At 44.8% G+C, this 72089-nt stretch overlaps 1 protein-coding gene across 3 annotated transcripts; it reads left to right on the top strand.

Annotated features, from left to right (window-relative positions):
• Positions 1–37036: 37036 nt before the first annotated feature.
• Positions 37037–69303, top strand: NFE2L2 (NFE2 like bZIP transcription factor 2). Of its 3 annotated transcripts, none has more exons than XM_056110361.1 (5): positions 37037–37214; positions 64623–64889; positions 65842–65931; positions 66967–67158; positions 67568–69303. In XM_056110361.1, the coding sequence occupies exons 1-5, from the start codon at positions 37170–37172 to the stop codon at positions 68786–68788; spliced, it is 1815 nt and encodes a 604-aa protein (XP_055966336.1). In that variant the 5' UTR covers positions 37037–37169; the 3' UTR covers positions 68789–69303. The 3 variants fall into 3 exon arrangements, with proteins under 3 accessions (XP_055966336.1, XP_055966337.1, XP_055966338.1); XM_056110362.1 differs by lacking the exon at positions 37037–37214 and adding an exon at positions 38335–38470; XM_056110363.1 differs by lacking the exon at positions 37037–37214 and adding an exon at positions 38413–38436.
• The last annotated feature ends 2786 nt before the right edge of the window (positions 69304–72089 follow it).

The following is a 72089-nucleotide window of genomic DNA, read 5'->3' as shown; positions in this document are numbered from 1 at the left end:
ATTCGATATGCCAAAAACAGTAACAACAAGTCTCACAATGGAGACGCTACTGGTGCCCACTCGAGCCAATTGATAAACAACGGGAGGACAATGCAGTGCAGTGCAGTGAGTCCCTAATAGGGGATAGTGACCACAGCAAAGGTGGTGGTGGGGCCTGGGGGAGAGAAGAGAGGAGACATGGGTGTGGTTGGTATTTCCTAGTTTGACAAAGCAAGAACTGCATTTGGAAGACAAGGCAAAGGGAGGAGTCTGCTTTGGATGAGCAGAAAGAGAAAAGTAAAAACCTGCTAGGCTGGCTGGAAAGAAAAATTCAATAATTTCATTTGTCTACATATTGAAGTTTTTTGTCTTTGGTTTTTCGGTGGCATGGGGTGGGGAGGATTGGTGGGTCACACCCAGGAGAACTCAGAAGCTACTTTGTGTTCTGTGCTTGAGGGTGGTACTGGGGTCAGCTCCATGCAAAGCGAGTACCTTCACCCCGTGTTCTCTCTCTGACCCTGACACTTGAGGCTTAAGGAGTGAAACAATGAGGCAAAGATGTCCAGAGGGCAGCTAGAAATGAGAATTTGGGGAGAAATATTTGGTGTTGGAGGACAAGCGGGCAGGGTGCTTGCCATGCATGCAGCCAAGGCCAACCTGGGTTGATCCCCAGTACCCCATATGGTGCCCTGAGCCCACCAGGAATGATCCCTGAGTTCAGAGCCACGGGCAAGCCCTGACAGTTCTTGGCTGTGGTACCCAAACCAAAATGAATAAATAAAATAAAAGAGAAAGGAAAGAAAGGTCAGTGCTAAATATTTTCAGATGCCCGGCAAAACTATTCCAGTAGAAGGCCAAATGTGAGTGGGTTAAATTAACAAGAGTACAAAAATGAGGCCTACCATATACAGACAGACCAGCCAGTTCGTACCTTTCTGCTTCTGCTCTCCCTTTACTTGAAACCGTCCCTGAGTTCTGCCAGGTGAACATCCAATCCTGTTAGAGGACTAGGTGCTCCTGTCACCTCTAACATATCTGAACTTCCTACTTTTCCCTTCCTCTGCCCTAAATTTGTATTTATGCTGCCGGTAATCCTTCCGAGCCCTCCTACACTCAGTTCATCTGGCACCTCTAACACTTAGGTGTTGTATCCATACTAAGCTGCTTGAATTTATGTTCTTGAGGAATTCCTTGCCTTTACTGTTATAAGCTGCATGAAGATAGTTAAGTCTCCTTGTTTGCTCTTGTATCGCCTGTATTTGACTCAGTCAGTAATTGTGAAATAAGTGAACACAGTAAACCTTTGATAACATCTGGGTCCCCAAGGCTTATTGGCACATGAAACACTTAAGTACTGGATGTATTAGTAAACTTGAATTTAGGTTTATTTTTTTTTCTTTTTCCCAGTTTTTCTCAACGTGCCTGGTGGTACTTAGGGATTACTGCAGGCTTGGGGCCCCCCTGTTGGTTGGGAGCCATTCTATGGAAAGAGTCAAACCTGAGCCTCCATTCCAGCACATGCCCGATATATTTTAACTGTCTGGCACAGTATTACGTATTCCATGTTTATATGCCCATTCCCCCCCCCCCATATTGTTAAGGGGAGAGTCTCTTAAAAATAGAAATTATATCTTAGTCTTTTTTCTGAATCTTTAAAGTATGTAAATTATTACTATTCTAGTTTCTTTTAAAAGAATTCAGAGAACTGTGATTTATAAAGTTATTGATAGTTGAATTTTAGACAATTTTATTTCAACACTAACCCCACCACCAGTGGGCTGGAGCGATAGCACAGTGGGTAGGGTGTTTGCCTTGCACGCGGCAAAACTGGGTTCGATTCCTCTGTCCCTCTCGGAGAGCCCGGCAAGCTACCAAGAGTATACAGTCTACACAGAAGATCCTGGCAAGCTACCGTGGGGTATTCAGTATGCCAAAAACAGCAACAAGAAGTCTCACAATGGAGACGTTACTGGTGCCCGCTCGGGCAAATCGATGAACAATGGGAGGACAGTGCTACAGTGCAGTGCTACAAAGATGAGATCCAAGGATGTGGCTCATCATTGTACTTTCCTTGCATATATGAGAATCCTGGGCTCAATTCTCAATGAGAGAGAGAGAGAGAGAGGAAGAGGGAGGGAGAGAGAGAGAGAAAGAGAGAGAGAGAGAGAGAAATTAGGAATTACGCACTTACCTTGCGTGCAGCCAACACTTGGCACTGCATATTGTCCTCCAAGCACCACCCAAGAATGACCTCTGAGCAACACCAGGTGTGGCCCAACCCCGCTTTGCCCCACTGCCACACACACACACACACACACCACACATACACACATACACCAGAACTAAGAGAGACAGAAAGTATAAAAGTGGGTCAAAGCGGAATGAGGATTAGTCCTCCAAATGTGGCTATATAGGAGAAAAGAAGTAGAGCTTGAGGAATAATCCAAAGAGGCAATTGTCCATGAGAGAAAAAAAATTGTCCTGGAAGAGGAGCAGATGTAGAAGAAAGAGAACATATCAAGTAAAACGAGGAAGGCATGACTTGTTGGGTTGGGCTTTTTTTTTTTACTTTTTCTTTTAAATTGAATCACCATGAAATAACCTACAAAGATTTCATGTTTGAGTTTCAGTCATGCAATGATTGAACACCCATCCCTCCATCAGTGCACATTTTCCACCACCAATATCCCCAGTATCCTCCCCTCCCACTCCTCCCCCTGCCTCTATGGCAGACAATTTCCCCCATACTCTCTCTCTCTCTCTCTACTGTTCTGGCATTGTGGTTTGCTATACAGATAGTGAGAGGCTATCATGTTTGGTCCTTTATCTACTTTCAAGGGCATCGGTTTTGAATACTACAGAGGGCTGGGAACAGAGGAGAAAAAAAGCAGCTTTAGATTTGGCAACAGCATGGCTACTGGGCAGTGAGCAGTTTCACTTGAGGGAAGAGACCAGAAGTTGGGTTATAGAACAGGGTGGGGGTGGAAGTGTTTCCTAGAGTCAGGTGGACTTGGATTTAAGCCACATTTCCTTGCACATTCACCTCAGGCCAGTGATGTTTCACAAAGGTCACGCTAAGATCTTCTCAACCCTGTATAAAGCACAACATTCCCCTCTACCTTGCTGTTTTTAGAAATTCAAAATAAATGTGACTATGATAAAATGATGAGAAAAAGTTTTTATCTCAAATGCTTTGAGTCCTTGATCTAAGTTTAGATAAATTAATGACAATAATGTTCTCAGAAATAACCTATCAAATCATCCAAAAAGGAACATTCTACTTTCAGATACCAGCCGAAACCTGTATCTACTGTTCGCAGTGTGTGTTTTTTGTTTTGAAACACATTCTTGTCAGGAGCTTGTCCCAGCTCAGTGCTCCTGGAGAGGCCTGGGGGATCAAGTGGTACTAGAGACAGAATCTGGGGCTACAGCCTACAAAGCATATAGTACAATCTTCTGAAATGTCTCCCTAGTCCCATTAAAAAAAAAAGAGCTAGTGTATTAGTATGTGTTCTTCTTCTCTATAAGGTCACCAAATTTCCTAATTCTAAAGTCCCTGTGCTTGAGGGTTATGGCCTACACAGAGATGAAGATTGAAGAAATGATGCTATGATTTCTTCCTTCAAGAAGCAGCATAGAGGGGAAGCTTATAGGTACATAGTTAACTATCTCAGAAACCGCTAGATACCATGAAAACATTTGATATACCTTTCTGTACATGACAAATTTACAATAAACACATATTAGCTTATTTATAATTTTAAAAGCATTTTTAAGCAAAAACTAAGGGTGGTTAGATATTTTTATTCTTCTGGCTGTCAATTTTTATTATTATAATAATATCTAGAGAAAATAATATTAATATTTTCTCTTCCTAAAGATAAAGTAAGTACTGTTTATTCAACGATGCTCAGGCTGCCCTCAGTCACCTTCAGTAGGCCAGGAACTTTGAGATTTCATTGGATTGTGCCAAGAGATTTACCACCGCTTCTTGGCTTCTCATTTATCCTGTTACCCTGAGGCATAAGAATAATATATACTTGGCCACTCAAATGACAAAATACATATTATATTACCTTGGTTTGTGGTTACTGGATCACAGTTTCCAAAACCCTTGAAATTTCCAGAGTGTTGAGAATGATAAAAGGAAGTTATATTGTGTTGTATTGAGGTGACTATTGGAAAGCACCTAAGAATGGGGCCAGTTGACAAGAAGTGGTAACCAAGTGTGAGGTGACTAAAGGTTTGAAACTTTCAGTCCCACCCCCTGAATTCTGGGGAGGGGATAGGTATTGGAGGTTGAGTTCATCACCAGGGGCCAATGAGTTAATCAACCACATCTTTGTAAGAAAACCCCCATAAAAGCCCAAAATGATGGAGTTGGGAGTGTTTTGGTGTGTGTGAACATGTGGAGATTTGGGAAAAGTAGCTTGGAAGTTCCATACCTTTTCTTCCTTTGCATCTCTTTCAGCCAGATGTTCATCTATAGTCTCTTTTATACCCTTTTATTGATAAACATAATCTCATGTATAAAATATTTTTCTGTGTTATGTGGAAATTTCTATCGAATTAATTAGACCCAAGGAGGAAATTGTAATCTCTGATTTGGGGGGCAGTTGAACAGAAGTAAGGTTATAATCTAGGCTTCAGATTAGGATCCTAAATTGAGGTGAACATAAAAACCTCCAATTGATCAATGCTCAGTCAGAAGCCTGGGTAATAAGATGGGCTTGCCACTGGCATCTCAGGTGGAGGGTGGTCTTACAGGAATCTGTGTGTTTAACCTATGGAATCAGATGCTTGTTCTCAGTACATGATGTTAAAATTAAATTCAACTGGAGATATATCCTGCCAATGTCCAAGTACTGAAATTGAGACCTAGACACATTTACCCTTATGTGACCAAAGGACAGAACCTGTATGACCTTCAGGTAGAATTCTCTGCCATGGATCAAAGTCAACTCATCAGGATTTTGACTGACCTGTCCCTTTAGGCCTCTCACTGTGCTCCATGCCAGAGCAAACTATCCTGAAACATTGCTTGACCTTTGCCAGTGTGTTGTGGGCATTGGAGCAGGTTTCACAGCGAAAAAAGAAAAAAAAAAGAGGGTTATCTTGGGATGAAAATAGTTCAAAGGGTTTAGCATAAGCTTTGCATTCAGGAGACCTAGATTCAATCCCCAGGACCACATGATTCCCAAGTGTCCTGGAAATGAACCCTATGCATAGAGATGAGAGTAAGTCCTGAGCGCTACCCATTGTAGTCCAAAAATACAAATTTCCCCTCTTAAATTCTTCCTAAAATTGGCTCAAAAAGGAAGATAGGCTTTGCTAAGGAATGAAATGATCAACCTTCCTTAGGAATCTGGCCCAAAGGCATTATGAAATAAATTCTTACCCAGAGTGGGTGGTCACCAGGTGTGTGTCAGAGGAAATTGGAGGCCCAGAACCTCCAAGATAACTGGGCTCTCTTGCCAACCCTGGACAAAGAGAATGTGGTTTTAGTGGAAAAAGTCCCTGAGTTGCTGTCTGCAACTGGACAGGCTCCAGGCTGCAGTGAACTTTCAGTCTCTGAGTACAGTCAGGAGCACCAACTGCTCTGGTGACCTAAGCAGAAGTTAACCTGCAAATGTGTGTATGTTGGCATTGTTTGGGGAATGGAAGCAGCAAAAAGCAAACATGCAAAACTTACTGCTTTGAGATGTTTTTTAACAGCTGTGCTCCCTATAGAATAAGTTTCCTCATTGCCTGGATCCAAGAGCCTCTCTTGGGTCCTCCCTTAAACGCTGAGTGTCCGCGGAGAGTTTGAGATGGAGAGGAGGGGCCCGAAATGGTGCAGTAGCTCAGCGGCTGCTGTGAGGTAATGCAGCAAGCCTGGCAACTGTGAGCTCAATCTGTATGGGTGCAAGTGCTTCCACCAGCAAGCCAGAGGTTTGAATGGCACTGTGACTCATGCCTGTGACATCTTTGCCCAGAAACAGTGCAAATTATACTTTACTTTGGAGAGTGGAAGGAAAGTGGCATACCCCACAGTGTTTAGGGGCTGCCTCTACTCCCAGCAATGCCAGGAGAATTAAATCTGGTCCTCCTGCATGCATAGTATGTGCTCAGTCTATTGTACTATCTCTCCAGCCCACAAACTGTACTTTTGTTTTAACTTCCTAAAAATAGAAAATATAGAAGAATAGATTTTTTTCTTTTTGGGTCACACCCGGCAATGCACAGGGGTTACTCCTGGCTCTGCACTCAGGAACTACTCCTGGCGGTGCTCAGAGGACCATATGGGATGCTGAGAATTGAACCCAGGTCGGCCACTTGCAAGGGAAACGCCCTACCCACTATGCTATCGCTCCAGCCCCTGGAAGAATAGATATTAATGGAACCACTTCTTCATGTTTTGATGCATCTCCTAATATTTTTATATGTACTTATGACGTGTATATATGTCCTGTTTACAGAAGGGGGTTTGACTACACCAAGTAGTGTTCAGGGGCTACTCCTGGCCATGCTTGGAGCACAATGTGCAGTGCTAGAAATAGATCTGGGCTCAGGTACATGCAAGAAAAGTGCCTTATGCCCTGTGCTTTCTCTGGTCCCTAAGTTATAATAATATATTGCTATATTGTTGTAGTGCTATTTTCATTAGGCCAGGCTAGTTGGGCTGCATTAACACCTAACATCTACTGAACAAACATTACATCTTAATTGCAATCCACTGTAGGTAGGGACCTCTCCTGAGCAGAGGGAGAAGAGAATGTATGTAAGACAGGCTTGGTGGCTAGTTCTACAAGGCCTGTCCCTATAAGGGAGCTTAGGAAATGTTTTCTAAGTGCTGGTGGGGGGAAAATTAATAAGTACCTAAGTCCTGTCTTTCTTACAGGTTCCTACAAGCTGGAGTTATATATATTTTTCTTCTTGCCGTGCTCTGTCCATGTGATACAATTTAGGCTGCCCACTAGCCTCATGCTGTGGTCAGCACCCTCCAAAAGCAGCATCCCAACAGGTCTGACTTGTCAGGACACTCTCTGAGGTGCCATTACACTCATGCCATCGAGTGAGAGCCCTGAGACCCAGCGCACTCACCTGACTTATTCACTGCCACACACCCCTGAGAGGCAGTGATCTATCCCAGGCTACTGGCCTCCCAACTCTACCACAGTGTCTTTTCCCCCAGAAGCTCAAAGTAGATTAGGCACAAATCTCAGTTAATCTACCTTTATTCCACTATAAATCAACCTCATTTCTCTTAAAAGCCCCTGCTTTGTGTTGGAAAGTGTCAGCAATGACTTTCAGCAGTTTGGTATTTCTCCACCTTTGACAAAAGGTGTGTCTCAGTAGGACAAGGCACTGGGACAGGGGTTAGTGCCAAGAAGATCCATATGTTCCCTAAGTTAACCCTCTGAGGAGGCACCAACCAAATGGCTGTAATTCCTTCCATTAAGGACTTCCATAAAGTCTTCCTTCACTGCAATGGATGTATCTGTGCCTCCTTCCTGTTCACTTGACCCACATGTGTCCACATCTCCTGGCTTCTTTGGGGCTACTCTGGAGCAGAGTGCACACCACACAGCCTTTCTTGTCTCGTCTCAGGCACACTGTCTTTCTGAAGAGAACGTGGGTTATGCTCCTTCATTTCTTATCCATCTCTCTCTCCTCTCTCATGAAGAAAATAGTTCTAGCTCTCCGGAGAAGCCCTACTCTCCTCAAACATTTTTCTCTCATAAATCCTTGGCTGGACTCCAGATCCTCCTGCTTGCTCCAGTGACTCTTCAATAATACAAAACACGACTCCAAAGCTTGTTGTTGCTTCACTTTACCTTTTCACATTCATTCCTTCACTTTGAGGCAGTAAGTTAAGGGGCTGCTGCCCAAGGTGTGAAGGTGAGGGAAGGGAGGACCAAAAAATACATCTTACTAATATCTGTATCAATATCTGTATCACATTGAACTTCACCAGGCCTCTGTGCCAAGTAGTTTTGATGCAATTTTGCTGAAACTAAAAGTGAAGGAGAGAGGTATTGAGTGGGGCAGAGGGAGGGAGAGGGAACATAGAGACAGTACAATGGGTAAAAAGTTTACCTCGCGTGAGGTAGACCCAGGTTTGGTCCCTGGCACCCCATATGGTCCCCTGAGCCTGCCAATAGTAATCCCTGAGAGCATAGAACCAGGAGTAAGTCCTGAGTAACACCTGGTATGGTGCCCCACTCATCCAAAAAAGGTATTGATAGGAGTTCTTTTTTGTGTGTATGGGCAAGGGAGTAATTCAGATGGGGCTGGGAGGGGGGAATGGTTAAACCACATCAGCTATGTACAAAACAAGTGATTTACCACAGTATTCTCTTTCCAGTCCCTAAAAGTTCTTTTATTTGTTTCTTTTCTTTGTTTGGAGTGGGAGACTACACATGAGAGTGTTTGGAAGCTAGTTCCAGCTCGTGGCTAGGGAGTTGCTTCCAGTAATGCCCTGGGAACCATTGGTACCAGGGATCCGATCCAGGGCTCCAGCATGCCAGGCATGTGCTTTAGCCTTTTGAGCTATGTCTCTGACCCATATATTTGGGTATTAACTAATAGGTAAGCTCCTCCTGCCTAATTGGTCTTTCAGCCCAACCTCACTAGTTTGATCCTACAATCTTGTTGATCAAGTTTACATTTAAGAATTTGGGGTTGGACTTTTAGTATCAATATTGCAGACCACAATGTCCAAAAGGAGAGAGAGAGAGAGAGAGAGAGAGAGAGAGAGAAGAAAAGCTCCTGCCACAGAGAGGCAGGCAGGGGGTGAAGGGTAGGGGGTGTTAGGAGGGAACCTGGGGACATTGGTGCTGGGAAACGTACACTGGTGGAGGGATGGGTGTTGGAATACTGTCTGACTGAAATCCAATCATGAACAGCTTTGTAATGGTCTATCACAGTGATTTAATAAAAAGTTTTTTTTTTTTTTAAAAAAGAAGAATTTGGAGTTGGAGAGCCAAAGAGATAGTACAATGAGTAGGGTGTTTATCTTTCTCTTGGCCAGTCAGGGTTCCATCCCTGACACCACATCTGGTCCTCCAAGTACTGCCAGAATTTATCTCTGAGCACAAAGCCAGGAGTAAGCTCTTAGCACCTTTGAATGTGCCTCTCCCCAAACAAAAATATTTAAAAGCTGAGGGCCTAGAGATAGGGTATGAAGAGGTGAGCTGTAAGTTCACATAGGGCATGGAAATCACATTCTGAAAACTTGGTGACTATTAAATATTAAATGACAAAGTTTAAAAATGTGAAAATATTTGCTTCTTTGATTTTCCTCTGTGTTTTGCAGACCTCCCAGTCAAATGAATGAAGAGGTCGGAGGTCTAAGAGCAGGTTTCCAGTGGTCCTACAAGTTCATGTGTGCTGAAGTCCTCATACCATTTACTTCGCTCTTCAGCCCAGTAGCTGCTTCCCGTGTGACCATTCACCAGATTGGCACCACTTCTGGAGCTTCTACCACAGGGCCTTTTTGCATTGGTGGACACATCTGCTTCCTCTGAGCTGCTCTCTACATCACATTGATCATCCTTAGACATCCTTAGATCATCCTTAGTATTAGATACTTTTGTGGTGGTGATGAGGTACAGTAACTTTGTATAACAATGCCATAAATTTTAACACTACTGTGACCATGTTAAACTCTGATCAAATTAATTAAAAAGAGAAAAATATTGGGGGCCTGGGTCAGGGAGAACTCAATGGGCTGAGTTTCTGCTTTGCATTCAGAAGGCCTGGGCTCAATTCCTGACACTGTATGGTCCAAGCACTGCTGGGAATGACCCATAAGCACAGAACCAGTAGTAGCCCCTAGGCACCCCAACGTATGGCTTCAAACTAGACAAACAAAGATACAGGGACCTGGAGCACCACAAGTAAAATGTGTGATACCCTACAAGCACTGCAGCTAAATATATGCAAGCATCAGTCAGGAGCACAACCCCTGGTAAACATATGTAAGAACCACACTGACTCCCCAAGAGTCCTAGGCCCCATATGTGTACAAGCATGATATTTAAAGAAATGTGATACCAACAAGCTTGTGTGCAAGCCCCACACACACATGACCCCCGGTTATCAGTCATCACCACAAGAGTCAAAGGACGGGAAGGTAGATACAAAAGGAACTGCTGGCCTGGAGACCTGAGATGGCTCAGGGATATAAAATCTGCCTCCAGGCTTGAGACTTGAGTTTGACCCCCATCACTGCTCCACAAGTCAAGTGTGATACAGGCAGCACTGCTGTTGGTATCTCCAGCACCACAAGTGAACAACTTCTGACTCAACACCACCCAAGTGTGACAACAACAGCAGGAACAACAAAAAAGAGTAGAGAAAGAAAAGAATCATGTACCTGGTTTTCTCAAAGAAAGATCCACTAGGATGGAAGCCTATCCAGAAATGATTTACAGGACTCCCAAAGGTAGACTAGATGATTTGTTTCTCTGGGTATTTGAGTGTTTATCACTTCCCCTACCACAGTTATGTGCACACACTCTAGAGAAATCTGTTCCCCAGGAGCACATCCACAGTGGTGGAGGGGAAAGAACATTCAGACGAATGGAGTGTGGAGATCACACGCTACCTAAAAGAGCAGACCAAGGGACTCAGACCAAGGGGCAGGCCAAGAGCTGTTGTGTTAAAGCGAATCTTCAAACAACAAACAAACAAACAAACACTGTCCTCCCGTTGTTCATCAATTTGCTCGAGCGGGCCCAGTAACGTCTCCATTGTGAGACTTCTTGTTACTGTGTTTGGCATACTGAATATTCTCGGTAGCTTGCCAGGCTCTCCGAGAGGGGCGGAGGAATCGAACCCGGCTCAGCCAGGCTGGCTGCACGCAAGGCAAACACCCTACCGCTGTGCTATCACTCCAGCCCCGAATCTTCATTTAAAACAATTTGAACGGCAGCAAATCCTACTTATGAAGTGGATTTTAAAATCATTTCAGAGCACTCTAGGCTTTCAAAAGATGTTTGTTTTAAAGAGTACAGCTGACCAGGGGCCTCCAAACCAAGTTTCAGTAATGCACAGTAACAATTGTAGATAATTACTGGCTACAAAATACTGGGTACCTGACCAAGCCTTTTCTGCCTGTTTAAGAAAACCAAGCCAGTCAAGCACAAATGCCCTGCCTAGTATTACCCAGAAGTTCAAAAGCTCAGTCTTTGTCACCAGGAAGGAATAAATTCCCAGAGCCAAGCCATCATTAGGCACTTGGCAGACATTCTGTTGTAAACACTTTTTTTTTCAGTTTTGGGGCCACACCCGGCCATCAGGGGTTACTCCTGGCTCTGCACCTAGGAATCAATCCTGGCAAACTGAGGGAACCATATGGGATGCCAGGGATCAAACCCAGTCAGCTGCATACAAGGTAGACGCCCTCCCCGCTATATTTTCACCTGAACCCTGAAACAAGAACCGTTTGTTCTTGTTGAGAGTGAAATTTCTCACATTTGAAAGAGGCCTGCTTGAGAGAAGCCACGTTCAAAGTTTTCTTTCCTTTCCTTTAGATCTTTTGACCAGCCTATCTGTGGGATCTATATAGCAGGAAAGTGAGGAAGGTGTAGATGATAGAGTCTTGATTCCAAAGACCTCTCAACATCCCCCATAACCATTTGTACTATTCCACATGCCTCTGTGGGCAGAAGGCTTCAGAGTCAAGAGGTTGCTTGTGAAGAAAACAGACAAAACATAGGCCTGTTTGAGGAAAGAAAAGTGTAGGGTGTATAACACTTCCTCCATTATACCTGTAAGGAAGCTGTTTCCTAGATTCCTGGAGCCATAAAAAACCTGAGTGAATTTGCTTAGAACAGATACTTTATCTAGTTATGATAAAACCACAGCACATTGATTTACTTCTCCTCTCTTTGATTGCTTCTTGTTGGCTCCTAAGAGAAGAAATTCAAACTCTTTTGCACTCGCATAATGCTAAAGCCACTTCATTTGTTTTCAATATGCACCACAGTGCCTCTGTGTGTACAGGCATAGTATTAAATCGAATAAAGTGGCCACAATGTGTGCTTACTACACACAGTGACAGGAGGCAAGATAGAGATGGGGGCAATTTTTGGTCAGAGGAAAACTTCGCCCTGAGCACTTTTCACTGCCTTTTGGAATGGCTTGTTCTGAAATGAGAGGAAAAACAAAACAGTCCTCAGAAGACCTGAAAGGCTGTGCGATGAACCTTATTCTACCTCTCCAATCCTGGAGTAAAGGAAGTTAGATAGTCAGAGAAGGTGACCACTTAGCATGTGTCCCCCAGTCCAGAATAGTCTGCAACCCCAGGTGCTGCTCACAGAGTCTCTGCATCCCACATGTTCCCCATCTGCCAAGGTGGCTAAGTGCTGGCAGTCACAGTGCCTTGGGCCTGGCTGAGCTGAGAGTGGAGGCCACAGCAGTCCTGAGTCCCTCTGGGGACTCTCAGTCCATCACCCTGCCCCTTCTAAGGCCGGCCACATGTGTGGAGACTGAGGGAAGCAGGGAGTAAGATTCCAGGTGTGTAACTGAACTGAACTTCCATCCCTCAGTCTTAAAAGCCCAAACATGGGAAAGTTCTGAGGATTAAACCCACTAGTCGCCCAAAGTCACAACTGGCTGATAGTGATCCCAGAGTTTGAATTTGTCAAGTACCCCAGCTGCGGGCATGTGCTTCTGAGCACAAACTGTCACTTGGGGCAAAGGACATAAAATAAACTGGTTCATGCAGACCCCAGTCTCTCTTTCAGTTTCTAGTTTCCACTGTTGATTCTATTCTAGTCGTGGTGTGACAATTGGCTCAGAGATGGCCCTGTCTGGGCTGCCAGGTCTGTCTGGCTGAAACCAGCCCTGGGAGGCAGCAATCTCAGGCTGGAGCCCTCAGAGCCTACCTGCCTAAAAGTAACTTCCTCTTGGGCTGGCACCAGACCATGGAGTCCATCTTCCCAGCAAAATTGGACACCATGGCAGTCCCTCCCGAATGCATTCTGGAGTCATTGTGAAAATTCCCAGGCATGCTGTCAGCCTCTCTTGTTAACACGCGAAAGGCGAAGTTATCAGATTACAGGCACGCAGGACTTGGATCCAGTAAGTTTTATTTGGGGTGCTGATGGGTGAGGTCAGGAGTATGAGGATGAATCATGGATTAATAGATGGGATGGCACTGTTACAGGTGCCCTTGATCAAATGGAGCATTTTCTAGCAGAGGAAACTCATCTTCAGGTTCTCAAATGTTAGTATTTTCATTTTGAAGTGACCAGCCAGCCTGGGCTCAGATCTCAAACTGGGAAGGTCTGGCAGAGCTCAAGCCAGAAGGTCTCAGACACGTAAGGGCTAAAGCAGAATCTTACAGCAGGACCCCAGGATGCATTGTGTGGGTCATAAGAACCTCAGTGGAGAAAAGAGAGCCAACACAGACATGGTCCAGCGTATGAAGGCTGGCTCAGGCTGAAAAGATAGCACAGTGAGAAAGGTCTTGCAAGCAGCCGACCTGGCTTTGATCTCCAGCATCTCATATGGTTCCTCAAGTCTGCCAGGAGTGATTCCTGAGCACAGAGCCAGCAGTAAGCCCTGAGCATGGTCAGGTGTGGCTCCAAAGCAAAAACAAGAGATTTTTTAGTAGGAAGAAAGGTTTCCGGGTGCTCATTCTGCAACATGGCCTGGGACACCAAGTAGAGCAGCGGAGTGCTGATGAGAGGCCAGGCCTCTGGGACAGTGGGCTGGGTGGTCAGTGGGTGGCCAGATTCTCAAAGAGAAGCTTGGTCTGGCCATCTGCGAGGAGAAGGCGTCTGCCTGTCCCTGCTCCGTGGGCTGCAGAGGATGAAATGGAGAAGTGCTGGGCTGGGAAACCAGTCAGCAGGGTACCCCGTGCTCCTACCACTTCCCGATTCACGAGAATCACTCAGAGGTCTGGAATCCTGATTAGTTGCCAACAACCTTGGCTAACTTTGGACTTTTTGTGGGGGTGGGGGTGGGGGGTGGAGGTGGAGTCACACCCTATGGTGTTTCGAAAGAACATGTATTGTCAAGACTCAACCAGGGGCTATCACATGCAAAGCTTGCACTCGGGTCCTTTAAACCATCTCCCTAGCCTCAGTTTTGGCCAACTTATTGGGGGAGGGAAAGGGGTGGGTGCCTCCCCAGTGGTGCTCAGGAGTTCCAGGGGGCCTCATCAGTCATTCTGGGACAATCAGGTTGTGGGTTCTGTATGAGGACCGGAGGATGCAATGTTGCTCAGGCCTGCATTTCTGGGGATACCCCAGCAGAGCTGCTGGGCACCTCCATGGCCACATCCAGTGATATTTGGAGAACCAAATGGTGTCGGAAATTGAATGTAGATCAGCTGATGCTGGGCAGATACCTAACCAGGATCCTATCTCTCAGCCCCTTGACTAATCTAAATCATCAAGCACCTCATTGTTCATTATTTCTTGCTTTCATGTCTCTCCTGGGCTAATTTTGGCCCCCTCTCCTGCTCATGGCTCCTTGGCAGCTGCGTGGCCTAACAGACCCAGAGAGTCTGTTCAATGAAGGAGGGATGTGAATAAGGAAGCGCGAAAGAAGCTATCAGGCAACGTTCTCTGCAATGTTTTCTCTCTTCCCTGCATGCATGCCTATAAGCTCCACTGCTACTCCTTTCCCTGTGCTCATACACCTGTGAATTCTGAGTTATAACAGACACACCTTCTATCATTTTATTATATTATACCTGGTTTGCAGCTGCTCAAGTTACACATTTCCCCACCTGACAGACCTGAGGAATTAAGTCTGAGACCAAGGCTCCTTAAGACAGTCTTAATTGTGATCTAAATAAACATCTAAGTCTTCTGCACTCGTCCTAACACTTAAGTGAACCTAGCACAGGTTGTTAAATTGGGGGAAGGAAGGGTCAGGATGCATCCCTGAGGACTCTTGACAGAGGGGGGCTGGGATGAGGGCTGCCTGAGTGAGCAGAGGAAAAGACAGGACACCCAATTCCATGTCAATGTCATTTCAACAAGGAGTCATATTATAGTCGAATAATCCCCCTTTAATGTTTGTGAAATTCTGAAAATTGACTAGTTATTGATTTGCAATGCAGACTCAATTCAATGAACCTTCTTCGAGATGGCAGTTCATGGCCCACAGGAACCCTTTCCATCGCCCGTATGGCAGAAAGTCCTAGCCGCTGCCAAGTTTGGAGCAGTTTTCCAGTGTCTTGCAGAAGGGAGCCAGTCCCTGGAGAAAGCATCACGTGGCACAGTCAGGTGCAGCCACTGCCCCCCTCCCCAGCCAGCTGCTGCTGGGGGCATCTGAGGTAGACCTGAACGGGCACCCCTGGGGACAGGCCAGGGTGCCAGGGAAAAGGGCGTGCCTGCTGGATTTTTCCCAGAGGATACAGTGTCGGCTCCTGGCACAGACAGTGGGTCTGTTCCACATCTACTGCCCCAGAGCATTATTTTTAGCTCTGAGGAAGGAGTGGCAAGGTTTTAAAAACAAGGTACCAGATAGAGGGGAAAATATTTGGGAAGTCCAATCCTGCCTAGGAAATGCAACCCAAGGGCTGCTACTTTTTCTAACAAAAAGCTAGAAAAGGCCAGAACAAGCCATTTTTCCATGTGAAAATGCCTGCAGGGGAGACAATACACTTTTCTGCTTCTTTTTTGGTATTTTACATTTCTTTTTTTTATTTTTTATTTCTGCTTCTTTTTTATATTCTTTCCTTGTATTTTCTATTTGGATAAACAACCAGGGAATGGGAGACTAGAGAAGGGTGAGACTTAACAGTAAATATTTCCTTATTTCTAACCTGACACTCAGAGAAGATCAATGCCAACAGGAGGCTGAGTAAGGAACTTAATTATTGAGAAACAGATAGGAGACTTTACAAATATGTACAATAATTATTATTAACAGGGGTTAAGAACTTATCGTGCATGTGGTTGACCCTGTTTCAGTATCTGACATCACATGGTCTCCCAGCACTTCTGAGAGAAAACTCAAGTTCAGGTCTGAGGAGTAGCCCTCAAGCACTGCCAGGTATGGCACAAATTAACATCCACCCAAATTGGTATTAACCAGGAAAAGCACAATTTTTGAGTCCCTGAAATTATGTTGTGATAGTTCCCCAGTTCACTTGACCAAAGAGAAGCAGCTGAGATCAATATTGACATCCTTCTGCATGCTCACAGAGAATTATCTGCTAATCTCACAGAGCACACTGAATCCACTCATAAAATAGGAATTGAAAGGACCTTAGTGATAGTAACACTGATAAGGCTCTTGCCTTGCACATGGCTGACTTGGGCTCAATCCCCACTGACCTGGGTTCAATCCCCATCATGCTATATGGTCTCCTGAGCATACCAGTAATGACTCTGACCACTTCTGGGTCTCTCTCTCTCTCTCTCTCTCTCTCACACACACACACACACACACACACGCACACGCACAAATAGAAATTGGGAAAATATCTTAATTAGATCACACTATAAAAGTGAATGGTACAGGTCACAAACTCTAATGTATTAAGCATTATGTGATTTGACATTAAGAAATTCACATTTTACAAAAAAAAATGTTTATGAGGTTTGCAAATTCTTGGCAATAATAACATGGAATTAAGTTATAAAGGTTTTCAAAGTTACAAACATAAATAGCTGTACAAAACCCTAAGAACTAGTCCTTCTTTTTCAATGCCATTATTTTAAAAATATTTTAGCCGGGCTCGATTCCTCCGCCCCTCTCGGACAGCCTGGCAAGCTACCGAGAGTATTCAATATGACAAACACAGTAACAAGAAGTCTCATAATGGAGACGTTACTGGGCCTGCTCGAGCAAATCGATGAACAACGGGAGGACAGTGTTTCTAAACGGAGTCTAATATTCTACTAGTACAACAGAATAAACCTCACACAGAAAGACTGTGTTAAGATCTTATTTCTAAGGATCAATGAGATGGTACAGTGGGTAGGGAGCTTGTCTTACATGCAGCTTTGATCCTGGGTTCCATATGCTCTCCAAATCCTGCCAGAAGTGATCTCTGAGTGCAAAGCCAGGAGTAAGCCCTTAGCACTGCCAGGTGTGGTTAAAATAAATAAATAAATAAATAAATAAAAAGAGATTTTATTTCTTTGATGCAGGAAATTCCATAATGAGTGAAAAATGAATGTTATGACTATTAACAAAAACAATATACAAAATTACATGTAGATCCCCCCAAATTTCAACGTAAACTCTGAGATCTCTTATCAAACCAACCACTGATATTTAAAATACATCTTTCTTAATCCAATACAGCCAAATTATATGAATGCTGTATAGAGAGTTCATTCTTGCCATTTTCTTACAAAAGTAGCATGTTAATATTGGAAGAGAAGTTGGAAACTAACATGTCAGGCTATAATTTATTCATTGAACAAATATTTATTGAATTAGAAATGATCACTCTAGACAAGAAATGAGAGTTGAAAGTAGGAAAAGGGATATACATGATAAGATTTCATTGTCTGTATTGCAAACCATAATGCCCGGGAAAAAAAAGAGAGAGTGAGTGTGTGCACATGCACATGAGAGAGAGAGGAAGAAAGAGAGAAAGAAAGAGAGAAGAGGGGCTGGACCGATAGCATAGCGGGTAGGGCGTTTGCCTTGCACGCAGCCAACATGACCGACACAGGTTCGATTCCCAGCACCCCATATGGTCCCCCGAGCACCGCCAGGAGCAATTCCTGAGTGCATGAGCCAGGAGTAACCCCTGAGCATCGCCGGGTGTGACCCAAAAACCAAAAAAAAAAAAAAAAAGAAAGAGAGAAGAAAAGTGAGAATAAGAGAGAGAGAGAGAGAAAGAGGAAAAGCGCCTGCCAAAGACAGGCAGGAGAGCATGGGGGTAAGAGGGAAACTGGGGATATTGTGGTGGAAAATATACACTAGTGAAAGGACTGGTGTTGGAACATTATATGGAAATCCAATCACAAACCCAATCATGAAACAACTGAAACCCAATCCCGAATAACTTTGTAACTGCATCTCGCTGTGGTTCAATATAAATAAATAAATGGAAAAAATTTAATGAAAAAAAGATTTAAAATAAATTATTGAGTGGCTCCACATATTTAGTAATGTAAAAAAATAGATATAAAGTAAATAACAAACTCTAATCATTGTGGAGTTTAAGTCAACTCTATTTTATTTTATTTTATTTTTTTATGTAGGAGTACTGCTATTTATTCAGCCACTGATTAGCTGATTGAATTGGGCATGAACTCCACCTTACTTTTTTTTTCCATTTTTTTATAATTTTATCTATTGAACCACCATGAGAGCAGTTAAAAAGCTTTTGGGTTTAAGTTTCAGTCATACAATGAAACACCCATATCTCCACCAGTTCCCATTCTCCACCCCCCCAAAACCTCAGTATACCCCCATCCCACACCCTCCCCCTACCTGTGGGGCAGATGGTTTCCACATTACTCTCTCTCTCTACTTTGATTACATTCATTATTTTGACACCAGACCCACCATTATTATTTGGGATTTTACCCCAACATTCAGATCTGTTGAAAAGGCAACAGTAGACAATTTGTTTTCTATTGCTGGTTATGAATAACATATGATGTCGTGTGGCTGCAGTAGTGGCTGCGTGATTTTGAAATTCTGAAATTTTAACAATTAAATCTGGAGGGATTTCTGCCAAAACCTGATGGGTTCTGAGATTTGTTCCTGAGTCTCTTGGATCATTACCATTAAGCAGCTTGATCAGGAGCCAGAAAGGCCATTCATGAGCGGTGACTCAGGGTCGTGTTGGGATGGGGAGGAAAGGGCCGACTCCACCCCATACGTGAGGCCCAGCATGTCTCATCACTGAGGGCCCAAATATGACTGTCCAATGACCTCTGGTGGATGGCGGCCACTGAGCCACCTAGAGGGAGCAGGCAGAGGGACAGCACCCTTTCCCCCCTGGGGTGGCCCAGCAACAGTAACCTACTGCGGGGTCCGGACGCATTTCTGCCAAAAGCCACTGATTTGTTTCGAGATTTGTTTCTGAGTCTCTGGGATCATGGCCATTAAGCAGCTTGGTCAGGAGCCAGAGAGGCTGTTCGTTGGTGATGGCTCAAGGTCTCATTGGGGTGGGAGGGAGAGGGCCGGCTCCATACCCATCCCATGAGGACCTGTGTGTCTCGTCACTGCAGGTCCAAACCTGACTGTCCAATGGCCTCTGGAGGATGGCAGCCACCAAGCCGCCTATGGGGAGCAGGTGGAGGGACAGCACCCATTTCCCCTGGGGTGGGCCGGCAACAGTAACTTACCGAGCGGTCTGGACACATTTCTGCCAAAAGCTGCTGGGTTCCGCGATTTGTTTCTGAGTCTCTGGTATCATGACCATTGAAAGGCTTGATCAGGAATCAGAGAGGCCATGCCTCGAATTATATAGCTGAGCCAGAGGTGGTTTGTGGGTGTGTCTCCCACATACCTAACTTTTGGCCGTTTACTTTCTTGGTAAACTTTGCCCCAAGTTTTTGGGTCTGGCCAAAGCCACAGTAGCAATTTTGGGGTATCTGGAAATCTAAAGGCACCATCAGGCTGCCGATGCACTCGCCTCACAGGTACAGATTGACCTGCTGGTGGCAACATACCCCCAAGACAACTCAACTCTATTTTATTTTGAAAAATCTTAAGGTGTTTCAAGCACTTCATTTTATGATGCCAAATACTGAGTAACATATTTAATTATACTTTCATTTAATATACGATTTATTATATTTTATATTTATATAAACAAATTTGTTATATTTATGTATTAGTAATGGTCTGTTTTTATTTCATTGTTTTGCATAGAATAAGTCTGGGGTTCGGGTTTTGTTGGGGTTTTTTTTGCTTTTGGGGTCACACCCGGCAATGCATAGGGGTTACTCCTGGCTCTGCACTCTGGAATTACTTCTGGCGGTGCTCAGGGGACCATATGGGATGCTGGGAATCGAACCCGGGTTGGGCACGTGCAAGGCAAACACCCTACCCACTGTGCTGTCGCTCCAGCCCCTGGGGTTTGGGTTTTGATCATGGCTGAGGAGCTAACTGCTTTTTCTCTTTACCTGTAAATATACATATGTATATATAAAATATAACTTTATATATACAATGTAACTATATATATATATCTGACATAATATATATTATGTCAGTTAGCCTTACAGCAACTCTCATTTTACAGATGAGAAAACTGAATCAGGAAGTTTATTCAGCTTTCCCAGAACCACATAGCTAGTAAGTAACAGAACCCAGATCTGTCTGTCTTTAATGTTTTTGTTTGTTCAGTTTGTTTTTTATTTTAGGCCATACTCAGATGTGCTTAGAGCTTACTCCTTCCTCTGTGCTCAGGGATCACTCCAGGCAGTGATCAGGAGATCATTCGTGGTGCTGGGGATTGAACCCAGGTCAGCCTTGTGCAAGTTAAGCACCCTACCTCCTGTACTATCTCTCTGGCCCTTCAAGTGTTTGCATTTTCTCCATCATAATAGTCAGCAGAATTTATCACAGTTAATAGTGCCTACTTGTTTAATTATTCACAAAGCTTTGGGAGGTATCTTAGGACTTAACCCAGCGAAAAGAGCAAAGGTTTTGGAATGAGCTAAATCTAGAATGTCACAGGAACTCTGAAAGAAATCTTGGCCAAGTTACTGAATCAGACTGAACTCCTTGATCATTGACCCAATGGTTACAGTGAAATTCTTAGTAACACACATGAAGAAGAAGAGTTTGTACATAGTAGGTGCTCAATATACTCACTCTCATGAGACACTTCACACAACACACAATAATCTCTTATTAAACTGAAATGACTTTAAGGAAATTAAATGTTGGGATTTTGTGACCTTTCATCTGGAGTAGACAACTAAAATTTGAAAAGCCATATTTCCTGCTGCTGATTGTACAATAATTACTTCCTCAAGTGGCTAGAAGGGGCACACTTTGACAAAAATTATCTATAATATTTCATTATGGAGAAATCTGTCTTGAACAAAAAAACTGCCTCTAGGTTTTAAACCAGTATCATCCCAAAGTATCTATTTGGTACTTAGGGCATTTAAAAAGATAATAAAATTGCCATCAGTAAGGGTCATAGATAGATATTTTAATCAATTTGATTCAATTTGTTTATGCAGGGACTGGAGATATTGTACAGTGGGTAAGGTACTTGCCCTGCACATGGCTGACCCAGGTTATCTCCCCTGCATCCCTTATGGTCTCCCAAGCACTGCCAGGAGTGATTCCTGAATGCAGAGCCAGGAAGCCACGAAGCACTGCTGGGTGGCCAAAAAAAATTTTTTTAAATTGTTTATGCAGCTTCAAAGGAAAACATCAAAAACTAAACAGAGATAGCAGTTGCTTCTCTTGCAATTCAAAGAGTGGAGTGGGTTTATAATGGACAGCTGGTATAAGGAAAGAAACTCCAAAACAGCAGTTGAAAGTAAAAACAATAGTCATTTCCTCTTTTTTATTTTAAGAATTCAAGTCTGCATTAAGGTGTGTGTTTTATATTTTCCAGAATAGTTAAGTCATTTAAATCAATAGCTAATTATTTTCCACAATTCTTCGTGGATCATCTAACAGCTAAGCTTCTAACAATGAAGCATTTTGTAAGGCAATATCTCTGCTCTCAGTCAATACTGAGAAATCATTACCTAGAAATACTATGCCATTAAAAGAACAGTCAACATTTTTATTCATTTTCATTCATGAGAGGAACCAAATTAAAAACACTTTTAAAAACCAGAATCAGGAACCAGAGAGGTAGCAGGTAGGACATTTGCCTTGCACACGGTTGACCTGAGTCTAATCCCCAGCACCACCTGTAGACCGTCAAGCCCCGTCAGGACTGATCCCTGAGCACAGAGTCAGGAGTCCTGGACACCATCAAATATGACCCTGAAACAAAATAAAAATCTAAACACACACACACATACATATTATACCAAGAGATTTTGTTTTGATTATTTATTTTGTTTGGGGTAAATACCTGGTGGTATTAGGGGCTACTCCCAACTCAGTGCTTGGAAGTTGCTCTCTGGGTATGCTTCAGGTACCATGCAGTGCTAGGGAGCAAACCCAGGATTCCCATATACATAGCAGGTACTCCAGCTTTTGGAGCCCTCTCCTTGGCCAGAAGTTCTATTCTAAAAACCCTATCAGGACCTTCTGCTTGCTGCTCTGCAACTCCAGGTGAGGCTTGCCTCTGGATGATATCAGTGGGATTACTCCAGAATGGGAAGCACAGCAACTCACTTCCAATTAGGTCCCACAGCCTCCACACCCAACCCACAGCCATGTGACAGATCTACTCAACAAATTACACACTTAGAATGGGCAGAGAAGAAAGAGAGTAACCTCCAATCTAATCCCTCAGCAACTTCCAGGGGGTCTCACTACAAAGACTCACCCTCAGCACAGCAAGAATACTAGGAAACTAGTAGGGGGAAAATGTAGAAGCCCATCAAGTTCAACAAGCGAAAACAATATCACTGAAGATAAAAGCAACACCAACCTCTCAATGAATCCCCACTGTTTTTAGTGACAACATGATGAGGATGTTCAATGAGCTCAAAAAAAACAATGGCACAGGTAGTCAAAAAAACACAATAAAGTATAAGTTGAAATGAAGAAATCCACTACAATCAAAAATGACAAAAATAAAGCATTTGGTAGGTGATATTTTAAAAAAACACAATAGTATGTCTCTGGGCCCTATGCCAGGCTGAGTCACCCAAGACACCCCAGAGGAGGGTGGGAGAACCCAGCATCTGCACAAACAGCTGAAAACCTCCACATTCCACAATTGTGGCCATGCTCACAGCTGGACGCCACTGCTCTTATCTAGCCTCATTCAGAAATTGATATCTTGAAAAACTCAGGTATGCAGGTTTTGTGACTAAAATCTCCGTGCTCTCATGGAATCAGGGATGGGCTACCTCCCCCATCTCCCTATTCTCCCGGAAGCCTGGCAGTCATGCCCACAAGTTGCCTCTGGCACCAAATAGTTCATTAACTAGTCATGATCCAGAGACTCATAAATAAGTCTTGAAAGAAATCAACAAGTTGCAGAGATGCTAACGGACCCATACAAGGCTGAGTCATCCTGGGATCCCAAAGTCATCATCCAAAAAAATTTAACTCCAGCTGCATCATTTCATTCAAAATTATTGAATTCCTGAAGCATCTCAAACTCTACAACACTGAAAGATCAGGAGTATCACACCACATTGGATAGGATATAAAGTACAAGGCAACCAATCTTGATAATGAAAATATAAACATACAAGGCTTAACCTGTAACAATATGTTAGTAATCTCTTCTACAAGGGCTTAATGGCTCCATGGTGAGATATAATAATATTCACACACTTTCTTCTAATAAATATTTTTGATCATTTTTAGCTAATTATTTATAGCAATATAATATAAGATAAATTATTCAGAGCCTGCTATAGGGGCAAGCTTAAGGGGTGCTTGGGAAAATTGGAAATAATGGCAGTGGGAAGGTGCAATGGTGGTGGGATTAATGTTGGAATCTTGAATGTAATAAATCATGAACAACTTCATAAAAATTAATTAATTAATTTTAAAAACCTCAATAGAGGGGCCAGAGTGACAGTACAATACGTAGGAAGTTTACCTTGCAAACAGCCGACCCAGGTTCAATTCGAATGACACTCCATATGATCCTCCGTGCCCACTAGGAGTAATCCCTGAGTGCAGAGCCAGAAGGAAACCCTGAGTACTGCCAGGTGTGGCCCCCAAACAAAACAAGTGAACTCAATAGAACTTTTAATATAGCAGAATAACAGCACCTGAGCAAAAATTCGAGGATCTCCAAGATGAGAAGGAGGAAACTGCTAGAAAACAGCAGAGGGTGGAAAAGCAATCAACAGCTTACTAGAAACTATAAGATGAGTTCAAGAGGACCAATATAAGAACCATTGGAGTCCCTGAAGAACAAGAAGATAATCATGGTGAAGAAACAACAGTTAAAGAAATCAGCTAGAATTTTCCACAGTTGAGGAATACAGGCATCGAAATCCAAGAGGCCCAGAGTTTCCAGTGAAAATAGACTAAAGTAGGAAAATGCCAAGAGATGGTATACTCAAAATGACAAAATCCAAAGAAAGATACAGAATATTGAAAGCAGCAAGATCAAAAAAGGAAGATCTCGTAAAATGTACAGCAGATCTATCAAATGAGACTCTATGAGCCAGGAAAGAATGGAAAGATATAGGACAAAAGGTCAAGGAAATGAGGGCTGGAGAGATAGCACAGCGGGTAGGGCGTTTGCCTTGCACGCGGCCGACCCGGGTTCTATTCCCAGCATCCCATATGGTCCCCTGAACACCGTCAGGAGTAACTCCTGAGTGCAGAACCAGGAGTAGCCCCTGTGTATTGCCAGGTGTAACCCAAAAAGAAAAAAAAAAGTCAAGGAAATGAACACTTTATTAGGAATGATACAGAGCTTCATAAGCAGGCAGCTGTTTTAGGAATTCATAGACTTGAAACCAATTTTACAAGAAGTATTGAAAGAGCGCCTTTAAAGGACAAGAGAAACTTCTCATCATGTGTCATTGAATATGGCACTCACTGATAGTATATATTGTTGCCCTCTACTAGATTGTGAAAGAATAAAAACATAGCAATCCATCACCACAAATTGACTTTTATTGATGTGTTTTCTGAAATTTTCATCTGCAGCTTCTTTAAGTTTTGTTCGAGCAAGTAACATAAAATAATGTGTTTTATGCCTGCCAAGGGGGCAGGATGAGGGTTGGAAGGAAACCTGGAATCACTGGTAAAGGGAAATGGATATTGGTGGTGGGATTGGTGTTAGAACACTGTACTTCTGAAACAATCTATTACAACAACTTTGTGAAAAAATACTTTAAATTGTATTTTAAGGAAGGAAAAAACCCTATACCAAGAAGTCATAAAAAGAAAGCGGGTTTGGGGGCATGGAGCAGTAGTACAGAGGATAGGGAGCTTGCCTTGCATGAGGCCAACCCAGGTTTGATGCATGCCATATGGCCCACTGAGCACCACCAGAAGTAATTCCTGAGTGCAAAGTTATGAATAAGCCCTGGGCACCACTGGGTGTGCGTCATTCCCCCGCCTCAAAAAGTAGAGTGATTAGAACTCTAGCAGGTTGTTGGGAATGTAAAACGGTCTTACAACTATTCGGGTAATTATTTTGCAATATGTACAAAATCAAAACTATTATGTTTAATATCAGGAACTAATATAATGTTGTATATCTATTGAACCTCAGTTTTGAAAATATGTTGAGGGGACTGGAGTGATAGCACAGTGGGTAGGGCGTTTACCTTGCAAGCGGCCGACCCGGCTTTGATTCCCAGAATCCCATATGGTCCCCCCGAGCACTGCCAGGAGTAATTTGTTATAGCCAAGGGGGCAGGATGAGGGTTGGAAGGAAACCTGGAGTCATTGGTAAAGGGAAATGGATATTGGTGGTGGGTTTGGTGTTAGAACATTCCTGAGTGCATGATCCAGGAGTAACCCCTGTACATTGCCGGGTGTGACTCAAAAAGAAAAAAAAATGTTGAAACCACTTAGGATAAAGATATAACAAACTGATACTGGAGCGATAGTACAGGGGTTAAGGCACATATTTTGCATGTGGCCAACCCTGCACTCAGTCTCCAGCACCACATGGTTCCCTGAGCACCACCAGGAGTGAATATGAGCATATAACCAGGTGACTAGTCCCCCAAAATCACCAGATGTGACATAAAAAAATAATAAATGAATAGGGGTTGCAGCAATAGTACAGCAGGCAATGTGCTTGCCTTACACACAGCCAACCCAGATTTGATCTCCATCACCCCATATGGCCCCCTGACTTTGCTAGAAATGCCCCTGAGTTTAGAGCCAGGAGTAAACCCTAAGCACCACTGAGTGTGGTCCTAAATCAAAATAGAAGAAAAATGAATGAATAATAGCAGAATACTATTCAACAATAAGAGGAATTAACTATTGATAGATATAACAACATACACGGTTCTGATTTATGCTGAACAAAAAAGATTATTTTCAATATTTTATATATATATATATATATATATATATATATAAAATGAAGGACAACCATGTGAGCAAGCCGGGTTCCGCAAAGGATTCAGCACCATCGACCATATCCACACGATAACTAAGCTCATTGAGGTTTCTCGGGAGTTCAAGATGCCGCTCTGTTTAACGTTCATTGATTTAAAGAAGGCCTTTGATTCTGTTGAGACGGAAGCGGTCATTGAAGCCCTAGCCAATCAGGGCATTCAAGCCCAATACATCAGGATCCTCCGTGAGCTGTATTGCGGATTCACTACCAGGATCTCACCATTCTACAAAGAAGTGATCGTTGATGTCAAGGGAGGGGTGCGGCAGGGTGATACCATTTCACCGAAACTCTTCAGTGCCACCCTCGAGAACATCATGCGACGACTAGAATGGGAAGGAATGGAGTGAAGATAGATGGTCGGCAACTACACCACCTCCGCTTTGCTGATGACATTGTTTTAATAACACCAAACATCAGCCAAGCGGCACAAATGCTGGCCGACTTTGACCGTGAGTGTGGAAAGGTAGGACTACAGCTGAATCTTACGAAGACAATGTTTATGAGAAACAGCCTCGTTCCTGATGCCCCATTCGCTCTCAACGGAACCACCATCTCCAAATGCAACAGCTATGTGTACCTAGGTCGAGAAGTCAACATGGCAAATGACCTGGCACCCGAGCTGCGCAGGAGGAAGAGAGCGGCTTGGAACGCCTTCAAGAACGTCGAAGAAATAGCTAAGAGGATGAAGAACCTCTGGCTCCGGGCACATCTCTTTGATTCCACTGTTCTTCCTGCATTAACATATGCCTCAGAGACCTGGGCCCTACAAAAACAGGATGAGAACGCTATTCAGGTCTCCCAAAGAAGAATAGAAAGAGCTATGCTTGGAATATCACGTTTCACTCAAATGAGAGAACGAATCCAGAGTTCTGACATCCATCGACGATCAAGGATCAGGGACGCTGTCTCATTTGCCAAGGTGTCGAAAATCAGATGGGCTGGTCACGTAATGAGATTTAAAGACGACCGTTGGACTAGAGCTGTTACTGATTGGATTCCACGGGATGTCAAGAGACCGTGTGGCCGCCCACCTACCAGATGGTCAGACTTCTTCGTCAAGATCATGAACGATCGGTTTGAGGCCCTTCATGTTCCCGGAGCAAACAGATGCCATTGGGCTACACTAGCACGCGACAGGGACAAATGGAGACGTTACTGGCACCCGCTCGAGCAAATCGACGACTAACGGGAAGTTAAGTGATTAAGTGATTAAGTGATAGAAAATGAAAATAAATCTATAGTTACAAAATAAGTCAGAGGTTGCCTGGGGATAAAATGGAAGACTGAGAGAAGTAGGATCAAATTAGATACAAGTGGGAGTGATTAGTTTCATTAACTTGATTGTGTTGATGTTTTTCATGGGTATGGATGTTTACACATACAGACATGCAAAAAGATGTACTGAGTGTCTACTTTAAATATGTCATTTAGGTAACTGGGGTTCCATCCCTGGCACTGTCCCAGGCTTCCTGAACTCTGCTAGAATTGCATCAAATGTCATTTATTGCATATCAATTATGCCTCAATAAAGGTGCTGTGTTTTGTTTACAGTGTTGCTTTCTCATAAAAATTAATTTACTGGAACTTTTTTTTTTTTGGTTAAAAAACTTGTCTGCCATCTAGGCCTTTGTTTCCTCATTTCTAAAGGGGATAAAAATATAACCACATTGTTGCTAAATTAAATGACTGAAGTCAAATGTATGGCTTATGGTGAAAATGCTATTTCAAAAGAAAAAAAGGCAATTCAATTCATACACTTACTATTACCAGCTTAGGCTAGTTTGTGACGCAAAAGACAGAATTAATCTACCTTTCATGAGGAAGAAAAATAAAATGATGAACATTTTATCTGAAGAGATAACTCTAAACTCACATGTGTTACCTGCATGTTAGTTTTTTCAGAGACATGCATTGAAGAAATTTCATTTAGTGAAAGAAATGTAAGGGTTACAATAGCTTGGCAATAATCTTGACAATAGCCTTGGTAGTGCATTTTAAACCTTGCTCTCAGATCTTGTCATTAAAACATAAAAAAGTCAAGAGCCTGCCATTTAGAGGACAGGCTGAAACTGCAAACACCACTTTTACTTTTGCCCTTTCACATGAAAGTTCCTAAATGCAGAAACCCTGTTCTTCTATTTGTTTGCAACTTTTCTCTCTAGTGCAAAATACTTTAGCATTCTGTCCATGGGGAATTAATTAAACAGAATGTGGAAAAATGTAATCTTTAGAGAGCTTCACTGTGAGTAAATACAGCACAGTCAAGGGACTTTACAGAGACCTGACCTGGAGTGGACTGTGTGTGGACTTCAGAATCAGTCAGCCTCAGAGCCTAATTTTCTTGTGCTCTGAAGAAGCTTATTGTTTTGTAGCCTACTGATTGGTAATATTGGGTCTACTCACATCTCCATGGTTTGTATAGAATGGTTATAAAATAAATGTATAACATAGGCTATAGATAATCATGTTGTTAATAATATTGTTACAAAATCTTAAGAGTAAGTCTTATACTTCATGATCAGAAGAAAAAACATTTTTTTAATTGTAACAATGTATGACAGTAAATGGTCATTAGACTTGTGATAACCATTTTGCAATATACACAAATATCAAATAATTGTTGCACACCTGAAATTAATGTCACCTGTTAATCATACCTGCATTAAAATATAAATCCACTAATAAACTGGATTATTAATTTCCTCCCAAATAAAGTTCTGACAAATAAACAAAATGTACAGCTTACCTTCTAGATCTTTCTCAGTACTAGATTTGCCCTCAAGTCAAGGGACTAGAGAGATGTACAAGGACTAAGGAACTTACCGAGCATGAAGCTGACCCAACTCATGTTATATTCCTGGCACCGCATATGGTGGACCACCATCAGGAATGATCCCTGAGCACAGAATCAGAAGTATACCCTGAGCACTATGGGGTGTAGCCCCCAAGAAACAAAACAAAACAAAAATCCAAGTCAATTTGTTGTTTTGGATGAATGTAATAGCAAGAATTAGGAAACGTTTGTCTACTGAGGCTGCCAATGGCTCTTCCTATGATCACTGGTAAGCACTCCAACCTCACTGTACTAAAATGTAGGAGAGAGCTGGAATAGATGAAGGACAGAAAGTACCTGATATGTGCCACCACGCCCATCTTCTCTGTCTGTGGCCAACATTGTTAGTCTATCTCTGAAATGCTTTGACCAGATTGGGAAACTGGGTAGCCACTGCCAATCAGAGTTGGAAAGTGGCATTTATTTGCTGTTTAAGGCAGAAGAACTCTAATGTTCCTTTTAATCCTGATCTTATTCAGAGACCAAAATAAGTCCATGAAACAGAGAATGCCAGAAGACAGCTGTCTTGGCAAGCATTATTTCTCTTTTTTTGATTTCCAGCATCTGAGAATGTGAAAGACTTGGTCAGGCTGGTCCATGAGGATGCTCTGCTCATCCGTTCACTACATTCTGCTTTTCTTTTTTCAAAAGGAAAAGAGCTTATTGCATTTCCACCTGGGTCGAAAAAATGTTTCCTATGAAAGTTTGAATGAACACTGCGGAAAAGTACAAAGATCAAAGTATCTTGTATTCAACACCCCCTATTATTGCTTGGTAATAGACAGCTTTCGGTATAGTCTTTGTTTTACTGTTTGCTTTCCCCAAACAATTATGAGTACTTTCTTGTATTGTTCTAAAGCTGCAGCTCTTGGGGGCTGGAGCAATAGCACAGTGGGTAGGGCATTTGCCTTGCACGTGGCCTACTCAGGTTTTATTCCCAGCATCCCATATGGTCCCCTGAGCAACACCAGGGGTAATTCCTGAGTGCAGATCCAGGAGTAACCTCTGCGCATCGCCAGGTGTGACCCAAAAAGCACAGATAAGAAAGAAAGAAAGAAAGAAAGAAAGAAAGAAAGAAAGAAAGAAAGAAAGAAAGAAAGAAAGCTGCAGCTCTTAGCGTCTACTCAAAATACTCAGAAAGTTCCATCTGTGTCTGGAGCTCCTATTTTTCCAAGTAAAGCTTTGCAAATATATTGAAAAATTAAAAGAATAAAGGGTCTTTAAATCCTTATTTCAACCACACTTAGAAATGTAGTCAAATTCTCCAGCCTTCACTCCAGTAAATATGGAATGGAAAGATTTGCAAAGCTTGTTGTTTGAGATTCAATTTGAAATTGATATGGATTCCCTTTACCAACTTTCAACATTCAGTTCTTGTACAGAGTGATCATATCCAATTATTATAGATAAAAGTATATACATGATGGTCTTCCAGTATCTGTGTTTCAAACCATAATGCCCAAAAGGGAGGGAGAAAGGGAGAGAGGGAGAGAGAGAGAGAGAGAGAGAGAGAGAGTGTGTGTGTGTGTGTGTGTGTGTGTGTGTGTGTGTGCGCGCGCGCGCATGGGGGAAGGGGAGGGAAACTGGGACATTGGTGGTGAGAAATGTACACTGGTAAAGGGATGGGTGTTTAAACATTGTATGACAGAAACCCAATCATGAACAGCTTTGTAACTGTGTGTCTCACTTTGATTCAGTTATATATATGTAGACATATATATATACACATATGTATAGAAAAAAGATTTTATTAAGAATCAATGGCTTGAATGAAAGTAAGCACTCCTCCTTTCCTTCATTCACCTCTTCATTTTCTTCTTATCATAAAAGTGATATATGTTTACTTAGGAAAATATGAACAAGTTAAGAAAAAGAGAACAATGAAGTTATCAGTAATCTAATCAGAATAATGATTAACATTTTGAAACATATCTATTCAGTCTTTGTGTGTATGTGTGCGTGTGTGCGTGTGTGCGTGTGTGTGTGTGTGTGTGTGTGTGTAGATATGAATGCATACAATTCAAAAGCACTTTTTTTTATAGTGCTAAGGTCCACTCCTGGCTCAGTACTCAGGGGTTACCCCCAGCAGTGAAGAGGGGATCATTTGTAGTGCCAGGGACCAAACCAGGGTTGGAAAGATGCACAGCAAGCACCTAACCTCCTGTACTCTCCAGGACTTCAAAACACTCTTTTAAATTTTGGGGTGTTTTTTTCCCCTTTATTTTATTTTATTTTTTTTAAAGTTGTAGATTTACAATTTTTTGTGCTTTGGTTTTTATTTTTACATTGCATGCACTTCCTACAGGGTTTTTTCTATTATAAGCAGGAAACTATCAGTTAAATCTGACTTAGAAGATACACAGCTCTTTTTATCAGTATTTTGCACCGTGAGGTGTGTATTCCAAGGAACCAAAGTTATGCGTGTGTTTGGAAATGAACATACCAATTAATTTCAATGCTGCTGATTTAGAGTTCATCTATTCACTGGGCATACTCCTTCAAATTCCCTCAGCAGACACTCAGCAAGTACCTTACATAACTGAAATAAATGAGGTCACATCAGGGTCAGAATCTATGTATGCATTTATACTTTCATCTACTTAACTGATGAATGTCTGGTTTCTTAGCTATATTTTGATAAGAAGGGCATCTCCCCATCACCTAAGGGTATGGTCCTTATAGGTGGTGTCATAAGGTGACTAACTTTGAATATAGCAGCAAGTGTGTATTATGGGGGAAACAAACTCCTTGTGCTCAGGCAGGTCATTGTGCTTCCCAGGGTCTGAGATCCCAGAACTACAGTGTCGTATCCCTATATATGCATGTTCCCGGTAGTGGTAACAAGAAGCAACCAGAAATCTTGCTTCTATTATTCATTAGATGCTGTTTTGCTTGTCTATTACTAATGAAATAAGTCACAGCAAAATGTAGTCACTGAAAACAACTACGGTCTTTCACAATTCTTTGTGTTCATGAAGCTTATCAGGGTAGTCTTCTAATGGTTTTTCTTGGAGTTCTCATATATGCATGGTTGCAGTTAGTGGCTGGGGCAAGAGGCCCCTGGGTGCTTGACTAAATGGGCTAGAAGGCCATGATGGTTTCCTTCATTCATAAGCCCACTGTCTATCTTTCCTTTTGGAATCTCTTCCCCAAGGCATCTCCTGGCGACCCCTCTCCTTGAAGCCAATTTTAATAGCACTGTAGCACTGTCCTCCCATTGTTCATCGATTTGCTCATGTGAGACTTGTTACTGTTTTTGGCATCTCGAATACAAAGCTGTCAGGCCTGTTTAAAACCTGAGACACACAAAACCTCCTTCAAATGTAAAACCAATTCACAAGGCCTTCACTGATTCAAAGAGGGGGAGCGCATGCAGCACGTCTGCCTCAGGTTAGGCTGTTCATTGAGGGCCATCTTTAGAAGCTAGCCTCTGATCTATACTCCCACTACAAACTAGGTAAAGTAAAATCACAACTGTGGTTCTCAAAGATTAGACTGGAACAAAGAATACAACTAAGGGGAAGTAAAAAGAAGAGAAAAGAAGCTTCAAGGTAAAAAGGATACTTCTAAAGTCTTGCAAACTTGGCAAATTAGATTACTGGAGAAGGTGAAATAAGTAGATCATTATATCACCATTACCCAAACTCTGCACACAAGAACACTCTCTTGATAATGCTTTTTTATTTGTCCCAGGGCTATACCTGTCAGCACTCAGGTAGGTGCTACTCCCAGAGGTACTTGAGGGGTCACTTCTAATGATGGCTGGGGGACTATACAGTATCAGGGATCAATCTGGGGCCCCAGTATGATCTGAGCCTATCAAGCCAGATCCCTGGTTTCTAGTGATATTTATTTTTTATGGGACTCTAGAGAAGGAGGGAAGAGAGGGGTAATATCTGGCCCAAGGACTATATAAAATCCATGAAATCCTGTGGCCTAGACCTGATAAATGATGGGAATGACACAGATACTTCTCCTCGACTATCCACAGCCTTTTTGCTGGGATTATATGGCCTCTGAATGTAGTGGGTAGGGCGTCTGCCTTGCACACGGCCGACCCGGGTTCGATTCCCAGCATCCCATATGGTCCCCTGAGCACCACCAGGGGTGATTCCTGAGTGCAGAGCCAGGAGTAACCCCTCTGCATTGCTGGGTGTGACCCAAAAAGCAAAAAAAAAAAATATATCCAATGGCCCTTGGCATGAAAAATTTCTCTATTCTTGAGACCGGAGCAATAGTACAATAAGTAGGGCATTTTGCCTTCACTCTGCTGACCCAGATTTGATCCTCAGCATCCCATAAGGTCCCCTGAGCACCGCCAGGAGTGATTCCTGAGTGCAGAGCCAGGAGTAACCCCTGTGCATCACTGGGTGTGACTCAAAAGGCCAAATAAATAAATAAATAAAACCCCCCCAAATCAAAAAACAACAACTTCTCCATACTTAGTTTAGAGCAAAGTATGATATTACTCACACATTCCAGCCACATATAGAGTTGACTTTGAAAATAACAAAGAATTTAGGTATCAACAGAAACTTACAAGGGCTAGTAAAAGCAAAACCAACTGGGTGAGAAACAAAATAGTAGCTATCACAAGACAGCAGTAAAAAAGGACTCTCCCAGGACAGGAGGGAAAAAAATAACATTATCTTTCCTGTTTCCCTGGAGCTTCACTTGTATTCATATGAAATAATACGTCTGTAGGGCAAGGCAGGTCTCTGCTTCTCACAGGACAACAATCTCATTTCAGGGTCTGTTGAGACTGGGAACTTCTTTGACATGTGTGGTCTGAGACTGGGAGTCCCTTCTCAATGAACCACCATTCAATGCCAAGCAGCTTTTTCCTAATGTTTGTTTTTCTTCAATGTGTTCAAGCTCTTACATTGTTCTACTCCTAGGGAAAACATGTCCTCAGCAGGTGCCTGAAATAATATACTCCCAGCAATTGCAATTTTGTCAAAGGTTATTTCATTCCATCTAAACTCAAGGGAAATGTGTTGCTTAACAAAGAATTACCACGTTGGAAAGAGTGGGTAAGGCACTTGCCTTGCTTGAGACTGTCCCCAATTTGATTCTCCTCACTGTATATATGGCCCAGCCATGAATGACCCTGGAGCAAAAAACCAGGAATAAGCTCTGAGCATAACCAGGGTGGCCCCAAAATAAGAATTAAAAAAAAAAAGACAAAACAAATACAAGGACATACTAAGTGCTTTAGGGAATCAACCACTCAGATATGACTTTGGTATCTTCTGTCTCCTGACTACCTTCTCAGTAGTTTTATATATTATACTTTTCATTTGTTCACTTACCACAATTGGGTCAACCCCAATTGTGCTACTGGCTACTTGTGATGCTTCTGAGTGATCTTGCAAGCTGACAGGTCTCGTTAGTGCATAACCTGAGTACCAACCCTTGGAGCTACCTACTTGGACCCTCAGAACTAGTAGTTTTATTTTAATTTTTATTTTTATAAAGTTGTTCACGATTATTTATCATGGTCAATATCCCAACACCAATCCCACCACCATTACTTCCAATTTTCCCAACCCCCAGCCAAGTCTGCCCCAATAGCAGGCCCTACATAATTTATCTTATAGTGCTTGTTATGAATAATTTGCTATATATGATCGAGAAATATTTCCTTAGAATGAAGTATATAAAGATTATTGCATCTCACTGGAGACATTAAGCCTGTAAAGGTAAAGGTAAAGGCCCTCCCGTTGATCGTCGATTTGCTCGAGCGGGCCCAGTAACGTCTCCATTGGAGACTTTGTTGTTACTGTGTCTGGCATACCAAATACTCTCGGTAGCTTGCCAGGCTCTCTGAGAGGGGCAGAGGAATCGAACTCGGGTCGGCCATGTTGGCCGCTTGTAAGGCGAACGCCCTACCCGCTGTGCTATCGCTCCAGCCCATTAAGCCTGTATATAAGAGATTACTAACATGTTGTTACAGGTTAAGCCTTGTGTAGAACTAGTAGTTTTAGTAAATGACTTTAATAAGCAATATACTGCTGTGTCCTTCTTTGACACAGAAATGGCATTTCATTGTGTCTCTACATGTTTCATGTCAGGGCCACTGTAAATGATTTCTCCTAAGCTTGTTTTCAGGGTGCAGATCATTTTGCAGGTTTTTCACGTAACAGAGCAAAAGGTTCAATTCAAGCTTGCTTAAATTATAAGCAATTAATTTAGGCTTCATTTACCTCAAGGAATATTCGGACATATACATTTACAGATAAATCCTGGGAGTGTCAAATTATGCCATCAAGAGAAAGTAAGTTCTTTGCAATTTTTGGGGTGTGTATCTGCTATAGTCAAGGTTTTGTTTGCTTTGCGGGTGGGGACATCAGATTTTTTAATAAAATAGTATATCTTGGGACCAGATAGTACAGTGGGTAAAGCATTTGTTTTGGATGCTGAGGACCCAGGTTCCATCAGGGTTCTATCCTTGGGACCACATATGGTGCACCAAGTTTCCCAGGAGTGATTCCTAAGGGCAAAGGCAGGAAATAGCCCTGAATACCGCTGGGTGTGGCCAAAAAAAAAAAAGAAGTTAGAAATCAAAAAAACGAAATCTCTTTAGGAGTTCAGAAAGATTGCTAATGCATGGGGGGAGGGGGGATATTACCTAAATATATTTATAGAGATATGTTTCCAGGCCACACCTTGCAGTGCTCAGGGCTTACTTTTCTCCTGACTCTGTACTTGTCTCTTAAATCTTTTAAAATTTCACAATTTTCCTTCCTGAAAATTCTTGAAGAAGTCCTATGTGGCAGTTATTGATTTAATAAATTGTACATGTTTCTTTAGATTTAAAACATAAATACTAAAAAGTGCAAAAAAAATCGTGAATGAACCTACAACTCCCTATTTTGGTGAATTCCATTTTTTCAGGCAAATGAATTTTCTTTTTTTCACAAAACTTTTAAAACAGTTCCATACAGGGAGCCAGTACAGTGGTTAGCGCGCTTGCCTTGCACGCAGCCGACCTGGATTCGATCCCCCAGTACCCCACATAGTCCCCGGAGCCCACCAGGAGTAATCTCTAAGTACAGAGCAAGGAGTAAACCCTGTAGCACCTCCGGGTGTGGCCCCCTCGCTCCCCCCCACCCCAAAATTTACATACAGTACAAACCATTCTATAACGTGTTCCTTTTTTTATTATGTAAATTTACAGCGCCAGGGCAAAGAAACTTGGCAAGATGATGAGGATGATGGCAAGAAGAGGAGGATGGGGCAGGCGAGCTGTAACAGCATCACGCTGCCAAAAACCACCTCCCATGAGCGGCACTGTGCAAGGCTTTGCCGAGGGCCATCAAGACCACTCGGTGACCCAGAGACTCCAAAGTTGGCCGCGCGGCGCCCAGAAGCCGGGCAGGCAGGCCGGCCAGCCGTGGGCGGGGCGCTGGAGGTCGTTCAGGGTGACTGCAAGCACGGGGTCCCCGCGCGGTCAGCAAGGGCCCCGGGCCAGTCCCGCAGGCCCCCAATCCACCTGAGGGACCCCAGGGCTGGAGGGCAAGCCGCGGTGCCACTGCGCGGTCAGGGTCCAAGCCGCGAGCCACCCCCCTTCCCAACTCCTAGGGCTCGGCGCCACTGTGGGGCGGCGGGCCGAGATAAAAACGGGGCAAGGTTCCTGCAAGTCCGAATCGGGAAGGCGCAGTCTGATACCGGCCTTCGCCTGACCGCGGGGCGTGTGGTTCCAACTGTTGTTTGAGGACACCCGCACCCCAGTGACCTTCCGCAAACACCTCTTGATCACGCTGGCAGCCAGGGATGCTCTCGGGGGTGTTGACCGAGGTGGGCCCCCACGCCCCCGGACGCAGGCCTCCGGGCCCTGCCGCACCCCATCCCCTCGCGGGACCCCCGCCCTCCGCCCCGCCGGCCACTCCCGCCCCGCCACCCCGAGCTCCAGGCGTCAGCCCCGCGGGGGTGGGGGATTTTCGGGAGCTCGGCCCGCAGGGCTCCGCGGGGGAAGGGCCCGCACTGTCGCTCCGCCCTCAGGGGCGGGAGCCGGAGCGGGGCCGAACCAGGGACGGGAACTGGGGCCTGACCGCGGAGACGACAGTGCTCCGGGACTCGGAGGAGTCGCCGCCGCCGCCGTCGTAGTCGTCGTCGTCGCCGCCGCTGCCCGCGCCGCCCTGCCCGCGCCGCGCCTCGGCCGCCGGGACGGGGTAGCCGTCGGGGACGCCTAGAGCACGGGCTCCCCCTCACCCCGAATTCAGCATGATGGACTTGGAGCTGCCGCCGCCGGGGCTGCCGTCCCAGCAGGTGCTGTTCTGGCCTGGGGAACACCCCTTCTCACCCCCCCCCCCCCACTGCACACCACACACTCACGCACACACACACGCACGCACGCATGCAAGCACACATCCTCCGCCTGCATGCAGGCTCGCGGGGGGACACCGCACCGGGTTGGGGGGGTGGGTGGGGGACGTCTTACGTCGGTGACCCGAGAGCCGGGGGCGCGGCGGCCGCACGCTGGAGCCGCTGCGCCTGCGCGGGGCGGGGAGCGGGAGCCGCCGGGACCCCAGGAGCCCTGGTGGGGGAGGGAAGCGGAGGCGCGGCCGGCGATTCCCCCGCACCCGACACAGGCACACACCCCGACCCAGCGCGCGCCGTCCCCCCGGACGGCCACCCCGGGAGGCTGGAGGCCCTGGATCGCAGCACCGCGGGCGAAGGGGGCGGCTCCGACCGCGGCGCCGAAGCCGGGCGCCGGAGCCCGCGGCCGGTCCCCCGAGTTCAGGCGGCCGCAGAGGCGGATGGGCAGGAGGGGGGCGGACACCGGCGGTCTGAGCCGGCGCGGGCCCGGCCCTTCCGGGGTTGCGCGGCTCCCCCGCCTCGGAGCCGGCAGAAAAATGTGCCTAGTCACGGGGCCGCTCTTGGGGGAGCTGAGGTCTCCTCCGGGCCGGGACCCAGGGACGCCCCTCGAACCCCGGGCCCCGGGAGCCACGCGCTCCCCGCGAGGCTTACGTCTAAGGGCACTTCTCTACCAGGCGCCAGGCCCTGGGTGCGCCGGGGCCTCTCGGGCAGCTGGGCGAGAAAGCACGGGGCCCCCGATCGGGGACGGGGGTGGGGGTGACCCCCGACGTGCGCTGGCCCCTGGCCGTGTGCAGCGCGCATAGTCTTGCGCTTTGTAAAGTCTCGGCTGCGAGGAGACCCCGGGGCCGGCCCTCACTACTCTTCACCCCTAGTGCGGCAGGGGTGGCAGCTGAATCCCGCTCGGAGTCCACCGCGCCCCCGTTTGCCCTTCCCCAGGAAGTGTCCCCGGCCGGCACGCGTCGCGTGCGCCGGTGGCGGTGTCCAGGCGACTGGGGCCGGTTGGCCGTCGCGGCGGCCCTCGGCGGGCCCTTTCCTGCTTTATAGCGTGCAAACCTTGCCGCGTCGGGGCCAAGGGACAAGTTGGAGCTGTGGATCGGTTGCGCAATTGTTATTTTCCCCAAGGCGGCTTTGTCTTTGGATTCAGGGTTTCAGAATTGCAGTTCCAAAATGTGTAAGGCAGGATATTCTGTTCTGTGCTGTCAAGGGTAAGAGTTGCGAGTGTAGATTAGAATTTCGCCTAGGCTGTTACTTATTTTGGCTTCTCTATATGATTTCTCCCGTGGGTAGTTTTCTATTGGAGTATCTGCTCCGATGTGTATATCTTATTTTTTAGTGTTTTGCTGCTTTTGCAAGGGCAAGAGGTGGAACACTTGTATGTATATACAAGTGCTTTGCTGACGAGCTCTGTAAATTGCTTCAAAATTGAAAAGTTTCTCTTTGTACTTTGTAGGGTCTTTTAAAAAGAAGCATATATACATGTATGTCTGTAGGTATAGTAATTAGGGTTCTTTTAGGAAAAAATACTTGTTTCAGGAAAATGTGTAATAGGAAGAGTAAATACGGGCATGCTCTTCAAATTTAGATTGCTCCTATAGTGCCAAGATGCTTTAAGTAATTGGCAGTGTATTAATTTTGCTTCCTTCCCCCTTAAGGCATTTGACACAAACTTTTACCCCCTTAATAGTTAGGGTTGTACCCCCAGCCCTCACTACTATGAAGGAATAAATTGTACTTTTTGATTTAGTTGCTGCTGGAGAATAATTTATGTAGTGTATTCTGACGGAAGCATATACCATATGAACAACAGGTTTTATATTTTTTCTGAATTCAGGAATTATCCTAGAGCCCTCTAGTATTTAAATATTTTTCTTACTGTGTCATTTAACATTTCACTTGTAAAGTGTATGCATATAGGTTAAGTACTGTGCTCTCAGTGTGTATTGTCGGTTATGTTTGATAGGATAATTACTTTTTTGCCTTTGTCTTCAGACATCATTTTAAAGACAATGAAAAAAGAAAATGAATTAAAATATGTAGACTTGCTTTCATGTCTATAACTATGGTCCATGAGAGATTATTGCTGCTTTAAAAAGTTTTAACTGAGAGGCAAAGGCGAATTCTCACCTTTTGTGGAAAGAACTCTGGGTGGGAGGTGAGGTGGTACTGGGGTCCAGTTTTCTACCTTCTCTTCAAAAGAGTGTTGATGAACTGAGCAGGGCAGGAAGAAGACACTCAGACTCTAAGCCCATTAGGTGGATGGAACTGTCTATTCTTCTCAGAGGTGTCCTGGAAAGATAAAGGACTTCTGCGTATGAGAGATGAAGTTGGTCTTGGACTAGAGCGATAAGATTGTTTTTAAACGAAAAATAGCTCCAACCTCCCATCTCCTGAATGAATGTTAAGTTAAGATGGGTGTATGGCTTTTTAGATATGTGAAAAATTGAGAGATTGTGGAAAGCAGCATATGGAAGGACCAATACACAACTCTAGTCTTCCTGGGTTAAAAATAACTTGGGACATTTGGGGATTTCTTTCTTGTTAACTTTGTAACTTTTAACTTGTAAACAATGCTGGGGAAAAGTATCCCTGGTTTTCTATGGGATAACTGAAGAGAGTTGAAAGTCAGATTATTTTTATTTTGGTTTTTAGTCAAGATGAGCTACACTTACGGGAGTTGCAAGGGTAGAGGAACCCTCTGAGGATTAGAAGAACTTCCCCTTGTGCCCTCTCCCCCCTAACCTCCCCCCACCCCCGAATTTCCTCTGCACTGGCTGAATACCTGTAAAGGGGGCTTTGCTTCAACATTACATCCTTTTCACTTTTGTTTTGTTTTGTTTGGGGCCTACACCTAGTGGTGCTCAGAGCTTACTCCTGGCTCTGTGCTCAGATCACTCCTGGTGGTACTCAGAGGACCTTATGCAATGCTGGGGTTTGAACCCAGCTGGACCATGTGCAAGCCAAGTGCTGTAATCCTGTGCTATCTCACCAGACCCAACATCCTCTTCATTTTTTCCCTTTATCTGGCACTACTGTGATAACAGTTCAGCTCATGGAGCTCTTCCTTGTGTGCCAGGTAGTGCAATAATTGCTTCACATGCATAATTTCACAGTAACCCTGTGGGAAATACTGTTCTCTCTAGTTTCCAGGTGAGAAAATGGAGCCAAATGTGACCCAGCTATTGAGAGGGAGGAAGGGTGTGTGCAGGCTGTTAATCTAAGGCTCACTCGCCACTCCCAGGACTCCTTCAGCTTTGAGCAGGTGGGGAAAAACATGGGGTAAAGACAGATAGAAATGAAAAAGATTAAATTCTGCACCTTTCTGCTTACCTAGAAATTCCCTGACTGTTTGTACCAGGAATATGCATCTTTTTAAATAGGAAGAGTAAACCTCATGTGTCAGTGGAATTATTTAAAAGGTTGGGGTGCGGGGGTGCTCAACTTGGTGGGAATTGGAGGCAGGAGGTAATTTGAAGAGGCTGGACTTTCAAAGTTCCCAGGGTTTTACCAGTGTGCAGAGATAACTAGCTTGAAGATAATAGGTTTTTCAGGGATTGTTTTCTCTTTTTCTTAATTAAATCTCTTAGCTACTGGAGTGTTTGTTCACCTTTGTTTGCCTTGTGAGTACATTCTTCTGTTCTGTTGACTCTTATTTTTGAAGGAGTGTGAAGAATAAGGTTGGTAGTGGTAAAGATATATAGAAACAATGAAGAGAGGGAGAGACCAGCGTAAACCAGGTTCAAGGCAGAATATATTCTGAAGGATTATGAAAAGATTCCTTGGCACAGTGCTATGTGGCCATTCCTTCTAAACCTGCAGATCAAGACTTTGGCGCCTTTAGTATAGGTAGTGGTTCGCAGACCTGAACTCCATTGCTTTTTCAAAGTTAAATGAGATAAGGAAAGAAATATATTTTGGCTTTGGAAGTTGCTTCCTTTGATTTCTTTCTTTCTTTCTCTCTCTCTCTTTCTTTCTCTCTCTCTCTCTCTCTCTCTCTCTCTCTCTCTCTCTCTTTTCCTTTACAACTTGATTGTGAATTCCTCTAGAGGTAGGCAAAGAATTTCTATTCCTGGGGTTGGAGCAGTAGTATAGTAGGTAGGATATTTTCCTTTTACAGAGCCAACTAAGGTTCAGTCCCTAAAATCCCACATGGTCCTCTGAGCACTACCAGGAGTAAGAATTGTGGGTGTAACCCAAAAAGAAAAAAATCTATTTCTTAATTTTTTAAATAGTTTGTGAGACAAAATTCACACTCTATACAGTCTATTCATTTTGAAGTAGCAGTTCAATGGATTAATGTAATACAGGGTTTTATAATCATCAACATAAGTATAGGTAGTGGTTCGCAGACCTGAACTCCATTGCTTTTTCAAAGTTAAATGAGATAAGGAAAGAAATATATTTTGGCTTTGGAAGTTGCTTCCTTTGATTTCTTTCTTTCTTTCTCTCTCTCTTTCTTTCTTTCTCTCTCTCTCTCTCTCTCTCTCTCTCTCTCTCTCTCTCTCTTTTCCTTTACAACTTGATTGTGAATTCCTCTAGAGGTAGGCAAAGAATTTCTATTCCTGGGGTTGGAGCAGTAGTATAGTAGGTAGGATATTTTCCTTTTACAGAGCCAACTAAGGTTCAGTCCCTAAAATCCCACATGGTCCTCTGAGCACTACCAGGAGTAAGAATTGTGGGTGTAACCCAAAAAGAAAAAAAATCTATTTCTTAATTTTTTAAATAGTTTGTGAGACAAAATTCACACTCTATACAGTCTATTCATTTTGAAGTAGCAGTTCAATGGATTAATGTAATACAGGGTTTTATAATCATCAACATAATCAGTTGTAGGACACTTGCATTGCCCTCCCAAAAATACCCATACCCATAGCTCTCTCTCCCCATATCCCCTCAGGCAGTTAATTTAGCCCTGACAGCTTCTCCTCAATTTATTTTTATGGAGTTGTCAACTCTGGGTATTTTGTATAGACTGGTCTGTGGTTTTGTGTGACTGGGTTCTTTCACTCCATATACTACTGTTTATGAGGTTTGACCATATTGTAACATGTATCCAAACTTCAGAGCTTTTTATTAGCAAATTTTATTTCTTTGTGGTATAAATATGAGATAAAGGCCCTCCCGTTGTTCATTGTTTTGCTCGAGTGGGCCCAGTAACGTCTCCATTGGAGACTTTGTTGTTATTGTGTCTGGCATATCGAATACGTCACGGGGAGCTTGTATACATCTTATTTTATTTTATTTTGTTTTTTTTGAGCCACCCCAAAGTTGCTCCGGGGCTACTCCTTCTATCCACAGGCATCACTCCTGGTGGTGCTAGGAGACAATATTGAGTGCTGGGGGAAATATTGTCAGTTGATGAACATTTGGTTTGCTTCCACTTCGTGTGCTTTTGCGTGTACCCTACACCAGTGTTCCATAGTGTGCTTGGTTGTGTACTAGAATCAGTCTCAAGGTCTGTCCCTGGCATACGTGTCCTTTTTCAAGCTTCTGAGAGATTCCATGTGCACTGGAATTTGACTTGGAGAACCAGTGCCCTAAAGTGCCTAGCTCGGTGCATAGTACCAGTGAGAAGGCATTAGGAAAATTGGGTTGGGTATCTTACTTCATGAACAGAGAAGTATTTTTATATTTGATCCGTGACCTTCACAGCCTTAAAAATCGGGGAGCTGTCTTTTTGTCTTGGGGCCACACCCAAAAGTGCTCTAACCTTAACCCTTGCCTCTGTGCTCAGTGATTACTCGTGGAGGTGCTCAGGGGACCATTTGGGGTGCCGGGGATGCAATTGCTCCAGGCCTCTGGGCGCTGTCTTATAAGGTACCTGAAATTGTATTGCTGTAACGAGCACTTTAGTCCTCATGGAGAGTTTGGGGAGAGTTTTGAGTTTTGTTATGAAAGATACACCTACACACACACACACACACACACACACACACACGCTGACGCACACACGCTCACGCACACATAGGCACACATGCACAGAGACTGTAAGAACAGGTAATCAGGAAGGGGACAGAGAGCCTGAGGCCAGGTCATGCCTGCCACAATCTGGGAGTTCTGTGTTTTCTCTTCAGTCACAGCATCTTTCTCAGTAAAAATGAAACAAAAAAACATTAAAAGTTGAACCAGGGGCTAGAGCGATAGTACAGTGGGTAGGGTGTTTGCCTTGCAAACAGCCGAACCAGGTTCGATTCCCAGCATCCCATATGGTCCCCTGAGCACCGCCAGGAGTAATTCCTGAGTGCAGAGCCAGAGTACTCCTGTGCATTGCCAGGTATGACCCATAAAGCAAAGCAAAACAAAACAAAAAAGTTAAACCAAATCTACTGAAATCTCCAATACAGTTTCAGTTTTTAGCAACTCAATTTTTTATAGTCCCCTCTACCTGCCTGATAAAGGCAAAGTCCTCCACAGTACATCCTGATATATCCTGACCAGTCGCTACCGTTTATAATTACCTGAACGGCTTTCTGGTTTACCTAGGTAGAAATTGAGGCTTGCTTCTGAACCATTTGCGTGTGTGTGTCTGTGTGTGTCTCTGTGTGTGTGTGTGTATGTGTGTGTCTTCTGAATTCTATTTTAAGGTGTGCATGCTCGTATGTGGTCAGCAGCAGTCCCACTTGAGAGACATGAGTATGGGTTCAGGGTCTTCCGAGGCTGTTGGGCTCCACTTCACAGTCAAGGCACAAATAGCACCGAGGGACCGGGCAGAGTCTGACAACAACAGCCTCCTGGAAGGGGCTGAAGTCACCCACCTCCAGTGCTGCCCTTACCATCACCCCAAAGGAAGCTCAGTCATCAGTAATTTGAAATTCTTTTAAACATCCCTCCTGTGCTTTAAGACTTAGGGGATAGTGTCCTGTCCTTTCATTCTTTAGATGCCTGAACTAAATCATGTATATATTAACATATAGAACCAGAAGGATTTGTGTTAACATCCAGCCTCTATGTCTTGTCTTTATGCATCGTTTTCCCATTGAGTGTTCTTCCCCTTCTTTGAGGAATGTGACCTGGGTGGGGTGGATTGGTACCCACCTTGGCTTGACCATCCTTATGTGCCCCACCTCAGAACCAAGTTCAGGTATCACTCTGGAATACAAAACCCCACCTGTTTGATTCCTTGGGGATCAAAGAGAGGAGGTGGTGGTGCTGTTTTGTTCCTTTCCACCAGCACATGCGGTAGGATTATGCAACTTCTGGGCTGGGAAAGTAAGAACCTGTACTTTTCCTTGGTGTGGTTTGCAGTGCCAGAGCTGCTGTTTCTAAAGAGGATTGAAGAACCATGAACTTAGTCTAATCCATACCCCCAACCCATTCCACTAGTACTGAAATAAAAACTACCATTTCTACTTAAAATAGGAAAAATGGCTACATTTTAAAGAGGTTTGATTTTGACCATTCTCACTAGATCATAACTAAATTACTTTCTCATCCTGTAATTCGGGACTCAGGCTGGTCGGCCACATACCGGTCTCTTGCCTTCCCCTCTGCACATTAAAGATACGAAATGGAAACAGGAACAATCTTGCGAAGTTCAGGTTTGTTCTTCAGACAGTTTCATTCCTTCCAGAAACTTCTTTACCAGGCCATATGTTTAGGGGAATCCTTAGGGCTGTGATTTGAAAGTAAAAATGGAGATACCAAGAAGGGAGATTTCAGGTTACTTTTCACTTGGGGGAGGGTTCTAGAATATAAGAGAAGAGTTTGGAAGGGAATGGGGTGTGGTGAGGGGGAGGGACTGCACCTTTTCCTTCTAATAAACTCTGGAGAGATGCCACCTTTTGGGACACTGAGGGAAGCCTCAGATTGACCCAGAATTCTTTTGGGGGCATCTTTGAAATCTGCCACGCTTAGATGTGCTTACCTGTATTCTCAAGTGTGAGAAAAGAGAAGCATTTGCTAGTACCGGTTTTCTATATATTACCTTTAGAAGATTCTATACATTACCTTTGAAGAAAGAGTCCAGAGATCCACTCAGGAAACCAGAAACTACACTTTTTCCAACAGAGGGAATCTGTAAAGGAAATGGATTGCCTGGGTGATGGAAATGCTGAGAAGCACGCCAGACATCCCAGAGATGAGCTGCCAGGGGAAACTCCTTCCACCTTGGGGCTGAAGGGCCAGAGGGAGTGCCCCCACCCCAAATCCCTAGTGGAATGTAGTTGGAAGCCAGTTGGCAAGAGCAGGAGCAGGATGGGCAGGGATCTGGAAGTCATGGGCAGATGACTAATGCAGTCACCTGATTAGTTCCCGGCCTGGAAACCACTGCGTTTGATTACTGTATTAAGGTCACATCTCTGCAAGAGTGTTAAGAGTTACAGTTTTGTTGGACACAGTTACTGCACCTTCATAGCCACCAGAATGTCTGGGAACCTCCCACCACTATCAGAATTGGGGTCTTCTTTTCCATCTAAGTCCTTTTTCTTGTCTCTGAATTGCATCCTTGTTCGGACTCAGGTAGCGCAGTGCCATTGGACAGTGTCACCCATATCTTAAATAGTGAGATCCATGGCAATTCTACATTCTCCTACAGCATCCCTGTTTATGGGGGAGTGAGATAAGGTGGCTACTGTGGCTTCCAGGAACATTTGACTAATATCCCCTCTAGTTAACCAAGAGCACATGTGTGACCTTTAGGAAATTGGATAATCACGCAGCCTTAGAAATACTGGAACCTTTAGGATGCAGATGGAGGAGCTCGCAGTTTCCTAAAGAGTCCATTTTGTTACCTCTTATGTTACCTCTTATATTTGGTGCCCCTGTGATGCCAGCGCGGGATTGATCCTGTCTGGGTGTTATTGGTGTTGCTGAAGGACTAGGGCCTCTAGATCCTGGCGAGGGGGGGGCGGCTCACAAAACTTTCAGTTCTGGGAAAGTGCCTTCTGCCTGGGGCTTCAGGGACAGAGGAGCAAAATCATCTTTAGAGGAGTTGGGCTCGTTTCAGTTTTTTTTTTTTTCATTGGAAAGATCAAAACCTTCCTCCCCAGCATGAGGTAGGTAGAAAACATCTAGTTTCTAGGGAGACCCTTGTTCATCTCCCTTCCTTGTGTGCCTGCACAACTCTCAGAAATCTGGGGTTCTGGGGTACGTGGCTTTTGTCCTGGACTGCAGGTTTCCCAAGTTCATTTGAGAGCAGGACAGTTGTGCTGCGAAGCTTCCATGATCGTGTGTGTGTGTGTGTGTGTGTGTGTGTGTGTGTGTAGAGAAAATAATGTTGGAGCCTGAGGGAACAATTTGTCCTTCATTTCTGTTCACCTAATCAACTCAAGGAGTATAAAGAGAAACAGCTTCTTGTTTGGGGGCATCCAAATACAGACATCTGACTACTTTTGTGGGGAAGGATAGAGGGGAAGCATTCACTTTTCCAGCATTCACGTTTCCTGAACTTGCAGTTCCTCCAGCACACATCTGCTAGACGCAGTGATGACTCTATAGTGGCAAAGACCCTTGTCTCCCTTTCACAGATGAAATAATTCAGAGGGATAACACAATCTGTCTGGGACATGCCACTGTCCATGGCAGGACAGAGATTTTGAGTGTCCAGTAGTTCCTGTCCTCCCTTGCTCACTTCCCTCCCTTCTTTCTTTCCTAAGGACCATAGGCAGTTTGTTAGATGCTAAAGAATGAGAGGTCTCTTTACAAAGGACATCCAGGCAGTTTCAACTCCTGATGTTTATCATAAGGGGTGGGGGACATGCCGGCTTCTCTTTGGAGTGGAATTAGCGAGTATTTGGGTCCGATCCCCGAATCCCAGCTCATCCAGTTCCAAATGCTCCTGGGCAGTGGTGCTGATCACAGAGGCAGCCACCATGCTGTTTGAATTTCCACAGAGGATTTGAAGCCAGGATATTACTCAATCTCCGGCAATCTCAGGATATTGCTTGCTTGTTCTTCGTGGGGAGGACCGCAGTCCCCCTAAACGGCAAACTCCTCACATCTGTTCTAAACTCAGAGGGAGTTAAGAAAGAGCAACTGGAGAACATGAAGAAAACTCTAGAAACCCACAGGAACTAGTTCTCCCCCCTTTACTCCAGGAGAATGTCCAGTGCTACTGGAGAGAAGAATTGAAACTGCTGTTACTTGCCTTATCTCTAGACTATTGCTACAAGGGCTAAAAACATCAATATTGAAGGGCTGGAGTGATAGTCCAGCAGTTAGGGCATTTTCCTTGCATGTGGCTGACCTGGGTTCGATCCCTGGCATCCCATATCGTCCCCCGAGCACTACCAGGAAACATTTCTGAGTGCAGAGGCAAGAGTAATCCCAGAGCATCACCCGTTGTGACCCCCCCCCCCCAAAAAAAATCAATGTGTTTTAAAATAGTCCAGGTGAATTTTATTTTATTTTATTTTTGCTCTTTGGGTCACACCTGGCGATGCTCAGGGGTTACTCCTGGCTTTGCACTCAGGAATCGCTCCTGGTGGTGCTCAGGGAGACCATATGGGATGCTGGGAATCGAACCCGGATCGGGCACGTGCAAGGCAAACGCCCTACCCACTGTGCTATCACTCCAGCCCCAGTACAGGTGAATTTTAAAGTTTCGGGCTATCTCTAGGTCTTCACTACTCTTTGTACTGGACACTTGAAGAAGTCTGAGTGCTGACATAAGAGTAAGAGGAGCTCGCTGTAGCGGAAGAGGTTGACATAGCATGGTAGTAAGATAGATGCTTTAGGAAAAAATGTGCAGAACATGGGTAAGAGTGAGTTTGTTCACCTTCTTGTCCCTTTTCTGACCATCAGCCTGAGGAAAGTAACTTGTATTTTCTAAGAAAATTATTATTTAGGAGCTAGGAAGGTGGGTCTAAGGATTGGAGTATATGCTTTTTCCTTTTTTGGTTTTTGGGCCAAATCCAGCAGTGCTCGGGGGTTACTCCTAGCTCTGCACTTAGGAATTGCTCTTGGTGGTACTGAGGGGACATGTGGGATGCTGGGGATTGAACCCAGGTCGGCTGCATACAAGGCAAGTGCCTTATCCCCTATACTATCTTTCTGGCCCACATATATCATTGTTAATGTTTCTTTTAAGAGTGTACCCCAAAGAATCATTTGAAGTATTGTTGATGTGAATAAAGCTGATGAAAAAGTTTCGTAGTTGGGAATCTATGACTAGTAGTTGGGTCATAAGTGATATAAAACACATTATCTTTCTTTCTTGGGTAATTGGAACTCTTGAACCCAGCTACCTCATGAAAATACTGAATTCTAAGCCTAACCACACACTTGTTCATTCCACAAATATTTATTAGCTCTTTGTATACGTAAAGAATTTTTAGGGTATGAATTTGTTGTAATCACTCAAGATAATGTAGCAAATAAGATATTTGCTCTGCAAATTGCCCCTCCTAATTAATCTGTCCTTTTGCTCTTTGTACACCGGGTTTGGAGGGCAAGTTTCATGCTGTAATTGGTATGGGTTGTCTTCCATCTCTGACTCTGGCTTAAAGTGTGATTTGCCTAGGGCAGGAGCTGTATTTTTTTTTTTATTTTCATAACTCTGATGACTCGGGTTTACTTAATAGCAGCTGCTCAATACCAATGAGAGTGAGTCTAGTACTTCCTCCAGGAGCTTCACATTTAGGTCTAAACCCACCCTGTAGTCTATGACAGCTTCCTGACAGTGCAGAGGGCAAGAAGTCATTTGCAACTGGGGTGCTCAGAGAGAGCTTTCTGGCGGAGGCTGTGTTTTAAGGAGACCCTTGTATGCTGGCATGACAGTTTGACTCAAGCTTCAGTTGGAAGGGCGTAGGTCGGAGACGGGGGCTGTCTTATCAAAGGCTTTCAGTGCCCCTGGTGGTGTATAAAACACAGGGCATCTGGAAATCACAAAAGATTTTACAAGGACCAGACACGTGAGCTGGGTGTGGGCAGGAAGTTGTTTCTATGCCCAGTGAGTAGGAAGATGGGCAGGTTGAAAGCAGGGAGGGAGGGACAGGCTGAGAGGAACTGAACTGAGCATCGGCCCTGATCCTCAGGCTCTGTCACTCTTAACTCTAGACTGCTTTTCTGAGCCATGCAAGGAGTTTTTAATCTCTTATTCTGCAAATAAAGTTCTCTTTTATTTTTCCCATTTTTGTTGATTTATCGACAATTCACCAGTTTGCCATATTACAGAATTTCAGGAAGTACAGGTTAACACCTCCGAATTGGTATAAGACTCATGACACTGGGCTGGAGCCATGGTAGAGTGGGTAGGGCATTTGCTTTGCATGTGGCTGACTGGGTTTAATCCCCAGCATCCCATAGGGTCCCCCAAGCACCACCAGGAGTAATTTCCGAGTGCAGAGCCAGGAGCAACCCCTGAGCATTGCCAGGTGTGACCCAAAAAGACTCATGGCACCTGTCTCCAAAAAGATCTCTTTCCACTTTTTCCTCATCCCCTTCCTCTGTGGTGCTTACTGCTGTTTTGCCAAGTCTATAAAGCTGCCGTTTGTAGAGAGAATTCAACTTTCCCCCTTCTCCTGGTCCTATCACAAAGCCATCTGGGCTCAGAGGTCCTGACCAGAGTGCTCATTCCACAGGGGAGAGGAGAGGACCCCCAGCCATAAGGGCTGTCTGCATCCCTGAACACATTCTTTTCTTAACAGATCTTACCAGTCCTGTAAGTTTCTCTCTCATTGCCCTTCTTTAAGGTCCCTTACTTACCGTTTCAGACCATGGTACCCTTTCCTGCCTCCCATAGCTTGGTGCCCAGGGCAAGGGAGGGCATCTCACACTGCAGACCCAGCTGCTGCTGTCTCTGTGGCCCTGCCCAAGGCTGAGCTGACCGAGAGATGACCCTCCTCCCCAGGAAGGAAGGGGAGTGACTGATTGGTTTCATAATGGGCCATGCCTCTATTTCAGCATTTTAATGTGGCTGAACCAAGTCAGACAAAATGTAAAATGATGCTCGGTAGATTTTACCTGTGATGGTTGGGATTTATGTCATAATTATGTGTTTAAACTTTTTCAGCAGTGTTTGAATATGTAGGTCTCTGGGATATTTCTGGCTTGAAAAAAGTTCCCCAGACATACACACACACACACACACACACACACACACACACACACACACACACACACACACAGAGGAAAAAATAAGGACCCCACTGTGTCACTCCTAGAACACAGAGCCCTGCCCTGCCCTTTGGTGCCCCTTGCCATGAACCTGCCCTGTTGTGGACTTCTCACACACGCGGCACCGGCCTGAGGCCTGGGTATGTGGAGGCAGGAAACAGTCCACTGTAGGGCTGCTACTGGGCGCCAGGACTGCAGAGGCCTGACCTATGCTCAGCCTTCCCTGGGGATACCCCTCCAGCCTGTGTGCCAGGGTCCCTGGCTTTATGGCAGAGAAACCATCTCCTTGCCCTCCATCACTTGTGACAGAAACACCAAGTTTGCGGTGCTGGGCCAGAAACGAGGCAAGTTTCCACAGGCAAGTGCGTAAACACAAAGAATCTGGAGAGTATAAGTGCTCCCTATGAGGGCAACAACACCGTGGCTGGCTGTGTCCTCTGTGACCCTGCTGGGCCCCAGGCAGTGGCAGGAGTGGCACCTACAAAATATTCTTGGTGTTATGACCCATCACCTTTACCCCCCTCAAAAGAGCAAGGCAGTGAAGGGAAAGAAAACTGAAGCCCCCCAAGGGAGAGGACAGAGCTGACACTTGACCTTGGCTAGTCTTTGGGTTCCCATGGTGATGTCTGAAACGGAAGTTACAGCCTCACTTTCTATGTCATATAGAGTGGCTCCACTCTAAAGACTAAAAGTTGGCACGCTTCTGGTGTTTGCTTGAGCGCAACAGGAGTTGGATCTATTAATGCTTCATTGTGAGAGCTCCTCTTTCTCTTGGTTCTGTTTTTTTTCCCCCAGTGGGGGGGACAGGTAAAATTATTATTTTTTTTTTTGGCAACCCCTGTGAACCTAGGTTGATGAACGCAAGGCAAGCTCTCTACTGGCTGTGCTGTCTTTCCGTAACCCTTTCCCTCCCAGGAGCACAATGAAGTTCAGTGACAAGGGCATTTAGACCCCAGCTGCCACCGTGGTCCTTGCACACACTGTGTGGAAGAGGCCTGGCTTCTTTTGAAGTCAGAGTCCATGCCTGCTATTCGAGTGTTTCTCTGTTACATGCCTGGGCAGGGTTTCACCATCATTTACTAGGTGGGACCTTTAGGCAAAAGTGCTTAGCTTTCTGGGGTTCGAGTTATAGTAAAGTAAAGTAAAGGCCCTCCCGTTGATCATCGATTTGCTCGAGCGGGCCCAGTAACTTCTCCACTGGAGACTTTGTTGTTACTGTGTCTGGCATATCGAATACTCTCGGTAGCTTGCCGGGCTCTCCGAGAGGGGCGGAGGAATCGAACTCGGGTCGGCCATGTTGGCTGCGTGCAAGGCAGACGCCCTACCCGCTGTGCTATCGCCCCAGCCGATCATGCTGCCCATCCCTGGAATCCCTTATGGCCCCCTGAGCACCACCAGGAGTAATTTCCGAATGCAGGGCCTGGAATAACCCCTGAGCGTTGCTAGTCGTAACTTTCCATCCCTTCCACCCCACCCCCACCCCGCCAAAAAAAAAGTACTTTTTTCTTCATGCTTCTTTGTCTCAAACTTGAGGAGAGCTGGAATCCTAATGTGAAAGCTCACCAGGTAACCCCTGTAGACCCTGTCCTGATGTGTAGTTAGTGGGATCATTGAAAAGATACACATTAAGGAAAAGATTCTCGAACTGATTTTTAAAAGAATGAAATGGGACACTGCAGTACCAGTCATTTCTTTCCGGAGAGGTCTGAAATTGCTTCCTGGTTGCGGCAGGCACTGTACATTTTCAAATGTTTGCATCTGAAAGAAGTTGAAACATGATTGCCAACTCTGAGTGAATACCTATTCTTGGGGAGGCGGCTTCTTTCTCCCAGTTCTTCAGAGGACCATGGCCCACCTCACAGCAGTAGCGTGGCATAGGAACCATGACCCAGCAGCAGTGCTGAGACTGTGCTCCGGTGACTGTGTCATTTCATTCTGAACCAATGCTTGTGCCTTGCTGGTCTCTGCAGAGCAGCTGAGGAGTGAGTGCCGCACTGATGCAAACGTGTAACCCCAGCTGCCCGCTGTCCACCAAGACCAGTGCCACCACAGGCATGCATTCCCCCAGCAGGTGTCCAACGTGTTCTCAGTCACCCTGGGACTCAGTGATCCTGCAGATGGCGCCATCAGGTTCAGATATGCACTTGTTGCCATGTGGCCTTTGACCCCATAATTTGGGGTTCTCAAATGTACACATTTGTTTTAGCCCTCTTTGGCTCTTAGTGGAGGTGACCTGCCTAACAATGCTTACAACTGGGACTCCTTTAGTGCTGGTGTATTTCGAGGCAGTGGGCAGCTGGTGTATTTCGAGGCAGTGGGCAGTGGTCACTGCACTTGACCTGTCAGTGCAGTTTGGGTGCTCTAGCCAGAGATGCCGCTCAGGCCCACTAGTGCTACCAGGGATCGCTCTCAGGGCCTCCTGCTTGCCCGGGCATGCTCTTCAGCCCAGTGAGCTCTCTCCCTGGCTTCAGTCCAGTGCTTTGCCCAGGGGCAGAGGTCGTTAGAAAGTCATAATAGAACTGGGGGCTGGGGGGTGGGGGAGGGGAGGGGAGGAGGAAAGATCTGCCACAGGTAGGTTCTTCCTTATAAGAAAGTTTCATAGGATTGCAGGATTGGATGCTTCGCTATAGTTTCATAAAATTTTATTTTCAGATTAATTCCTAACGTCTCATGAAATTTTAAATGTTAGAAACTGCAATAGTAAACAAAACCTTGTTTGAAATCTGAATTAGATTGACCAGATTGCGGCCCCCCCCGCCCCCAACACACACACACACACACACACACACCCCACAATTAATTCTTAACAATTAGTTAAGATTTAGGACCATTTATCCACATTACATCTCTGGACCCCAAGATCTCATTTACAAACCTGGGGTTTAGATGGTGGTCTCCAAGATTACAGTCAGCTGTTAGTCATTTTTTGTGTGTCATTGTGTATCTAAACGTAATTTAATGATAAAAAAAAAAAAAGCAAATAACTTCTTGGAGAACACATCCCTAGATAGAAGGCATTTCCCTTTTGAAGTTTACCTTGCTGGTTAGATGGTCTGAGATGGCTGGTTTTGCGTGTCATGCTTGATTGTTTCACCTAGTGAACTTTGCCCAGCCCATCTTATCTCTGTGCACATGGCCTGTTGCCTTACTCCAGCAAACGTTCTGCCCGTCCAGAGGTGCCAATCCAGTTTACTTGACTTGATAGTTAAAGCCTTGATTTTAAAAAACAAAAAACCAAAAAACAACCTCTTTGCTGGCCAACTGATGGTCTGTTGGTCTGTTGTATGTAATGCTTATTCTCTTCTGTAGCCTTAATTTTACTGTTAACGCATGGTAAAAGGAGGGCCAGCAGAGAGATAGTACAATAAGACCTTACACATAGATGATCCTAATTTGACCCCCAGCACCACTTATGGCCCCCAGGAAAGTGCCAGGATGATCTCTAAGCACAGCCAGACATAAACCCTGAGCACTGACAGAAGGAAGGGAGGAGAGAGAGAGAGAGAGAGAGAGAGAGAGAGAGAGAGAGAGAGAGAAGTAGACTTTAACCTGATATAGGCAGGCCTCTACATATAGTCCCTGTCTTTATTGGGGTTTAGGTGTGAAGGACACTGAGGTGTGGAAAGTGAGCAAAGGGCACCCTTTCACTTTTGGTGGGGACAACCTTTGTGTGGACCTGTCTGGCAGTGAGGGTCCAGCACAGTTAGTTCAAAGAGCCTATGTTGGCCTGGCACTTCCACTTTGTAAAATGTTGAAGTAATATTGGTTAACAGCATTACACAGGTTTCAGATCTATGGCTATTTGGTTTCACATGGGTACATAATACATTTATGATAGCCACCAAATGACAAGTTTCTGTCCCTTGCCACACAGCTCAACCTTCCCCCCTCCTTCCCTTCTCCCTTGGTAACCATTTTCATCTTTCATTAAGAATTTGTTTTTGGGGCTGGAGCAATAGCACAGCAGGTAGGGCATTTGCCTTGCACACGGTCAACCCGGATTCGATTCCCAGCATCCCATATGGTCCTCTGAGCACCGCCAGGAGTAGTTCCTGAGTGCAGAGTAACCCCTATGCATCGCCATCGCCAGGTGTGACCCAAAAAGCAAAATAATTTTTAAAAAAAAGTTTTTGTTCTCTTTCTTTTTATCCTTTATCTTCCATATCTCCAAGTCTCACCATGGAGACGTTACTGGTGCCCGCTCAAGCATATCGATGAACAACGGGAGGACAGTGCTACAGTGCTATCTTCCATATATGAATGAAATGATGGTGTTTGTCTAACTGGTTTATTTCACCTGTCACAATCCAGTCCACCTGGCCTGGTCTGACTTAACTGTAAACTTATTTAGAACAGGAGAACATAATTTAAAATAGATAAGGCATGTATGCGTTTCACAAAACATAATCCAATCCATGACTTGCATGACAACTGTACCTTTCTCTGTAGCGGAATCGTTGGCCATTGTTGGTCTGTCCCACATCTTTATCCATTCATCCATCAGTGGCCATTTTGGTCATCTTCAAGTCCTGGCTGTTGTAAATAATGCTGTGTAAATAAGCATCTATCTCTCTCTTCATATCAGTGTTTTCCTGCCTTGGATAAATATCCAGAAGTGAGACTCAGGGGTGGGTCAGTGACAAAAGTGCCCACTATGTGTCCTGACCCCGGTCCCAGCCACACATATAGACCATTGTGTCCAATTGCAGTAGCAGTGAAGGGAAAGGGAAATTAGGAAACAAAACCCAGAACTAGAGTTGACTGTGTCATTATTTCTATTCTTCACCTGTTAGCAGTAGATTAAATAATTAAAGAATTAAAGAATTAAATAATTGTATTAATAAATAATAGAATATATATTTACTCTGAAATACTGCTCATCTATTATAAATAATGGGATGTTTCTATTCCCTGGGAGAAGATCATCTTTAAATTACACTGGGGAAAAAATTAAAATAAATTAGGGAGGGGGAAGCAGTGGAACACCATAATTATATGCAACCATGCATATATCCATATGTGTATTTGGTAGAATTATCTTCCTAAGAAAACATACCGGGTTTGATTCCAGTAGTTGCCTGAAGAGAGATCAGCTGAAAAATTACACCTTTTTGTGTTTGTGAAACACATACATGTCTTACCTATTTAAATGTACATTCTCCTGTTCTAAAGAAGTTTACAATTAAATCAGACCAAAAATGAGACTTTTAGCGGTAAGGTTGACGTGGTCTGCACTCAGCCATTGATTTCTCATGATGCCTCCCTGGAACTTGTGACATCATACCAAAAATTTAAAAGCAGCCCTGAGAAACCAGACAGTCTGGGTGGATACTACTGGCTTTCGGGGTGGCCTGCTGGAGATACTCTGCCTGTGTGCTTTCTGTTGGCCTGATCTGTCCAGGGCAGGTAGTAGGCCGGACAGGGTGTCGTGAGGACAAATTCCAAGTCTTTAGGGCCTGCCTGGGACAGAGCTCCGTAGCTGGAGCACTTGCAGACCTTGTCCTGTGTGCTGTGGCTGCCCGGGAGGGCATCCCAGGGTGACACGCGCCTATCAGGCTCAGACCTGTGCCAGGCCGGAGTCTTGCCTGCTGATTGCAGGCCTGCGATGTGGGGCAGGGCTCTCGGGCCCCGAAGCCTGCATGGGCTCATCCCTAAAGGAGAGGGAAACCATCACTCGCGGAGACTCCAGTCAGCTGCCCCTGCTTGGCAACCACCAGCTGCCAGGGAAGCGGTAGGCACGTGTGGGCTAGCAAGCTGCGGGGCAGGGGAGTGAATGAGAGGGTATCGAAGTGAAGGGCCGGGGATGTGTCACGTGTTGTGGGGCCATGATTTCCATCTTCAGTATGGGGGGAGGGCACAAAGTTAAATGGGCAGCAAGAATAGAATCCGTTTTCCTCTGTTAATGATTTGGCAAGAAAGGTGAAGTTAGAAGGAGACAGAGGGAACTCGTTGAATTTACTGACCTTGGATCTTGGGGGCGAGTCATCCCACCCCACAGACCCAGTTCCCTGTCCGAGCAGTGGAAGGGGTCAGGCAGGTCCTGTGGCTCGGTCATAGCATTGGTGACAGTGAGAGGAGTGATGTAGCCCAGAAGCCTCCTGGGAGAAGGACGGGACACGAGAGAGTTTGGGTGCAGGAGACTGAGCCCAGACAGAAGAGGGGGAAACCGCACAGATGTCCCTGCCTCTCAGTGTCCTCTCCTCGTCGACCTTCCTGGGGCTTGGTTCTGCCTTGGGAATCCAGGCTGGCCCCGTTATTGGGCCGGCTGTGTCTAGAGTCAGAGAGGTGAGTGTATGAATTTCTTGATCTCTGTGCAGCTGCCACCACTTGTCATAGCACCTGGCCCCTGAGCACTGCCAATGTATGCCTCGTGCATTTGCATTGAAGTGGTTTGTAAACCACTTGGTATGGCAGGGATGATCCTCTTGTTAACCTTGACCACTGTCTTTAGTATGATGACCATGGTGCCACTCAGATGGCCTTGTAGCCATTGGAAGCTTCTTTCGTACTCAAAAAAAGTATTTTCTGGAACCTGCTGTTTGGGGGAGAGGGGCTCAATGGCTTAAGTGTTTGCAGTTGTGAGGCCGTGAGTGAGCTACTGGCTGCTCTAACTTCTGCAGTTCCCCTGCCTGGGACCACAGCTAGGAGTGTGAGCCCTTGGCAGACACCACACGCAAACTCTGTACAAGCTTCTCAACTGAAGCCAAGGTATGTGTGCCTATAGCCTTGCGTGCATGCGGTCACCAGCATGACAGCAGCAGCGGAAAGGGACAGGCAGGGGGATGCAGGGTGGCCATGTGCTGAGTGTTTCCAGGTCTCTGTATTGCAGTGTGTAATCACATGTTTCTTCGAGTCATCCCCACCACATGCATGCACACACAGGTCTTGGGCTAGCAGCAGCAGGGTCTAGAGCCCAGGTGACTCTCCCAGACTTTTTTTTTTTTTTTGGTGTTCAGGGTCACATCCAGCAGTCCTAGAGGGTAGGGGCTATTTCAGACTCCGTGCTCATGGAGCTCAGGCTTCCCACATCTGAAGCCTGTGCACAGCCCACTGAGCTCTCTGGCCACCAGTTCTTTGCTTTGCTTTTTAAGCTAATTGATGGCAGTTGCATCCCGAAATAAGACTTAAACTGCAGTAAGTAGTGTCTTGTTATGAATACAGGACCCAAAGAGAGCAAGTGATCGTTATAGAGAAGAACTGTTATGGGGTGTTGAGAAGTGGCTGTACAGAGCCCCGACAGCTTCAGCCTGCCCCAGCTCTCACCACCAACCCTCACAGAGGACATGGGTGAGGGTCCAGGAGGTTGGGCAAAGCAGGCAGGCTGACTGCAAGGCATCCTTCAGAGCAAGCACTACATGTCGGTTCATGGCAGGTACATTAGGTGACAACTGTTCCTGAAGGAGGGGGTGTGTGTATTGCTGTTGTTGTAGTGTGAGTGGTGGTGGTGGTGGTGGTGTTCAGAGTGAAGAAGAGAGTATAGGAACATATCCTGGGGCTGGAGCAATAGTGCAGCAGGTGGACACTTGCCCTGCATGCGGCCAACCCAGGTTTGGTCCCTGGCTCCCCATATGGTCCACTGAACATGGCCAGGAGTGATTCCTGAATGCCGAGCCAGGAATGACCCCTGAGCATCATCGGTTGTACCCCTTCCCGCCACCCCCTTGCCCCTAAAAGAAAGAAACATCCTATGGTTTGTTTGTCTAACCAGTGCATTCTGTCTCAGCCAAGACAAGATGATCCTGGCATGAATCCTTTAAGGCCCTACCGCCAGCCCTCTGCTCAAATGTAAACCACTGAATAACTCTGTATGAGTGAAACTGGCGGGGGGAGGGGAGGGCGGGTGGTGAGATGGATCCTGGATCCTGGCGTACTTTCTGTAGCAGATGGGGGTCACTGCTACTTTGGAAATTGGCTGTCCTTTCTGATTTCGTTGTGGTCAGATGCATGGGTATCTTGAGAAAATAAATAGTCCAAGTTCCCCTTCTAGTCACTTTCCAGTTTTACTCTAGCTTTGCATCATGCTGTGCAATTTACAGACAGGCGTAATGGGTGAGGGTTCCAGTAAACCAGCTGGGTCATATTTCTTAGATTGAGTCATTGCTGAAAAAGTTGTTTGTGAACAGGAAGCAGCCCAGGAAATGTCTGTACATAATAACATGCCAGACTGTGAGGAAACGGGACCACTTTCGAGCTGAAAGATGAAAGCAGAGCCTGGGGCTGAAGCCCAGCAGTGGAACGCTTGCCTTGTACATGTGAGGCCCCTCATACCGTCCCTGTTCCACAACATAAGACAGACTAAAGGGTGGGGTGGTGGTTCTGCAACCTAGAAATACAGCCAGTTTGTCATCTAGTGGTTTAAATTATCAATTTCTTTTTATGTGTGTTTGAGAATTTTTATGCCTTTATAAAGTCACTTAGTTGTTGAAGATTGGAAAAATAATTCTTAGTATTAATTTCTCTAGAAGGAAACTTATATTTGTGTAAACTATTACTACCTACTAGAAATTTATGTTTGACATATAGAACTGGTCACTGGGCCGGTTACTGTTTTTTTGGAGTTGGGGACACCCGCTTAAACCAGGCTCTGTGCTCAGGGATCATACCTCATAGTCTCAGGGGACCATATTGGGTGCCATTGTGTGCAAGGCAAGCACCCTACCTACCAAACACCCATACACTCTTCCCCCCAACCCCCCCCCACGTCAGTTACTTTTTAAAATGGAACTCTGGTTACACAAAAATTACCCCAGCAACCTTTACGCTGGCCTGCATGGCTGTAAAATCCCTTTCATCTCTTCACTTTGTGTCATTCTACATATTTTGGGGACACCCAGTTGTGCTCACAGCTAATCACTCCTCACAAAGCATATGGGGTGCTGAGGATCAAACCCAGCTCTCTGCCTCTAGATGAATATTTCTGAAGTATAACCCAGTGTAGTTACACAAACACACCTGTTTGGTACGCGATGCCAAAGTACAAACTTGTGAATCAGGGAGATTTATGCTCTCTCTCAGCCCTAATTTTCATTTTCTCTTTTACATAGTTCAATGATCTGTGCCGAGTTGTTTTGTTTGTTTGTTTGTTTGTTTGTTTTCTTAACAATTGGTGAAATTTATTTTTAGAAGAAAAACCTCCCACGACCTTCCTGCCATTCTCAGAACAAAACAGGATGGAGAAAGAAAGGAAGAAGGGGGAGCAGGGGGTGATTTCTTCCACACTTTTGAATATATAATGGAAACCATTTTTATTTTTCATTTTAAATACTTTCCCAAAGCCTCAGTATACCAAGTAGGACCTTTAATTTAGGGCCAAGACTATGATAATCTTGATCTTTTCTGATTTTTTTTTATTATCTGAACATGCTAAATGCTGGTTTGCTTGCTGCCCTAAAGCCTTGGGAAAGGTTGAATCTGGATTTAGTGTTCAAGGGCGTTCTTCTTTGTTTACACAGGGGTGAAGATGTTTGTTTAAAAGGGATGTGAACCAATAGTCCAACTTCAGATTTCCCATAAAATCTGTAAAATTACCCAGATGGTAAATGATGTTTTATATATATGTGCGTATATATATATATTATATTTTATATATATTTTTTCAATATGAATATTTTTATTAGGCCAGATGGTATCAGCATGAATTGCTGAATATTTCTGTTCCTTATTAAATCATCTTCTGTCTAAGCCACGCTTAGGACATAATTTGGAAAACACTCAAGGAATCACTGAAGGACAACACAAAAATCCCAGACGCCAGATGCAGGGGCACTAGCTGTGTGAGGCCCAGGAAGGTCTCGGCAGCGCCTGCATGGCCCTTCCTTAGGACTCCCGCCATGAAGCTTAAGTAGATACTGTTGGAACAGGGTACTTGGCAGCCCCTGCGTCCCTCTCCGTCCCTCAACTCTTCTTTGCATTTTGCATGAAGAACATTTCTCCCTCCTTGTGGTAGTGGGTAGGGGTTGTAGAGTGGATGAAACCATGGGTCTCAGACTGCCAGGCAGAAGTGCCAGTGCCTGGGGCTGAAGAGAAATTACAGGGATAGGGAGCTTGGCTTGCATGCTGCCTACCCACCTATCCCTGGTACTGCCAGGAGTGATCCCTGAGCACTGAGCCGGGAGAACGCCTGAGCACTACTGGGTGTGGCCCAGAAATAAAACAAAGAAGTGTCGTGTCTGCTTTTCCCTACAGCGGGTGCTGGCACTGCGGGGAGATGGGTCCCCTGTCGAGCCCGGGCTGTACAGGCCACTGGCTCCAAAGCTTGGAAACTGCTCCCTGCCCATCCACTCAGTACAGTCTCTTCCTGCCAGCGGGTCTGGAGTGACCCAAGTCACATTTTCAGCATAAAGCTTAGAGTGTTTTCTTTAGACATCGGTTCTCCTACAAGGTTTCCAAAACTTGCTGAACGTCTCTATAAACGTGACAAGAAATGCATGTGGTCACATTGTAAATTTGGCCAAAATGCCTGCATTTAAAGAAATCACCGGAGTTAAAGCTCGACTTAAAGGCCTCTTGTAGCAGGAATGAATGTGATAAATTGGAACTAAAAAATACAGAGACCACCTCTGAACACCTGGGACACCCAGTTTGCTCCCAGTGTGATCTCATTAGATGCTGGAGCACTTAGCTGCAGTCCCTTGAAGCAACTTTTACTGGCAGCCCTGGTGGTGACCGAAAGCTCTGTGGTACGGACCGCTCTCCCTTCAGTTCTATTTCACATCAGATCACAAGAACAGGATGAGTGGTTGCTCAGAGCTGATCCAAAGGTTGCTTCCTGTCTTCTTTTTCCTGCTTGTTGATAGGGTACATGGAGGTGTCTTTCTCTGTTCTTGGTAGAGCATTTAGTCTTTACTTGAATTGATTTGGAGCCGTGCATTAAAGGGTAGGTAGTCTTTCAGGAACTAAGTCACAGTTAAGTGTGTGTATGTATATAGAAACAAAAAGTCATTTGGTTTTATTTCCAACATGACGTTGGATATACCTTACTAGTTCATTTAGACATGCCCTAAAGAGGAACCAAGTAGCTTTGTTGAAAAGTATTTTATAATATCACTGGATACGACCACACCTTAGATGTTACCCACTGGCCTGAAGTTTGAGCTCACTCATACAGAGAGGTAGGGCCCGCCTCTTGTCAGCACACATAATATTGTGCATATACTTTACATTTCTTTCCCGCATCTCATTTGAGCCTCCAGTATCCATACACTAAGGGCAAGATGAAGCCATTGTACTTATCATGTAGCTAAATCATCTGAACTCACTCAACATATCCCATCTAGTTAAGGGAAAGAGACCAATTCTTGAAGGGATTTTATCACTGGTAATTGGTAAATTCCATTAGAATTTTTCTCTGGCTGGATAGATAATAAATGAATTAAGCCACTGGCCTTGAAAAAGGCCGGCCAGGGTTTTATCCCCAGCACCCAGTGTGATCCCCAAGGCCAGCCAGGAGTGCAGAGCCCTGAGTGCAGAGCCAGGAGTAAGCTCTGAGCACTGTTGGGTGTGTCCCCACCCAAAAAAAAATTTTTTTTGACCAACTATAGAACTAAGTTCTAGGGATACTGTGAATACATTTTTGAGCACGTGTTTCCAGCATGAACTTATTCCGGGCTATTTCAATTCTTCAGGAAAAACTCAAAACTTGAACATGGGGTGTGAGGGGTCAGGGAGTGCTTGTATGTGTGGGGCCTTGAGTCAGAGCTCCAACGCCACTGGGTGTGACCCTGGTCACCATGGCACTACTTTGCCCAAACATGGAACTATCTGGCTCAGTCATGTAGCACCAGGCATGGCATCCAGGGCCTCCTGATTTGGGAGCTCCCTACCACCATCTCTAAGCTCCAAAAAAAAACCACTTTATCTTGGGATCTTTCAACAAAGTACTGCAGACACACAGTGATGGGGAAAGAACAGAGTAGCCCCCAGGTGCAGAACTGGTATGGGGGGGAGGAGTCTCTTCTGCTGCATTTCTGATAAGCCAGGTGCACATTCCACCTCCATTTTTGAGAGGGCTGGGAATAGGTCCCGCTATTTTATAGACACACATTTCATTGAGGTGGTGTGAGCGTCAGCCCATTTATTTGAGCATCAGTTCAGCCTAAGTGATAGTACAGTGGATAGGATTCTTGCCTTGCACATGGCTGACCCGGGTTCAATCCCCATATGATCTCCCAGGCTCACCAGGAGTGACTCCTGAGCACAGAGCTCAAAGCAATCCCTGAGCATCGCCAGGTATAGTCCAAACCAAGGGGCAGAGGGTGGGGAGGGGAATCTATCTTCCATGTTTCCGTGGGGCTATATTTTTGTAGGTGAGTTACCTATTTCTTAGGAAAGAACCTAGTGGGAAGGGCCATAGTGATAGCACAGTGGGTAGGACATTTACCTTGCATGCAGCCAACCGGGGATTTGATCCCCGGCATCCCATAGGGTGCCCTGAGCACCTCCAGGAATAGTTCTTGAGTGCGGAGCCAGGAGTAACCCCGGAGCATCGCCAAATGTGACCCAAAAAGTAAAAAAGAAACAAGAAGAAGACTAATAACCTAGTGGGAAATACTCTTTTTCAAACAATTATTTTTGGTTTGGGGGCCACACTTGGCTGTGCTCAGGGTAATCCCTGGCTCTGAGCTCAGGATTGTTCCTGGAACGCTGGGAGACGAAGGATCAAACCTAGGTCAGCGGCGTGCAAGACATGCTCCTTACCCACTCTACAACGATCTCTCTGGCCACTTTTTCAGCTCTCAAATAGACAGTACACCGCCTCTTTCTTCACCCCCTTGGCACAAGATTCCTATTAACCAGAACTTTTCTTTATTGACGTGAGCCACGGAGACAAGTGTGGCAAAAAATAATAGGGGAAGGGGATTTTCTTGATAACCTTTCAGTATCAATATTGCAAACCACTCTGCCCAAAAGTGGGCGGGGGGGGGGGGGAGAGAGAGAGAGAGAGAGAGTGAAAAGAAGAAAAGAAAAGCTCCTGCAAAAGAGTGGGGGGGGGGTGATGGGAGGGAACCTGGGGACACTGGTGGTGCTGGGGAATGTACTCTGTTGGAAGGATGAGTTTGGAATGCTGTATGAAATCCAATCCAAAACTGTTGAAATCCAATCATGAGCTGCTTTGTAAGGCTCTATCACGGGGATTCAATAAAAAAAAAGGTTTATAAAAAATAATTAGCAAGGAATCCCAAAGTGAAAGAGAACCCAAAGAGGTGGAGCACATATGTTGCATGCAAAAGTCCCAAATTTGATCCCTGGCACTGTATGGTCCCCCGCACAACATAAGAAGTGCCCCTTCCTCCTCTTCCCGCTCCCCCCTCCCCCCATGCCAAGAATGGTGCTGGGACTGTAGAGACATTTTCATGCATGTTTGAGTCCAACACCACATATAATCCCCAGAGCACAGCCAGGTATGTGGCCCAAAAACAAAAAGAACAGTGCTGTTTACAATGGCCAGGTTGGCAACTTAACTCCCCAACTCACCCCAACACCCTGTAAACTGGATATTTGCTGTGCTCAGCAAGCTTAAGAGAAAAAAAAATTCCAAACCCATATTTCTAATTCCATTTCTCATAATAAACTAGTGGCTTGAAGTACCTGTCTTGATTTCTGTGGCATGGGAGTGATGGGTTGAATTTTTGGCTTTCTTTTTCTGGTTTTTGAGTCACACCTGGTGGTGCTCAGGGAGCACTCCTGGTAGTGCTTTGGGGATTGGAAGTGATGCCAGGGGTTCGTTCACTTGCTTCAGCTCTGTGCAAGGCTTACCTTACCTGCTGCACTCTCTCTGCAGCCCTGATTTCATTAAAGTATGGGATTTTTTTAAGTTATATTTTGGGTCACACCTGGTTACTCAAGGTTACTCCTAGCTCTCCATTCAGGAATTACTCATGATAGGCTGGGGGAACTTATGGGATGCGGGGGATTGGAACCTAGGTTGGATGCATTCAAGGCATGCAAGGCAAGCACCTTACCTGCTGTATTCTCTCTCCAGTCCCATTACAGGATTTCTTTTCATTAAAGAAGCATCATTTGTTAATTTGCTCTTTAGTGAACTCTACCATCATCCTGTCATTAATTATCCAATTAATAAGTCACCAGAATGGATGGCTGTATTTGTGGGTTTGTTGTTGTTTTAATGAATAGATTCATTGAATGGGATTAAGTGTGCCATTGCAGAACATTGCAACTGTGTTTTCATTCAGATTGTTTGTAATTTTCCCAGCCCCCACCACCACAATGGCATGAGGTGAATTATGTGGTATCTACTATGTTTAAAACTCTCTTAACTTAAAAGTCTCTTCCTGCTTTTAATCATAGGACATGGATTTGATTGACATACTTTGGAGGCAAGATATAGATCTTGGAGTAAGTCGAGAAGTATTTGACTTCAGTCTGCGACGAAAGGAGCATGAGTTGGAAAAACAGAAAAAACTTGAAAAGGAAAGACAAGAACAGCTGCAAAAGGAGCAAGAGAAAGCCTTTTTTGCTCAGTTACAGTTAGATGAGGAAACAGGAGAATTCCTTCCAATTGAGCCAGCCCAGCACATCCCTTCAGAAACCAGTGGATCTGCCAACTACTCCCAGGTAGTTTACTCATTCTTGGGAAAGGGGACTCATGAAGGTGCGAGGAGATAGAATACTCATGTGTAGGGCCCTGCTTTTTGCCTTTAATTATGTTTTCATGACATTATCCAGTCAACCTGCCAGCCTCACCCTCCTGATGAATTCAGTGCCTGACTTAGGCAGCACTGTGAGGAGGAGGACAGAACTACACAAAAGAGCTTTGTAAGCCGCAGAAGCACCACAGAAGAATCCAACCACAGTAAGAACTATAGCAGAACAGTAGGTGACTGAGGGTCACCGTGGTAGGCACTGTTCTAACAGCACCGTTGTGTATGAATTGATTTCATCAGTGGTGTGAATTAGGTGGCACTTTCCCTACTTTTGTCCAGAGATAAGGAATTGCGGGTGTTTTTGTGGACTTTTGTTTGGTTTTGCGGCCACACCAGTGGTACTCAGGGCTTACTACTGGTTCTGTGCTTGGGGTTCACTTTTGGCAGGGCTTACATGACCATATGAGGTGCTGGGAATTGAACCTGAGTTGGCCACATGCAAAGCAAATGCCCTGCCTATTGTAATATGGATCCAGCCCCCCAACCCCCCAAAAGAGAAGGAATTGAAGACCAAAGAGGTTAAATAGGAGCCAGAGAGATAGTATAGGAGGAAAGCCCTTGCATGTGACTGACCCTGGTTCAAATTCCTGACATCACATATGGTCCCTGAGCATGGCCAGGTCACTGGTGAACACAGAATAGCTCCTGAGTATGGCCAGGTGTGGCCCCCCTCCCAAAGGAGGTTAAATAACTTAGCCAGAGCAGTCAGGAAATCAGGCAGCAAGGATTGGAACCTAGGGAGTGTGGTTCAGTTGTGCCCTTAACTGCTGTACTAAGCTGATGTCTAAAATGCATAAAATACTTAATAGCAAACATTTTATTACCACTGAACGATTTTTCCTTACGTCTTTCCTTGCATCCAGGTTGACCACATTCCCAAACCAGATGCTCTCTATTTCAATGACTGCATGCAGCTTTTGGCAGAGACATTCCCGTTTGTAGACGACAATGAGGTATACTATTTTATTATCAGAGACCTACAAGAACAGCATGTCTTCATATACAGGGCCGTGTAGGTTCATTTTTTTAAAAATGAAAGGGAGGGATAGACTGATAGTACAGTGAGTAAGGCTCTTGCCTTGCATGTGGCTGACCCAGGTTCGATCCTGGCACTCCTTATGTGCCCCGCCAGGAGTGATTCCTAAGTGCAGAGCCAGGAGTAATCCCTGAGCATCTCCAGGTATGGCACAAAAACAAAAAAGAAAGAAAAAAAAATGTTAGGAAATTTTTGTCAAGGAAATTTTAGCCTTATAAATAACTTTATTTATTTTGGGCTTTTGGTACCAGCAGTACTTGGGGGCTACTCCCTGCTCAGTACTTGGTGGTTGCTCCTAGTGGTGCTTGAATCAAACCCAGAGATGGTGCATGCAGAGCATGTGCTCAGCCCTTTGAGCGATCTCTCCAACCTTAAATAACTTAAAAAGACAAAGTAATCATTGCTTGAAAGATAGCACAGAAGTTAAGGTGTTTGCCTTGCACACAACCAATCACCATTCTATACCTTGCACCGCATATGTTTCTCCAAGCACTGCCAGAAGTGATTTCTGAGCACAGCCAGGAGAAAACCCTGGCCACCTCTGGGTATGGCCCCAAAACAAAAGTGCCCTTCACAGTACAAAACTGGATAATGAGAAAGATAAGTTAATATAACCCTGGAATAGACAGTCGGATATCAGTTTTGGTGAATAAAGAGCAAATTGGTAATAAACCAAGATTTATAGCACTCGGTGTTACAGAGAAACATGCATTTTAAATCATAAAAATTGTTCTTGTTCATTTTGAACTTTACTTTTAAATGGATAAAAGAAACCGGTCCATGAATAAAACTAGAGTCAGGTACACAGGAAACAAAGATGTTTCATGATATAGAAACAAGGATTTTGAGTGTTTTTAAGCAGAGAAACACAGAACCACAGCCAGTCCCCACTTTAGGTATTATGATGGTACTTCCTAAGCATAATCTTCCACTGTTGCCTCATGAATTTTAGGTTTCTTCGACGACGTTTCAGTCACTTGTTCCTGATATTCCCAGCAATATAGAGAACCCCGTCTTCATCGCACCTAACCCAGCTCCAGCATCCGAAACCGATGTCCTTCTGCCCACCGTTTCTGATTTAAACAATATGCAGCAGGATATTGAGCAAGTGTGGGAGGAGCTATTATCCATTCCCGAATTACAGGTAACTCAGAATTAATATAATACCAGAGATGCTGTTTCATATTCAGGTCTTTAAATTAGTCATCCCAGTTATTTATTATGTATAAGCCACCTACTTATGGAATGGATCGGAAGATACTTTTCAATTAGTCATGAGAGCGACCCATATTCACCTGAGTGCACTTTTGTTAGTCAAATGGGCTTTGATGTCTTGAGGATAGATCAAGTTCTTAACCTGAAGTCTGATCTAGGAACTCTGAAAATAATAGAGGCTTAGCTAGAAATGCTTGCTGCAAATGGGAATTAGCTCTGAATTGCAAGGGAAAAAAAATAGAAGAAAATGGGGTGAAGAGACCATGAGCTAGAGAGGATCAGCTCTTAAAAAAACACTGAACTTTAACTCATATCATATTGACTTCTTTCCCACACAGTGTCTTAATATTCAAAATGACAACACCAGCACAGTTCCAAGTCCAGAAACCAAACTGGTGGAAATGAACAACAATTACCCCTTCTACTCCTCGGTTCCTTCACTGGAAAAGACAGCAGGTAACTGCAGTCCGCATTTCCTCGGTGCTTTTGAGGATTCTTTCAGTGGCATCCTCTCCACAGAGGAGCCCAGCCAGCTGACTGCGAACTCAGTTGATTCCGAGGCCCCTAGCAGCACCGATTTCGGTGACGAGTTTTATTCTGCCTTCGTCGCCGATCCCAGCACCAGCAGCAGTGTGCCCTTCTCTGCGACACTCAGCCAGTCCCTCTCTGAACTTCTGAATGAGCCCATTGATGTGTCCGATCTCTCGCTCTGTAAGGCTTTTAACCAGAATCACCCCGAAAGCACAGCAGAATTCAATGACTCTGACTCTGGCATTTCGCTGAACACAAGTCCTAGCCTGGCCTCTCCGGAACACTCGGTGGGCTCCTCCGTCTATGGAGATACTTCACTGGCCTTCAGTGATTCAGAAATGGAAGAGCCGGACAGCACACCTGGAAGCGTCAGGCAGAAAGGTCCTAAAACACAACCAGTGCCGTCTGCTGTGGATCCGGCCCCACCCCAGTCACCATCTCAGGGGCACAGTGCCCCCAGGCACGATGCCCAGTGTGAAAGCCCCCCCAAGAGAGAGCTGCCGGTAGGTCCTGGGTGCCGAAAAGCCCCATTCACCAAGGACAAGCATTCAAACCGCCTAGAGGCTCATCTCACGCGAGATGAGCTAAGGGCAAAAGCTCTCCAGATCCCATTCCCCGTAGAAAAAATCATTAACCTCCCCGTGGACGACTTCAATGAAATGATGTCGAAGGAGCAATTCAATGAGGCTCAGCTTGCACTGATTCGAGACATACGAAGGAGAGGTAAGAATAAAGTGGCGGCTCAGAATTGCAGGAAAAGAAAACTAGAAAATATAGTAGAACTAGAGCAAGATCTGGATCATTTAAAAGATGAGAAAGAAAAGTTGCTCAAAGAAAAAGGAGAAAATGATAAAAGCCTCCATCTACTGAAAAAACAACTCAGCACGTTGTATCTCGAAGTCTTCAGCATGCTCCGTGATGAGGAGGGAAAGCCTTACTCCCCTAGTGAGTACTCCTTGCAGCAGACAAGAGATGGGAATGTGTTCCTTGTCCCCAAAAGTAAGAAGCCAGATGTCAAGAAAAACTAGATTCGAGACAAGCTGGCCTTTTTTTCTGAGCTAGTTGTTTGGGGTGGTTTTTTGGTTGGTTTTTATTTTTGTACTGTTCTACTAAAAGCTCCTACTGTGATGTGAAATGCAGAAATACACATAAGCAATCCTATGCAAAATTTAGTCAAAACTAGTATAGAAAATAATATAAAACTTTAATTTTAAAAGCATTAAAAGAAGTTATCAGTATGCTGAATCAGTAGTTTTACTTTAACAGTAACTTTAATTTCTTAGGAAACAATTTGGGCTAGTTTCTGTATAAGTGTAAATACAGCAAAAATTTCTTATTTATACTGTTCTTATATCATTTGTTACATTCATAGATTTATATGATATGACATCTGGCTAAAAGCGAATTGTAAAACTAACCACTATGTACTTTTTTATAAATACTGTCTGTACAAAAAAAAAGGCATTTTTTATATTAAATTGTTTATTTCTCGCAAAAAAAATTTAGTTGAAAAGCTGGTACTAATAAAGGAATATGACTGTTATTTTTTGGAGTTTAATTTTATTTCACAATTTTTTAATGATACTAATACTACAATGGACACATTTAAATGTTCTACACTTTCATGATGTTTTCATTTCAAATAGGAAAGGCATTTTTCACTAAACTTCTGATGCCAGAGATTGGGATAGACAGACCAAGAAGATATTTAATCTCTTTAGACTCCAGCAGGCACATCTCAACCAAGGAACACACAGATCAATTGGTAGAGCTAAGTGGCTGCATGCCTGCTATGTGCGAGACATTGTCTAAGGCAGAGGACAAAATTGAAACCCTGTGCACCTGAAACTCGTCGAAGTCAGCAGACATCCTACCCTACTGCTTAGGCCGGAAAGGGAAGGCCCGGGAAGACAATAAGAAGGAAGCATTGCTGCTTAAGATAGGATAGTAGGGGCAGGGGTGTAGCTCGGAGGCAGAGTACAAGGGTCTGGGTTGAATCCCGAGCATCACAACAATGAAAAATCAATTTACTGTCTTGGTGAGGGAGAAATACTTGAGGTCATGGGAGACCCTTTCTGTTAGCAATAAAGAAAGAGCTACAGGAATTACTAACAGGATACAGGAAACCCAGAGGCCTATTTCAGAAAGAACAAGGACAATGCAGCTGAAAATGGAGGGGAATCAAAAGGTCGGGTGGGGTAGGGTAGGAGATGAGTGTGCTGCCATTAGTAAGCCTTCAGAAGGACTTCCTGTTTTCACCTGGTGGAGGGGGGAGTTATTGGAGGTATTAATTAGGCAGGATTAAGAGCTGACTTATTACTAAAGTTCCTGTTAGCACTTGTGTCGAGCAAAGCTTGGTGGTAAAAGTGGGAGCAGGGAAGCCAGTGAGGAGATACTTCAAGTATCAGCAGAACTATGGTCTGAGGCATTGCATCCTGCACCTTGCAAGGAAAGAAGTGAGCATTTTCTCAGAAAATGGACGTGGAGTAAAGATGACCCCAAAGACTGAGAACTGCAAGGCTGGAGAAATGGTGCAGCAGGTAAGCAGCTGACCTAGGTTCAATACCCAGCACCCTAGATGATCTCCCAAACCACGCCAGGAAGGATTCCTGAGAACAAAGCCAGGAGTAAGCCCTGAGCACTGGAGGCTGTGGGCCCCCTCCAAAGTTAAGAATTTAGAACATTGAGAACTAGCCACGTTATTCTTGCCTTCATGCAGTGAGTCCTGGTTTGATTTTTTGGCACCACATGATCTGAGCACTGCCAGGTGTGCCCAACCTCCCCATCCCTGCCCCCCAAACTAGCAAACTGATCACTCTGAGCCCAGGCAGGATGCAGTGTAGCTCAGTGTTGGGTCAACTTGCCTGATAAGCCCTGGGCTCAACTCCCCACAACTTTAAAGGAGAAGAGAAATGAGTTGCCCAGAGAGAAACAGGAGGTCTGTTTCTGTCAACTTGCCTGATAGCCCTGGGTTCAACTCCCCACAACTTTAAAGGAGAAGAGAAATGAGTTGCCCAGAGATAGAAACAGGAGTAGAAAGTTAAGGGGCGGAGTGATCGTACAGCAGGTAGGGCATTTGCTTTGCACGTGGCCGACCCGGGTTCAACCCCCACCATCCCATCATCCCACCATCCCCAAGCATCACCAGGAGTAATTCCTGGGTGCAGAGTCAGGAGTCAGCCCCTGGGTATGACCCAAAAAGCAATGCAAATTCACTTATTTTGTGGGGAGGGCCTCTCCCAAGCAGTGCTCAGCAGTCCAGTCCCTGCAATACTCAGCCTGTGTGGGCCTGACAATACAGAGCTGCTCAGGTCCACAGGTGCTGGAGACCCCAGGGCCCCCAAAGGATGCTGGTGGGTAGAGGTATATGCATGCTGGGTATCAAACTCCAGGCCTCACACGAGCCGTTTGCCTCTCCAGCTTCTCGGTTTACTTTACCTTTGGCAAGGAAGATGGGGAAGAGTTTAAAGAACCAGTGTTAAGGATCTCTCCCAGTACTGCTCAGGGGATCATGTGCCAGGGATCGAATCTGGGTCTCCGCATTCAAACGAACTCGGCCCTTTGAGCTCTTTGTCAGTTCACTTTTAGAAATGTGGTTACTTTGAAAAAAAAAATGGTTAGGGTCAGAGAAATAATACAAGCGGTAGGATGCTGGCTTTGCACACAGCCAACCAACCCATGTTCAATTCCTGGCACCATACATGGTGCCCTGGGCCCCACCAGGAGTGATCCCTGAACACAGGACCAGAGTTAAGCTCTGAGCACAGTTGGGTGCGGCCCAAAAGCAAACAAAAATTTGTGAGTAAAATTAAGGCCTTCGATATTCTCTGCAGATCTACATACTGCCCAATAACACATACTAATCAAATGTTTCTTGCTCATGTTTTGTTTGGAGAGGGGTTGGTGTTTCTCCTTGCAGATAGGTGCTGGGGCTGGAACCCAGGACCTCACAGAAGCAAGACCAGTGCTGTGGCAGCCTCCCCCGCCCTGTTCGGTTTGCTTTTAAGTGGAGAACTGGAGATTCACTTGAGAGATAAGCCTGTTCCTTATGTAACCATTTGCATGAGTCCAGCTGTAAATTATTCACTGAGTCCTGTCCCTTCACAAAGGGTGAAACAGTGCAGAGGCCCACAGGCCAGTCCTCCTGGGCTTGTCTTGCCACTTACCCAGAATGACCTCCAGTAACTCCGAGCACTCACACCTGCTTCCTCACCTGTAAAATGAAGGTGAATTATTCCACAAAACAAACTGGTCCGTGCCAACCTTGTAAGATGACTGCTGTAATAGGCATTTTCTCTTTTTCTTTAGCCTTGAATTAGGACTCCATGT

The sequence above is a fragment of the Sorex fumeus genome, unplaced genomic scaffold (assembly GCF_029834395.1).
Source record: "Sorex fumeus unplaced genomic scaffold, SorFum_2.1 ptg000009l, whole genome shotgun sequence".
NCBI lineage: Eukaryota > Metazoa > Chordata > Mammalia > Eulipotyphla > Soricidae > Sorex > Sorex fumeus.
Note: the sequence above shows the minus strand (reverse complement) of the source record. Positions and strands in the feature narration are given on the sequence as shown.

What these genes read in the sequence shown, in the direction of transcription:
- NFE2L2 (XM_056110361.1), top strand. Translation starts at nt 37,170, where the DNA reads ATGATGGACTTGGAGCTGCCGCCGCCGGGGCTGCCGTCCCAGCAG. An exon ending in CGTTTGTAGACGACAATGAG is followed by an intron (nt 65,932 to 66,966) that starts GTATACTATTTT and finishes CATGAATTTTAG; the next exon opens with GTTTCTTCGACGACGTTTCA. An exon ending in TATCCATTCCCGAATTACAG is followed by an intron (nt 67,159 to 67,567) that starts GTAACTCAGAAT and finishes TTTCCCACACAG; the next exon opens with TGTCTTAATATTCAAAATGA.